The 72,089-nt window shown below is 35.4% G+C and overlaps 1 protein-coding gene across 3 annotated transcripts; it reads left to right on the forward strand.

Annotated features, from left to right (window-relative positions):
* Window positions 1-14,243: 14,243 nt before the first annotated feature.
* On the forward strand, window positions 14,244-35,852 carry LOC149578338 (ribonuclease H2 subunit C-like protein). Of its 3 annotated transcripts, none has more exons than XM_089828312.1 (5): window positions 14,244-14,553; window positions 14,786-14,878; window positions 22,761-22,954; window positions 23,114-23,177; window positions 35,450-35,852. In XM_089828312.1, the coding sequence occupies exons 1-5, from the start codon at window positions 14,382-14,384 to the stop codon at window positions 35,500-35,502; spliced, it is 576 nt and encodes a 191-aa protein (XP_089684438.1). In that variant the 5' UTR covers window positions 14,244-14,381; the 3' UTR covers window positions 35,503-35,852. The 3 variants fall into 3 exon arrangements, with proteins under 3 accessions (XP_089684438.1, XP_089684445.1, XP_089684443.1); XM_089828319.1 differs by having other exon boundaries at window positions 14,255-14,553; window positions 22,905-22,954; XM_089828317.1 differs by having other exon boundaries at window positions 14,256-14,553; window positions 35,406-35,852.
* The last annotated feature ends 36,237 nt before the right edge of the window (window positions 35,853-72,089 follow it).

Genomic DNA, 72,089 nt, shown 5'->3' on the forward strand with positions numbered 1-72,089 from the left:
TATCCAACAAGTACACCACTAGAGACAAATATAAAAAAAACCATAAAGGAAACTCAAACTACATAATATGGAGTGTCATCACATGAGCCAACTCTAGAGTTACCCTAACAGTCTTTCAAGACCCCAGCCCCCTAGTGACTCTATGCAGAACCAGAATACCCTCTCATGATGATGAGAAAACTAGTCATACCTCTCAAGGTATCATCTCCATCTCATCCTTAGTTTATACAAGCACTCAAAAACAAAAAGTTCATCATGACATCTAGTCAAATAATCATAAAGAAAATCTCAAAAATCGCCTCTAATTCACAACCTAACTTGGCCAACTAAACAACCCACAAAGGAAAAACCATCATGAAAATAAACATCACAAGACTATAAATAGAATATTTGATAACACATAGTTTTCAGTCACATGATTCAAATCAACCAATTTCTCTTGTTTAGTTTGGGTCATAAGAATGTGTTTAGAAATAAAGTAAGAATATATATGTTAATATAAATTGTTATGTTGATATACTTATTTAAAATAATAAGTATTTAAATATCCAATCTTTTTGTACATATAAAATATCATACAATATTACCATGTTATTGATTTAAATAATCTTAAATTATAAATAATTTAATTAATAACATAGATGTATATTATTATATTTAAATATTGATATTAAATTCAATTTTTAAAATATTAATACGACTTTTATTAAAGTCTAATATTATTATTATTATTATTTTTAATTCATAATGCAACTAGAGATAAAATTGTAAATTTAATTTAATTATTTATAATTTCTCTCATAAAGTCAAATAGTTATTAACTAAATGATTATAAAGTGAACTCTACCACAACTTCTCTTAAAATATAATAAAATTATAAATATTTATCTATTAACTTCCCTCTTGTATTACTAAATATTAAATTATTTATATGCAACTAAGAGTTTAATTAGACTTAAAGAATCACTAATATTACTAACATTCACTTTAACTAAATAAATAATATTTATTTAAATTTTTAAAAATTAATAAATAATTTTAAATTATTTATTTATTTATTTATTTATTTTGTAATTAATTAATTTTTTTAAATAAATAAATCTAAAAATTAAATTATGTAAAATAAAAATACACATGCAATTAGTATTTTTGCATGTCTTTGATCTCTCAAATCATGCAACCATACTATACTTGATTTTCTATTTTTAGCATATTTGTTTTCACATGCATATAACCTTACTATACTTAGTTTTCTATTTTTAGCATATTAGTTTTCATGTGCATTTATATTTTTAGTATATTTATTTTTACATGCATGTAACCATACTATACTTAGCTTTTTATTTTTAGCATATTTATTTTCACATGCATGCAACCATACTGTACCTAACTTTCTATTTTTAGCATATTTATTTTCACATGCATGCATAAGTTTAGTTACAACATGTTTTTATCTCAATTAATCTTATGCTTTCCAAATAAATATTATAATTAAATTATTTTAGATATAAAAATAAGATTCATCTATATTTGGAAAACTCATGATAATCACATAGTTCTAATAAGAAATTTAAAGTTGAAACCTTCACTCTTCGATTTATTGTTTTCTTCCAATTTTTTTATAATTGAATTTTCTCTATATTAAAAAGGAGTTTAAAAGAATATAGTCATAATAATTTTCTACAGTTTTTCTATTATTTTCCTCAATCAAGTTTTCTTGATTAATAAGTTTTCCTTTTTCAAAATCTACAACATAATTTTTTATTCGACAACCGATACAGTAAATTAATAAGTAATATGCAAACACTCAGAAAGACACAAAGTAGACAAATATTTCAATAAAATTCTACAATAAGTTTTCAAACCCTACCTCAAAACCATAGCTAAATTTTGAAACAATCTGTGAATGCATACAAATCCAAACTCTCTGAAACTTTCAACAATTCTTTTGATCCAATTTTGAATTTTTGCTCCCCAAAATCTGTGTCTTTGCAAAATGAGCTCTAATTTCCTTAATAAAGAATTTTCCCCCCAAATCAAGGCTTTGATCATGCAATCATGCAAAAATCATTTGTCTTTAATTACTATATTTTAATTTTCATGCACACACTTTATGCAATTTAAGTAAAATAAATTAAATCTTTCTCTCCCTTATTAAATCATGCATTTTAAATATAATATTTATTAATTTAACTAATAATATTATTTAGATTTTATTAAAAATAAAACTCCTAAATAAATTATTATTAAATTAAATAAATATAAATACACCTAAATGATAACTTTAATCAAATCTTTTAAATTTAATTCTTTCACGCACATTTAAAGAACTTTTTAATTAGAATATTCTTTTATATTTTCTTTTCCTCCACTTATTAATTAATGCAAGCACTAATTAGAGTATAGTTTATTATTTAAATTAATAATAATAATCAAAGTTCATTGTCCAACTGCAACTCTAATTTAATTATTATTAAATAAATAATTATAAGAAAGCAATATTAAATTTTTAATATTTTAATATTTTAATTCTCTTTTTGTCCAACTCTTTAAGTTAGACTTTTAAATTAAATCTTTTAAACTAAAGTACATATTTAATTAATAATTAATTAAATATCATCATATTCTATTCTCTTTAACCAATTTTCTAAATTTAGACTTCTAAATTAAAACACATATTTAATTAATTTTTTAATTATTAAATATTCTCATGCTTTAATATTTTCTTTTTTAATCAAATAATATTTAATAGTTCTTAATATTATATGATTAACTTAAATATTATAATTAAATCATTTACCAAATAAATCACATATTGAAATTCACATAAAAGCAACATTACCAAAACATATTGTTGGTGCAAATAATTATTCACTATTTACACTTATGCAAATAATTATTCACTATTTACACTTACTTAAGTTTACTTAGGTTAATGCATTATTTTAATATTTATTTATTAGTCACCTAGGAGTATGTGCACTCTTGTGAGTTGTTATGTTGACAACACAAGAATTTGCACCTCTTTTATGCACATGGTGTCTACAACACAGGAGTTAGCCCACTAATTAAACATATGGTGTCTACAACATCTCCACTTGAGATACACCTTGTCATTCTTATCCTCTCATCTAGAATGATGGATAAGACGTGTGCTTACTTGTCATACTCATCTTATCTCCAGGTTCTTTCTAGAGACATTCTGGGTGCTTCCTGAGAGGCTTTTATATACAGGCACTTCTAGTGTATATAATCATCTAATCTGAACATAGTGATGTATCAGGACATGCTATGATATATTGATCATACTTTTTTGGTTTGCAGTTGTGCTTGTGTTCAAGTTCTACGATTTTGGGTCAATCTTGTCATAAGGCAAATTCTTACATGGTATCAGAGCTCTTCAAGAATTTCTCTTCAAATAGTTGTTCGAGACTATTCTTACTTTAACACCTCTGCCTGAATTCATAGTATCGTAGTCATTGGGAATGTTTAGAGCCAGATCTAACCTCACCATTTCATTTGAAACACTAATTTGGTGAAAATCAGCTATAAAGTTGCCTACCCTAGGCCAAAGTCGATCGTGAGGCAATTTTTTTTGCAAACCGACAACCCAGAGGCCTGATTTTTGAAATTGGTATGATCATTTTAGATCTATACATTTAATTTTCAAATCTACATTTTTTTTCATCTACATCTCTACATTTTTTTCGGAGCTACATTATTTTTTCTGAAAATTTTTTGGCCATCAGGCCATAGAAGAGATTTTTTGCAAGTGAAGATTGGTGCTTTCTGGTGTAGATAAGATATTTGCATCACATTTAGAAGGTCAAAAAACCCCCAAATCAAATTTTGTTTCATCTAAATCGAACATTTGAGGCAAAATCTAGAGCCATTTCATTTTTTGAGGCGCGATGACAGCAATTCAGAAAAAATAACAACAACAACGATTTTCAAAAAATGATATCTCCCTCATACGGACTCCTTTTTGCGAGCAATTTTTTTGTTTTGGGGTAGAATTTCATGATCTACACATTAGTGCAGATGGTTTGAGATCTCTATTTCTGAATTTTTTTGCAACTTGCAAATCTCAAATTTTGCCACTTCAAATGCTTAGTACGGGCTCATCTGGACACATAATCAGGTTCTATTTTTTTTGTCTACTTTCCAGATCTGCAATCAGATTATAGGTTCTATGGACAGAAAGACTACTTTTAGAAATAGGCCCTAAATTGGCAAGTGGCTACCAAGTGCCTAAATCTTACATTAGGGAGGGTTCTTTGATTTATTTTGCATCTTTGGGGGTTACATTAGTCCATCATGGAAGAGGAAGATTTAATTACCTTGACACTAGATAACTATCAGGAATGGAGTTAATTGATTATCTCATATCTTAGTCAGCATAATGCACTACCATATGCGAAAGGACTTTTATACGATGAGAAAACATGTTCCATCCTTTATTGTGCACTCTTTCTATTTATGGATATGGAGGTTATGGATTCACTTGATGACTTGAAGTCAAAAGATTTATATGATATTTGGATCCATCTTTGGAAGACGTATGGAGGTCCACATATTCCTCCATTCCCAAAAGATCTTTTACCTTCAATTGTAGTTGTATCCTCTCCAAATGAGAACACACCTCCAGATGCTCCTCTTGCTCCTACTGATCCTATTCCAGCCATAGATGCTTTGGATTCAATGCAATAGGCCCATTCATGTCTTCCTACTTTACCTTCATGTGATGACTTCCTACTAGACATTGCACAATTGTTCATGGAGTCTCACATTGAAGATGTGGGAGACACTATTGATGATATTTGTCTTCTTTTTTAAGTGAATTCTTCCTCTGTTGCCATAGTAACATATTCATGTACTTCAACACAACAGGGTGCACTTTGTCTTCGTGATGACTTGTTGATTAACATTTCAGGTTTGTTCGTGGAGTCACACATCGCAAACTTGGAGGACTTCTTTGATGATATCCCACTTCTCTTTGATGAGGATGATCCTTCTATAGTTGTTGTGAGGGCTCACTTTGACCCTCATGTCCATTCTCTACATGATCAATCTTTACAGGTTGGTGTGATTGTGGATCCTTATGTACAACAGTTGTAGGAAGTCTCTTTATCATTTGAGGAGACAAATTGTTCTTTGAAATAACTTCTACATCAATCCTTGCTAGATCTGCACTTCTTCTCAACAATTTTAGAAGGAGCCACCATCAGTATCGACACAGGGACACTTGAACAGGTTTCAGAGACACCGTTCATCGTAGAGATTCTTTCTACACCTAGGGGAAACATCTCATCTGTAACTCTACCATTTTTTCTTCCAAAGGGGAGGAACATCATTCAACGGTCATGGATTAGCTTCTACATTGGAGCATTTCTCACTAATCAACACACTATATTTCGAGGAGGGGGACTACCTTGTCTCCTTCTTCTTCTCTTTTATGGGGGGGACTTTTTCCTCTTAAGGGGTTTTGTCCTTCCACTTCTCTTTTGTATATACTTGATGTATGTCGTAATGGGAGGGTTTTGATTACTCCATCCATCTATGCATCTTATCTTTTCATCTCTCTTTTTAGGGGAGGGTTTTTCCTATGAGGTTTTCCCTCTTTCTCTGTTTTATCAGAGATTGCATTGCTTTTCATTATGTACATGGGTACCTAACATGGCATAGTAGCTGAGACCCATTATGCATTTCATCCTAGTTTTCGTAAGCTTAAAGGCATTCCCCTAAGTCACACTTAAGGGAGGGTGTTGGTGTAAATAATTATTCACTATTTACACTTACTTAAGTTTACTTAGGTTAATGCATTATTTTAATATTTATTTATTAGTCACCTAAGAGTATGTGCACTCTTGTGAGTTGTCATGTTAACAACACAGAAATTTGCACCTCTTTTATGTACATGGTTTCTACAACATAGGAGTTAGTACACTAATTAAGCACATGGTGTCTATGACATCTCCACTTGAGATACACCTTGTCATTTTTATCCTCTCATCTAGAATGATGGATAAGACATGTGCTTAGTTGTCATGCTTATCTTATCTCCTAGTTCTTTCTAGAGACATTCTAGGTGTTTCCTAAGAGGCCTTTATAGACAGGCACTCCTAGTCTGTACAATCATCTAATCTAAACATAGTGATGTATCAGGACATGCTATGATATATTGATCATACTTTTTTGGTTTGCAGTTGTGCTTGTGTTCGAGTTCTATGATCTTGGGTGAATCTTGCCCTAAGGCAAATTCTTACAAGGTATCAGAGCTCTTGGAGAAATTCTCTTCACATAGCTGTTCGAGACCATTCTTGCTTTAGCACCTTAGCCCGAATGTGGAGTATCACAGTCATTGGGAATGTCTAGAGCTAGATTTGACCTCACCATTATGTCTGGAACACTGATTCAGTGAAAATCGGCTATAAAGTTGCCTACCCTAGGCCAAAGTTGATCGTGAGGCAATTTTTTTTTGCAAACTGGCAACCCAAAGGCCCGATTTGTGAAATTGGTATGATCATTTTAGATCTGCACATTTAATTTTTAGATCTACATTTTTTTTCATCTGCATCTCTACATTTTTTTCGGATCTGCATTATTTTTTTAGGGAAATTTTTTGGCCATCGGGCCACAGGAGAGATTTTTTGCAGATGAAAATTGGTGCTTGCTGGTGCAAATCGGTATTTGCATCACATTTAGAAGGTCAAAAAAACTCCAAATCAGATTTTGTTTCATCCAAATCGGACATCTAAGGCAAAATCTAGAGCCATCTCATTTTTGGAGGCGTGACAATAGTGATTTAGAAAAAATAATAGCAATATCAATTTTCAAACAACGATATCTCCCTCATACGAACTTCTTTTTGTGAGCAATTTGTTTTATTTTGGGGTAGAATTTCGTGATTTACACATTGGTGCAGGTGGTTTGAGATCTCTATTCCTAAATTTTTCTGCAACTCACAACTTCTGATTTTTTCCATTTCAAATGCTTAGTACGAGCTCATCTAGACACATAATTAGGTTCCATTTTTTTTGAAAGTGCATTTTTTTGGTCTACTTTCCAAATCTGAAATTAGATTATAGGTTCTTTGGATAGAAATACTACTTTCAAAAATAGGCCCTAAATTGGCAAGTGGTTACCAAGTGGGGAGGGGTTCTTTGATTTGTTTTGCATCTGTGGGGGTTACATTAGTCCATCATGGAAGAGGAAGATTTAATTACCTTGACACCAGATAACTATCAGGAATGGAGTCAATTGGTTATCCCATATCTTAGTCAGCATAATGCACTACCATGTGCAAGAGGACTTTTATTTGATGAGAACACGTGTTCCATCCTTTATCGATCACTCTTTATATTTATGGATATGGAGGTTATGGATTCACTTGATGACTTGAAGTCAAAATATTTATATGATATTTGGATCCATCTTTGGGAGACATATGAAGATCCACACATTCCTCCATTCCCAAAAGATCTTTTACCTCCAGTTGCAACTACATCCACTCTAGATAAGATCACACCTCCAGATGCTCCTATTGCTCCTACTGATCCTGTTCCAGCCACAGATGCTTCAGATCTGATGCAATAAGCTCATTCATGTCTTCCTACTTTACCTTCATGCGACAACTTCCTATCAGAGATTGCATAGTTGTTCATGGAGTCTCACATTGAAGATGTGGGAGACACTATTGATGATATTTGTCTTCTTTTTTAGGTGAATTCTTCCTCTATTGCCGCAATGACAGATTTATGTACTTTAGCACAACAAGGTACACTTTGTCTTCTAGTTCCTACCTCAAGTGATGACTTCTTGACTAACATTTCAAGTTTGTTTGTGGAGTCACACATCGCAGACTTGGAGGACTTCTTTGATGATATCCCGCTTCTCTTTGATGAGGACAATCCTTCTATAGTTGTTGCGAGGGCTCACTCTAACCCTCATGTTCATTCTCTACGTGATCAATCTTTACATGTTGGTGTGATTGTGGATCCTTATGTACACCAGTTGCAAGAGGTCTCTTTATCATTTGAGGAGACAGATTGTTCTTTGAAACAAGTTCTATATCAATCTTTGCTAGATTTGCACTTCTTCTCAACAGTTTTGGAAGGAGTCACCATCAGTATCGACATAGGGACACTTGAACAGGTTTCAAAGACACCGTTCATCATAGAGATTCTTTTTACACCCAGGTGAAGCATCTCATCTGCACCTCTACCATTGTTTCTTCCAAAGGGGAGGAACATCATTCAATGGTCATGGATCAGCTTCTACATTGGAGCATTTATCACTGATCGACATACTACATTTTGGGGAGGGGGACTACCTTGTCTTCTTCTTCTTCTCTTTTATAGGGGGGACTTTTTCCTCTTAAGGGGTTTTGTCCTTCCACTTCTCTTTTGTATATACTTGATGTATGTCGTAATGGGGGGGTTTTGGTTACTCCATCCATCCATACATCTTGTCTTTTCATCTCTCTTTTTAGGGGAGGGTTTTTCCCATGAGGTTTTCCCTCTTTCTCTGCTTTATGAGAGATTGCATTGTATTTTATTATGTACATGGGTATCTAACATGGCCTAGTAGCCAGGACCCATTATGCATTTCATCCTAGTTTTTGTAAGCTTAAGGACATTCCCCTAAGTTGCACTTAAGGGGGGGTGTTGGTGTAAATAATTATTCACTATTTACACTTACTTAAGTTTACTTAGGTTAATGCATTCTTTTAATATTTATTTATTAGTCACCTAGGAGTATGTGCACTCTTGTGAGTTGTCATGTTGACAACAGAGGACTTCACACCTCTTTTATGCACATGGTGTCTACAACATAGGAGTTAGCACACTAATTAAGCACATGGTGTCTACAACATCTCCATTTGAGATACACTTTGTCATTTTTATCCTTTCATCTAGAATGATGGATAAGATGTGTGCTTAGTTGTCATGCTTATTTTATTTCCCGGTTCTTTCTAGAAACATTCTAGGTTCTTCCTAAGAGGCCTTATATACAGGCATTTTTTGTGTGTACAATCATCTAATCTGAACATAGTGATGTATCAAGACATGCTATGATATATTGATCATACTTTTTTGGTCTACAATTGTGCTTGTGTTCGAGTTCTACAATCTTGGGTGAATCTTGTCCTAAGGCAAATTCTTACACATACCAAAACTCAAAATCAAACAACATAAAAAAAAAAAAACTCGTGGGTTTTAAAAAGGGTGGAAAGTCAATTACGAGTCCTCTTTACAAGACAAGTATTTAGGCTATGGCTAGGATTGGACCTGAATATTATCTCCCCATTCTTACCATTGAGTTATTGTGATATTCACGCTTATCCTGACAATTTAGGGAAGTCGATGCTCGATACCTACATTCTGCATAAAAGATGTGCATGTACATGTATATAAATATATCTAAACTAAACAAGCAATGGCAGGGAGTGGTACATTGTGTAGATCTCAACTAGTAGGTGACTACGATTCCCTCCCTTAACCACATCAAACATGACAAACATAAAGATAAAACAGACACATGCACCATATACATGCAAGTATGGGGTAAGTACCATAATAATTATAAGTCAAACATCAAATGCTTAGATAAAATTATGCATCATTACAAATATGAAATAATCATCATTAAAGCATCATTAATGCACTAGTAATCATAATCATCAATAAACATGTGAAATATAATCAACTAAGTAATTATTTATTGATATACGTGTAATCCAAGTCATGACATAATTTCATAGTTATAAATCCAATACCCTTGAAACTAACACATCCATGAAATAGGCATAAAAGAGTTTAATAAATATAATAGAAAAATAAACTATGAGTGCATACTACATAAAAGTGAAGAAAAAATTATTTAGACAAAATAAATTCCAAGCCCACACTCTATTGTGAAGACAAATGAACTTATTGGTAGAAACAACCTCAAAATTAAAGCAACAATACCTTATGAGATCTTGTTGGAAGAGATAGGCACCCTTCCATCATAAACTTCAAAAGTGGTCCTACTATGAGTTACCTAAAGAAAACTCAACATATAAAAAATCATTGCTAGCATAACTTAGTTATGAAGGAAATACTAGATAGGATACATAGCACATGGATGATGCAAAATGACAAATGGATGAAAAATGAGATTTTAACATTTAGTAGTATTTAATTAGCAATTAAGAAGTAAATAAGTTTGTATGAAAAAAATAGGAGTATCACATGGTTGAGCAAAATAGATGAATACAAATTATACCATGTCAAAGAACTTAACTCACAACAAATCACGAGGAAAAAACATATATAGGAGCAAATATTAAATGAAAAGCAAAAATGCTTATAACCTAACTTAAAACTAAGTCTCACCATTTGAAGTGAGAAACAAGTAGATGGATGATATAGAAAGAAGAGTGAGAAACATGGAGGTGTTTGAGACTAAATGTCATCTTATGGTGGAATGCTTGACATACAATAATATCAAATTTGGTTATATAGATATTTTAAAGACATATAGTTTAGTTTAAATGTAATGGACACCCTTGGATGTCCCAAAAAACTAAACCAAATTGCTGAAAGGAATTATGTCAAACAGTTTGCATTCAACTTCTTAAAACCCCTTATAACTCTGGAAATCAAACGTTTATTTGTTTGTTGTGTTTCATGCATGGAATTGGTATCATACAACATAAACAAGAAAGAAACTACAATAATATGCAAAGTGGAAATGAACTGCTGCTAATAAAATGTTATTTTCAGAATTCATAAAACCAAATACATGACAGATTTATCAACTCACTAATTACTTCAGCAATATTGTCATAATACTCCAGCCCATGCTTACGAACTTGCTACTACAATGCTTTGTCCTCCAATCAGTCCACTACCTTCATAATACCATTCCCTCCAAGCGGCATAAGCGTCGGACAAGTAGTGAAGAAGATATGAGCAAAATATCAAATCTGCCTGTAGTCGAAAATGCAACTAAACTGCCTGATAATGAAGCCAATAAGAAAGAATTCCAAAGGCCAAACCCCAAGGGAATGACGTCTAGAATGTTACAAGAGAGGATAGACGTCCTCCAATGCCAAGAACAAAGCTGCAACTCACACACCAATTTCTTCTCATATTCAACCTGTCTAATGAAGCCACAGATGCTTCCTTTTATTCTATTACCACGGGTCCGCTCAACTCATATGGGCCATGTGGGATAAAAGATATGTAATATAAAACATATATTAAAATACCCCTTATGTCTCCCTTGGGTACACATCAGCATAAAATAAATATTAAAGTAACACTTTAATATTTTACAATTAAATTAGACGTTACTTTAATAAAACTTTAGGCATTAAAATGTATTAGCAATCGGACTCCGAATAATGCGAGTGATAGCTCATCGGAAAGCTCTCACCGAGGAGTATCGAAACCAATCACCAAAATTGACCTGCACTGTGTCCTGCCGACTTACTAAAAATAGTAAGTATGCCTGAAACTGAGTAAATCAACTTCGTTTTGGCCCAAACTAGAAATGACTAGGCCAAAACACTCCAAGATCCCATTAAACCCTTCGTTAGCCCTCAGGACCATGTAGAACAAGGCTAACGCACACACACTTGGTCAACTGCTAAAATGGGGACATTACATTAAACTATGAATTTGAAAAAAAGAAGCTAGACAAAAATGCAAACTTAGTGATTAAAATCTACACTAGAATTGATTAAAATCAAAGATTATAATTTGTTTAAAAATTTTGATATTAAAAAAAAAACTACTAATTTAAAAATACTACTATTGTTAATGGGCCCTTAGTCTACTGGTGAAGTTGAATGACTCACAAAGAGCCTACCAGGGATCAAGTATTGCTAAGTGCAAAGTTCCGATATCATAAGTTCGAGATTGTGCCTTAGGGGATTTTGACGGCATGGATGTCCTCAGTTCTTGGCTCTAAGTTAAAGAGATTTCTAACACGAGCAGACCTGTATTAGGTTCCTAAATCGTCTATATGGTAGCTTTTGCTAGTTGGTAGCTCGTAGAGTGTGTGCCCCGTTAGATTGCCTTGCAAATCAAAACTCTCCATTAAAAAAAATTTATTAAAAAATATATAATTAGGGGAGAGGACCCAATAGTTGAGGGGGTGTAATAGTCGATCACCCTATCGTGAACATAGAGTCCAATCTTCCAACACATCTTTACTATATATTGTAATTAATTGATCTATTTGTAAATATATAAAAATCCAAATGTAGATAAAAAAATATACCAACACTTGAACAAATGAAAACTTATAAATGTTATAGAAAATAAAAATAAAAATTTATTAATGAGTGAAATAAATAACTTTTTGTCTCAAACAAAATATCATAGCTATCTAATATATGTGTGTCACTCAAAACATAATATGCTCACTTAAATAAACATTGATATCTTAGTGTACACATACTATTCTTATATGTACAACTATTGGGGTAGCAATGTATATACATAAAGTAAACCATATCAATAATATGTATCATCACAAATATAAAAGGTGAATACCAATAAATGCCTTGTATTTTCTTATGAAATGTGTGAGATTGTAAAAAAAGATTAATGTTCAACTAATGATCACTTCATGTTGGATATATGTTGTATTTTATATAATAATGTGTTATTTTTATAACAACAAATAATTTTTTTGTGTTGAACTAGGGGAGAGGACCTGGTACTTGAACACCCTAACTTCGCGCTTATCAAAACCTTACGTAAAAATTTCAAATCGCTCCCAATTTTTTACAGCAGCTTACTTGGTGAGTCGTCTACTTATAACTAAAGTTTCAAGTCCACGTCACTCGTTATGATGCCACATCAGCATGCTTTTTGCCAAGTTGTCCAAAACAACCCAAAAAAAAAGTGAGACCAATGGTCGTGCATAAAGGGCACCCATAGTTTAACAACTGATGTGGCATCACATCATTGGTTACTTTTTAGATCAAAGGGTACATTTTCATTCATTTTTTGGTAATCATCATTGTACTAACAACTTTAAAGTCACAAGTATTGGTGCAATGTTGTCAAAAAAATTGGACATTAAGTTAGCAAGTGTAGGTATAAAGTACACAATTTCTATCACAACCATTGGAACCCGTTCAAGTATTGGGTCCTCTCCCCTATTTGTCTTTTTGTGTTATTTATAAAAGTTATATATAACAAATATTTATGATTAATAATAACTATTTGGTCTATTTAAGTTGCATATACGTTACATTTCATATAGTTATACAATATTCTATTAATAACAAATGATAATTTAAAATTCAATTAGTAGAGATTTTTAGATTAAGTTTTGGTTGAATGTCCAAAAAGCCATTTTTTAGACACATTTCACTAGGTGCACTATTTTAACGAGTTGCGTGATGAGTCACACCTTCAAACCTTAGTTGTAGGTAGTTCAATGTCCATTTTACATTAAAAAAAAAAAAAGGTCTTACGACATCCCACGTAGTGACTACATGTTGACAAAGTTAGCCCTCACGACTACTACTTCCTCTCCCTTATTTAAGAATGCTACTTTCCTTCTCCTTATAGACATTATTATAATCTCTCATCCATTCAAACTGGCCTAAACTTCCTTTTATTCAAAGCTTGCAAATGAAGGGCCCGTTTGGTTGCAAGCGTAGGAATTGAGAATTAGAATAGAAAATTTGAATGAAAATGGAGAATGAAGAATAGGAATTGGAAAAATGCAATCCAATCTTGTTTATCCCTTGTTTGGTTATGCAAGCTTAAATTGGAATAGGGTTAACTTGCAATCAGCGCCATTTAAAAATATTTCTGAAGATGCAATCGGCGCCATTGGAAAATTGCTGAAATATTTGAAAATTTAGAAAACAAAGTTCCAGCGCTCACCTCAAGTCAAACCAGATTTGAAAATTTAATCAAATTTGAGAAAGCTAAAATGAATGTAAGAATAGCAATTCCAATTACAAGTATTTTTTGAAATGGACAAAAGCGCATTTTGAGACTAAAATGAAAATACGTATTCCTATTCCCGATTCCTATTCCACACACCAAACAAAGAATACAAATCATATTCTAATTTCCTATTCCTATTCCGGTTGTATTCCAGCAACCAAACGGGCCCGAAGCGAACTCAACCATTCTTATAACTTTAGGAATATTGAAGGCGACCAAAAGACCAAATATTCAAAGCGTGCACAAGAAGCGAGCTCAACTATTCTCGCTTCTCATTTAAATTGAAAAGCAAATTAACAATGATCTCATTCTCCCGCTCGCGCATCGGACGAGGTTCCCTGTACTGTGGCGAACAAGCTTATCATCTGATTTTTATTCCCTGGAGAACGTTACTCGCATTGACTTCACACACACCTAATGGACGGCGTTACAGAGAATGGCTTTTCTGTATCTTGCAGTGGAGTGAGTGGAAGCATCAGAATATCTGATGGGTGTCTGGATATAACTGACAAAGTACACCAGCTTCCCTGTGTCATCAAATACAATGGCCAATGCCCTGTTTCTGATTACTTCAGGCCCAAGATCACAGGCAACTTCTCTTTCTCAGTTTCTCCGCATTTTCTGTCTATCTATTTACAAGCTAAATTTTACTTCTTGATGTACTAATGAAACCCTAACCTTGGTGGGGTTTGGGCTGCTTTTTAAAAGTTTTAAATGGTTTAAATGGGTAATGCGGGTTGTGAATCTTTCTTCAAATATTTTAAAAGTTTTATTTTAGTTAATTGGATGATGATTTGTGTTCTTGGGGATTGGAGTTGCAGGTGTGGTCGTGGATGAGCTTGAGTTGAAGGAAGCTTCTTTCAGAGGAAGGAAATTAGCTGGAACTACTCTGTCAATCCCAGGAAGTTATTGTGGTATTATACTCTATCTTTTTGACCGGCGTTTGTTGGAAAGATTATAAGGAACGGATTTGTTTAAATTGGCGCTGTAAGGAACTGTGCCGAAATGCTTTCCTAATGCCAAATTTGTAGAGGAAATAATAAGAGTTCGAATTTACTTCAGAATATTGAGATAGGCAGAATAAACAAGAACGTAGAAAAAACCATGCACACAGGACACACAGGAAACCAAATTTATGTGGGAAATCCTTTTGGGAAAAAACCCACCACAAAAAAACCCTAGTACCTTCTTTATATTATAGTAAACAAAGTTGCATATAATCCACAATGGATTTTTCACATGCTACAGGCTCAGATTGTGTTACAATCAACTCGACATTTTGCCATTACCACCACCGCTTGTTGCTCATGCCACTCTTGTGTGAGCCCCATACATTGCACGATTACCGTACGTAAGACTTCTGGTAATCACATACTCACTTCATACAAGACATATGTACGAAGCCTCAAGTATAGTGTCTCTGTCGTACTCCACTGAATGACAAGAAGCCCATGTATGAGTCACCTCAATAATCTCCCACTTGACAAAGTACATACTCATAGCCACAGAGTTACTTAACATAACCATGTGCGCCACTCAAACTTAGCTGTGTTCATTTTGATACCTTCATGGTATTCAACATGAATTCAAAATCAACTACATATACAATTGTAATATACAGTCTCAAACCTCAAAGCAATATTTGCCACATATACACTAAGAAGCTTCTACTTCACAACTAATGTTTGTCTAATATGAATCCATTCGACAACATCAAAGAAGTGCAACAACAAACTTGTAGCATCAAGAACATCCACAATACACCAGTGACTTGCAATCATAAATATTCTCAAACAAGCCTCTACAATTCTCCCATGTTCTCAATCACTAGAAATAGAATAGGATACAGGAACCACAATGCCATCTCCCACATGATGTGCATGATCATAAAACAATGATCACAAATTTCTAGCCAATCTCAAACCATTGTAGGTAAAACTGAACATGTAGAAACTGACTAAGGCCAAAGATATAAACACTTCAAATCAAATGTACCATGTTCTTCTAAGTACACTTCTAGATGCCAACAATGTCAATACGATCTCTTTTGTAGAACTGCACAAGAAACCATAGCAACATCGAAAACTCATAACACATGGATCAAGGATGTAAGCTTCTCACAAGAAGATCAAATTGATATTATTTCCAATAATTCATCTCCCAATGTCAACAATTGTAAATGTATTAGGAAATGACCAATGCCTACAATTTCTCAAATGAATCTTTCAGAACTAGCTAACATCATAGCTCAAGATCCATAATCATGAAAGATAAACATAATACACCCGAAAGGAACATTAGGCAATACCTTTCAAATAAAACACTGTCTCGTTGCTCAAACCGAGCTTAGGGAATGATAATGCTTATCAAGATATCCAAGTCTCCAACCAAGACTCAACTAAGAACACTCTCCTCTCAAGTCCATATCAAGTGAATGCCTCTTGGACTTCCTTTTGAAATGATCAACCATTTGAACATACACATCTCTAATCGCAAGAGGAAACAACATCACCACTGTCTCTTAGTATCCATAAGCACCTGTAATTGATCAAGCTATGCCTAAGTCCAATAGCAACATAACAATATCTCGAAGTATTCAAAAAGTGATCAATATACTCAATACAAAGAAACTAAACCAAGATCAATGTAGAAGTTCCTACCATGGCCTCAGGAACATAAACATGACAACATGATCTTAGCCATCTCAACTAAAGAGATAGCATGCTTCATTTGAACATACCATAACATGTCAAATGGAAACATAATTCACACCTTTATCAAAGAGCTTTTGAGCCTTCAAGATGTCAACACCTTCAGTCACATGAAGATAAACATCTTCAAATAGTAATTCAACAGATGTGAAAAGATCCCGACGTTGCAACATCTGCAATACTAATGAAGATCATTCCTTAACAAAAGAATCTACATCATTACCAAGCACTCCCACTGAATTGTGGTGTTGAGTCACAAATGGCATCGTGACAAATATCTTACACATGAAGATTGATTAAATCTAACCAGTCATCATCAAATGATCAATTAGCCAAAGCGACATTGCTAGCATCTTCATCATCATTTGAGAAGACTCCAAATCTCTATAACTCTTCATTTTCTTCTTCTCCTCCTCTTTGCAATCCTTTCAGATGTGACTAGTTTGCTTGCAATTCCAGTAGTTCACTTTAAACTTCTTTCCAGTATATTCAGACTTAATGTCCTTGCTTTTGTCCTTCGATTTGTCTTAAACGGTGAGAGCCTCTTTGACCACCTTAGAAGATTTCCGTCGCATCTCCTTTGATATAAGTGCAACAACTACTTCATCCATTTTAAATTGGGTGGTGGTACTTCTCATGACCATCACAAGGTGGTCCCACGAATTAGGCAAAGAACTTAGCAATAACATACAATGCTTTTCTTCATTAATGGACACACCAACAGATTTTAGTTGTGTGATCACCATATAGAACGCATTTAGATGATCTGCCATAGTCGTTCCTCTGTCCATCTTGAGAGAGCACAACTTCTTTCTCAAGAAGAGCTTGTTTACCAAGGATTTTCCTCTATAAATATCTCCCATCTTCTCCATCTTCTTTCACAAAGAACGTGCAGTTCTCTCTTCATGGTCATTCAATAGAACATAATCTGCAAGGCCCAACCTTATCAGTCCTTTGGCCTATTGATTCGCCATATCCCAATCTTCTTGTTTCAGGCCTGAAGGTTTGTTGCCAGACATAGTGGTCCACAGATCTTGGTCAACCAACATATCTTCAAGTTTCCACAACTCAAAGTTTGTGCCATTGAACTTTTTGATGTCTATTCTCCCTGATGTACCTGCCATCTCAATTTACAGATGAACACTTTGCGAAACCTCGCGAGAACCAAATTGACACAAACGACCAACCAAATGTTAACACAAATTGGTTTGGCTATGATACCACTTGTAAGGAAAGTTTCAGTGCGGAAACACCTTCCTAGTGCCAAATTTGCAGGGGAAATAATTAAAATTTTGAATCTACTTCAAAATATTGAGATAGGCAGAAGAAACAAGAACATAGAAAAAATTGTGCATACAGGAAACCAAATTTAGACGAGAAACCCTTTTGGGAAAGAACTTGCCATTGAAAGACTCGAGTGCCTTCTTTGTATTACAATAAACAAAGGTACATATAATCCACAACGGATTTTTCACAGGCTCTTAATGTTATAATCAATCCTACATTTCATCATTAACACCACCACTTGTTCCTCGTACCACAATCGTGTGATCCTCATACACCGCACTATTACCCTACTCAAGCCATCCAATAATCACGTACTCACCTCATACAAGACATCTGTACAGTGTGTCAGTTATAGTGTCTCAATGTACGGTGGACACATTGACGATGGACTCACCTGTACTCCTCTGTACGGTGTTATGGAGCCTAAAATTTCTGGTTTCCATTTTTTATCTTGATAAGTAAGCAAAATATGACAAGTTGGTGTTGTTGATGCCTAGACGAAAAGGAGCTAGCAAAGTTTGAGGTTCACCCTGTAGATCATCTATTTGTAGAAAATGACCATGAAATTTCTGACCCTAGAATATCAGAAGCTGTTCAAGTTCAACATCCACCGCATACCATAAAACATAAGGAAGGTGGAGGAGAAGTTCTGCATGCTTTTGAGATGAGGGTGCGAGAAAATGCAGCAATGGATGAACAAAAAGAAAGACCGTTTTTTGGAATTTGTGAAACTTCGTTGTGTGAAGTTGCTGTACCATCCAAGGGGGATTCCAAGATGCATGTATCATCCAAAGCTTGCTATCCATCTTGTTCTTTGTGTACAACTTTAGTTACCTCTGAAGAAGATGATGACCTGGTGGAAGCTAATCAATGCAATTTGCATGGCAGCAACCTTAATGAAAGGTCATTATCAACAACATCATTTTCTGAGCTAGACAGGACAGCAGAAGTTAACCACTCCAGTATTAATTCTAAGAGCTTTCTGATGAATGGTGAAGTCCAACTGGGAAGCATCTATGAAGCTCTAAGTAAAAAGGATAATGATAAGTGTTGGAGAGATTTGTATGATCAAAATTTGGAATTGGAGAAGCATGCTACCCAAACATTTGCTAGTCTTCTTCTTGATTCTGAATGTGAAGCTGCCACTAGCATGGTCTCTATTGGTAAGTGCAAACAAGTGCATTCTGAGGAGGATAGTGTAGAAGACAAAAATAAAAGTAAGCAACAGCTGGAGGATATGCTATCACAGAAAAAAATGTCTCTTAGATTTAGGGAGCTTCTACTCGTCCTCAAGTATCGTGCATTAAGGGAGACATGGAAACCAGAGCAGGCTGGGATCTGTCAGTGGACTGATCGTACAAAGAGTGTTAAGAAGTTGGATATTGAGCACAGGAATGGGACACAGATGCCTTCCCAACGCACGTCTTATCAATTACGCCTCTCAGTTTCTGGTATTGCAAAGGTTGATGCAGTTTTTGATGAATTGCAGACAATGCAAAGGCTGTTGGTAGAGCCTTTTGGTTGTTATTAGAGACCACACCTTAAAATGCCATCTCGTGCACTAATAGGAGTTATCAATCATGTCCCAAAATCATTATTTATTTTTCGAAAATTACATCCAACACATGCTATTCCAGTCAAATGCTTTTTTGGGAGCATTAGGGATTGAGTCACTTGTTCTCACTTGCGGATTCATTCAATAAATCCTAACAATTTTTTTTGTGTTGTTACAGGTTCATGTAATGTGTATGCGGATGAAGGAACCCATCACGATAAGGAGGGCACACCTGCTTCGAGTCATAACCACGGTAGCTTTAAGATCGGGAATCCATGTTTAGTCTGAGTATTGCGATCTGGACAAAGAAATCGTCCAAAGGAATGAGAAGATTGTGTCCAGAGGAAAACGCTCACGGGAGAAGTTATAAAATATTCATCTTCTTCAAAGGTCTGTGTGCTGTGCGGAAGGAAAGAGCCGAATGTCCAAGTTTCTATGGGTTTCACCATGTCAGGAAAGCACTTCGCCTTAGAAGGAAGAAATTATTTCCTCCCACTAACTATAGTCTTGGCTAGAATATCACCACAAATTTGTGCATTGGGAATTAAACTATATGAAACAATTGATTAATTTTCTTTAAGAGCCCGATAAGATACAAGGCCAAGAATTATTAAACCATCGAGATTATATTAAGATTTTATATTGGTGGTTATTTGTCATGAACTGGTGTGATGTTTTATGAGCACCTTTCAACACTTATAAATATGACATGTAAAATCAATCGAGGAGAGACATATTGATATTTTTAATTTTTACTTGTTTTATACTTTATGATGTATTATAGTTTTTTTTTTCATTGTCGAAGAAATGGATTTTTGAACTAAGCTTGTGGATTTGAGTTAGTGGGTGAATTTTGTGCGATCTGGATATGGATCATCTGTAAGGAATGTCTTTATTGTGATTTTATTCTTAGCATTATTATTTATTTTAAATTTTGGAGTTCTAACTTATGATTAAGTTGTGTCCTTTGTAAATGTTTTTTATTTATCTTCTATAAATATTTTAATATTGGGATAAGTGGACTGGGTTGTTATGGCATTTTAAATTTGATAAACATAGATATCGTGGAATATTTAATTGTTTCCGTATTTATGTCTAATTTGTCTCTGCAAGAATTAAAGTGCATTTTAGACTAGTTTAAATTGCGTTTACATAATTGGTTTGTTGCGTCAGAATTATTAGAATTGTTTATAGTTAAATATATTGAACTTTATAAAATTGTACGTTTCAACTAATAATATTGACTCTATTGCCCATTTAATTAAGCACTAGTCTTTTGCTCTTAATTCATAATCCATATGCTGGCAACTGTTTAATTTCTTTCCGTTGAAGAAATAATATATTCATCTGTTGCATTAATCTATAATTATTCTTTATTTAAAACATTATTACATTTATACAATCATTTATTCACAAATCACAAAGTTTGAAGTTTTCAATAATTCTTGCCATTTTGAAAGCTTTTGCTATGTTTGTGCTCTAACCAATCTGCTATAAGGATCTTGGATACAAGGCTATTGTCCAGGATCAGGTACACCCGCCTCGGTTTTGCAAAGCTAGAAGTGCAGGGAACTTGGACTGTGTTGTTCAGTTTTGTCAAGTTGGCCTCAACCAATTGGATATCCCAGCATCGAGCAGGTAAGGCTCATAGGATTCCAATCTGCGGTTTTGGGAACCAACACGGTGAGCAACCCACATACGAGTCACCTCAACAGTTGCATGGAGTACAATTGAATCACGCTCCAATTTCCAACCTTTGCAATTCTCATCTTTCCAACTGCATGCTTACCTAGCAAATTATTGTCATATCAACTTATATAGAGATTGAAAGGGGGCATGAATCTAGAGGCAGATTTTCTAAAGGAGATCCTTCTTAAACCTGGATTGTGCAATTGACATACAATCCTCAGAAAACTTCCTCATTGCAAACTTCAACTAGTCTGTTTTGGATCCAACCCATCTACAGCAACCTAAAGACTTAACTAAACTCTAAGCTAGAAAGCAAAAAGATGGGGTATTGCAATGGGGCGTGTGTTTTTTACAACACAACAGGTACATTCTTAAAAAAGCTCATTCTGAAAATCTTCTGAAGAATTTTATAATGGGCTTCCATCAATGGAATTTGCAATTTTCTTGGATAGTTTTAAAAATGTTTCTCATGTTTCAGTTTAGCTGTTGTTTGATTTGCTTATGGGTGTTAAACGTCTTGTTCATCTTCTGAGTTCTCCTGTTTAAATGAAGGGGATTCTATGTTATGCATTTCCCAGGAGTTGCTCTTTCAGTTCTCCATCTCAATAGAGAGCTACCTCCTGGTTCTTTGGCTGCCCAGAGAACCATTATGTTTATCTTATCAGAAACTTAATTTTGTAGCTTATATATACAATCACAATATTATTGTCATTGTCATCAACATGTCAATTGTCAAAAAAAGATATGCATCTAAGATTTAGATATTTATTATTTCTAAGTACGAAAGATGACAAATATTATGAAGGTTATTACTTATTTGTGTGGTATATTTTTTACTGTCTCATCTGTGTCCAAGACTACATGTACATACTCTCAGTGAACTTAAGTGGCAGCTGCAGGGTTGACTGGATGATTGACTTTGTACGTTCTTCTAACTGTCTTTCTTGTGAGCTTCTGATCCAAACTGACAAGTTGTATCTGTTGACATACATGAGGATTAGTAAATTAATTGAAATATGAAGAACCAAATATGAAATGCTTTTTTGGACCTTTTATGTGTTTTATGGAAATGTGTAAAGATAACATTATGTTGTTGCAGATTACAGTTTGGGAACAAGTATTTGTTATTGTTCTTATCTTTACGATTTTACATACTAATGCAGTGACATGAGATAATAATAATATAGAGATACAATCAATAATTAATTTCTCTCCATAAAAGTTTTTTACTATCCTATACGATGTATAAGAATCTTATATTCATTGAACCCATTGAGTGGAATTTGCAAAAACCTAATTGTTTTCTAATACATTAGGTTGTTCAGTTGAATATTTCATTCAAAACATTCCTTTGACTTTTCAGATTGATTTTGGAGTTATTTTCGATTTTGCATAGAATTCCAAACCTAATGTTCTACTTTCCTCATTATTTTTTAGAGTATCTTCCTTTTAGTTACTTTATTGGTTCTATGTATGTATTATGTATGTTTTTAGTGCAGTATATGTGACTACAGCATTGATAATACCTTTGAATGAATGCATGACAATCTGAAGGATTTGTCTTGGAAAAAATGAAACCCGAGGACCATAATGATTCTACTATAGCTCCTAATTTAGAAAAAGAGGGAGTTGATGCTTGGAATGCAACTGCGTCTTTTGAGAATATAACTTACTGGAATCATGATTGCATGCCTTCAGAAAGTGACACCTTTAATTGCTGTTTCCATTGGTTCCCTGTTGCGAATGCTGTAAGTTGTTCCTCTATATATAGTTTGTCTGTTTCTGTGCACATTTCACATAAAATTGTATTTCTGTCACTATGTTGTGGATGTTGCTTTAAGAATTATAGTTTACTCATGTCTATTTATGTTAAATGACTGATCATCCAGTGTGCTCTATTTGTCCAGATTCACAAACCTATTACAGCAGCTGAAATTGCAGCAGAGATTTGTGGAGATGGGAAAAAAACAGGTAAAACATTACCACTGCAAATTAAAGGGATAGTACTTATTGATTGGGAAACTTTAAGCATGTTTTGTTTTGTAGCTTATTCTCTAGAACACACTAAGGCCATATGTTTTGAGTAGGTCCACATATGAGAGCAGGTCACTGCCTGTACTCAGACCCGATCTCTTATTTTCTAACCACAAATCGGACATCAATTTGGTTGGTTGATTTTCTATATTTTGAAGCTACATCTATTGATTTAAGGACAGCATCATGCACGATGGAAATCAACTAATTTTAAACAAAATGATCTTAAATCTGGAGAACAAATGTGCATAAATAAAGAATGAAAATAAAAAATTCATCACAGAGAGATTTTAGGTGAAGACATGGTTTCAGTTTGACTTTAACAGCATGGTCCCATGCAGCTCCATTCTACTTAAAATTTAGAGGCAGACATGATCCTATTCCATTTTTTAGTAAAATACTAAAATGCATAATTTGGAATCTTCTTGTTAAACAGCATGTTAGCATTGAAGTTTCAGCTGTGAATGAACAAGGGGGATTATAATTATGCAATGAGTACTTAACTACAAATGTGCCACATGTCTGCACTTTTTTTCTTCCCTCTTTTGACTTATCAAGATCAAATTTACACAACTCTTCGAAAGTCTGCACAGTGCATGCTAAAGGAAATTAGCTAAGCAGCTGCACAGGATCCTGGTGTTTTTGGTGTGTATTGCTTTAGGATTTGAAATTCGAATCAAGTATGTTTGTTAAGAATTTGGGAAGTCTTTTGACAAAGCCAGGATTTAGTTATTGTTTTCATTTACTGTCTTAACCCTTCCTTTGGCTCGCTTATGTCAATTGGTTGCAAAGGTTGTTTCTAATATGGAAATACAAAATTGTAAAACAATTTCATGATTCATCTCTATATCAGATTTGTTTAACAAATTATTATAACTACCTCTTTTGAATATGAAATTTGAACATAATAATTGTTCAGGGTTGCTGAAAAGTAAAATTGCAAGACTTGCATAGCTGTTGCATAGTGAAACGACGTAGGTGGTCATTGTGCATACCTTCTTAACCCATATTCCTGTCAGAGCTCCTCATTGCTAAGTGCTATGTAAATACATTTAGTTTCAGCAAAGGTTTGCAGTGTGCATCCTAGAACAGTCTGTAACAGCTGTATGCTTGTGGCCTTACAAAATCGAGTGTTTGGCGGACTAGATGTACATGTTAACTCATCACTTCACCATTTGGCAGAATTTTTTGCCACAATTATAGGTTAATGTCCCCATTTTTAGCTGGTTCCCATAGCCAGGATTGGTCAGTTCATTGCAATCCTCATGAGCTGACAATGAGTTTTGAGGGTCTCTGTGGTAGACTTGCTATTTTTAGTAAGTCTAATTTGGGGTGATTGATATATTTAGCAGTGCAGTGGAGGCACAGGTAGTTGGTCTTCACCAACAGTGGATTGAGCATATTTATGGAGCTCATATAACAAAGTTATTAGTGAAGCATTAATTATTAAAGGGCTTTATCTTATTTCATGTTATAATTTGAAATTGTGAGTGAGAAGCCTCGTAAGTGAGAAGTGTAGTGGAGAAGCTAGATTGTACAATTGAATTATAATATGACTCCATGGGAAGAATTATTCATCTCATTGTCTACTGCTTTTAATACTGTCTTGTGAGGGTTTGAAGTTGTGGTTTTTTCTCGAGGATTGATTCCTCTTGATTTGAGAATCAATTTGGTGCTGTTGTATAGCAAATTGGATTAAGTATTCTGAAGTTGGATTGTACACTCAATTCTCTGCCGCTGTATGGGGAATTGAGTATTGGTCTTATTCTGCAAATTGTTATCCATATGTGAGGGTTAAGAGTTTTACAGTTCTCGTTGGAATTGGAGCCTTGGCATTGGAAATATCTGAAATTTGTATTCCAAGTGCCTATGCGATCATCTCTTGGTATGCAGCATTTGCTATCTTGAGCAGCTATTATATTTCTTGAAATTGTGAACATCGGTAAGGACTGCGATCAGAGATTATCAGGCTGCAATCAATCATTGAGGACCTGCGTCCAAGATATACCGAGAATGATTGGGAGTTTGAAGCGGTAAATGCACTCTTTGGTCTGTTTGCACAACTCCATATAGACATTTGTCTCTGATATTACAAACACTTCTGTTGGGCGTGGTTTCTTACAGTCCCATGGCATGGTCTGGGAGCTGCGAGTGGCACTCTTAACCTGGCAGCGTTTCCCATCATCAGTTGCTATCTACATTTGTTGGCGCAGTAACTAAAGTGTAAAATTGGCAGGATACCACTGCTGCAATATCATCATTTACAATGTGCCATACACAGGTCCTCAATTTACATTGTAATTTTCCTAAGTTCTGAACTATAATTGCAGAGTTGTAATATCCCAAATGATATTTGCCCCATTTTTTCTCAAAATAATTTTCAGAACACAAACATATGAAGATGCATTATAAACCAGCAATATAAATCAGTAGATTCTCATAAAATACCTTAGAATATGTTATTACATTATACATCAGCAATACAATAACTAGCATTAAAAAATCCAATCTTAAAAACAATTTTACAGTCAGATTGGAATACTAAGAAAAGAACATGTAAGCACATGTGAGACAACTGGTGTGACGTCTCCATGGACAATGGGTTTGCGCCCACTGTCTACTAGCACGATAATTTACGTCCTCAAGCTAGATGAAAGCTAAAGCTTTCAAATAACTCTCTCAAGAGAGAAACTGAAATCTAAATCATAAACCAAACATATACCCAAAAATGAGTCTCCCTTCTTTTAAGCATGAAGCTGTGACTTTCCACTTCTCTGTCTTTTCGTCCTCTTCTTCTTGTGTCACCTTATAACCCCCCCTTTATAATATTAAACTAACCCATTTTATAAATTTGCTTTAAATTCTCAGAAGTCAAATTTAATATTATATGTAATTAACTTTAGAATTCCTAGTGTCCCTAAAGGGGACAATACAATCCTCCCTCCTTGAGATTGCTTGTCCTCAAGCAATCATGAGTCCATAAGCCAATACCGGGGTCCCATATCCATCTGCAAGGCACTTCATAGCTCGTACTAGTAATTATATAATCAAGATATGCCAAACTGCGAAACCAACAATAATGATGCGATCAGTCTACCAATCTTATCCTTGGATCCTAAAAAACTTGCATGATGTCCCTAATATCATCCACTAGCTCCTGTAATCCCTATACCCCTGAAGAGTAAAATATGTGCCAAATTACCTCATAAACGATAGCACCTTGCTGGAAATTGTGGAGTAATCCAATTCTAGGTGTCGCAAGAGTAAACATCTCAAAAGAGAGCAACTCAGAAAACCATCTTGTCTTGCCTCCCTCAGTTGTGTAAGAACATACATCACACCAACTATCCAAATTCTGCACACAAGAGGGATTCATCAAAATCAAAACATATCCCAGAGGATCATCAAACTCTTGTTGCACAACTTTGATTTCATCTTCACCATGCTAGGATTGGTGAAGCCCATTAGTGAAACCCAACCAAGCTATATTGCGAATTCTGTTAATACTTGGGTTCGAAAGAAAACAACTCACATTCATCGTCCATAAGGAGATACAAACCAATGAAGGTATTTGCAACTTCATAACTATAGATGTGAGACCCCTGTGGATGTGCTGTCTCTGCAAGTAATCTAGTTGGTGGCAATCGACATCATAATCACCCTGTAAACCTATTTCTGCACCACACCCCTGTGAGATAGAAGTAAGTGATCCATACGGATAAGTATCACTATAGTGAAAAACTGACTGGGGCCCGTGTAAGTAATCTCCTATCACCATCCGATTCAAATACTTGCATCCTCTAATACCATCTTTCGAAGATGGCAAACCTTCATCCCAGAATGGATTATACAATCTTTGAGTCAACCTGCACCTATGTCTCATCAAATCCTCTCCATGTGGATCAAATGAAAAGTGACGAGCACTCCCCACTGTATAGTCACACTGCATAACCTCAACCACTGTCACTGACTCATCATATAGTACAGTCTTCCCACTGGAAGTGCATGAATCTTGCTCAACCCGATCAACCCTCATGACATCATCACCGAAAACCTCCTCAATGGTCATATCTGAATGTTGGGTTGAATTAGAGCATGTCAAATCTGATTTCTGATTTTCTGCTTCATGAAATGCCACTACAGTAGCCTTAAGGGTGTTCTTGGCATTCCTGAGCTCATATGTACATACATCAACTTCTGCTTCCTTCTTCCTTAACGCTTCCGAATAAATTTGTGCAAGGTCAAAGAGGTGATCATGATTTGAAAGAAGGTGTAGGTAATCTGATTTCATAGTTTTCAGCTCTTCCTTTCTTATTAATAGCTATGGAAATTCCTCTTTAACTCCCCCTTGTTTCCCCTCCATCTGTTCCTTCCAAAGGGGTTTTTCAAACATCCCATAAATGTCATCAAAGTGTGATAAAGCTGCAATAATATTACGTTCAGTTACTATCATTTGACTCTCCGAATGAGGTGAACTTGTAGGTGTATGAGATAAGTCGAATGCATATGAGGTGGGAGAAAGTGTTTCATCATACATATCCATATCATATGTAGAGATCTGTAGATCTGAATCAAAATCAGCATCAATGCTCAGAAAAGATGTTAGTCCTTATCATTGGGTGATCGGACAATTTTTTTCAAAGTGTTATCAAAATGCCCATCAAGAGTACTAGTGTCGGCAGCCCTACAAGAGACCTCTACCTTCATAGTATCAATGAATAAATCTGTACCATGTTTAACATCATCTACATGATCATGAGAATGCTGTGAATTAGTGGTAGACTGCCCTTCTTTTTCAAAATCACCTATAAGCTGATTTTGGTCTGCCGAAAACTGAGAGAAATTTTTGCACCTATATTTTTCAAGGAGATCCCGGACCAATTCAAAAGGCTTCTTTTTTGCCATATTAGTCTTGTTTTGAAGTTTTTGATGGAAATCCATGTAATCAATGAAGGGTAATTCTTTTTGAGCTTGTGGAGGAAGTTTATTGTACTCACCATACATGCTGAGTACTTCAGTTCTTGCTTCAGGTGGGAAATTCTGCGCTAATTGCTGCTGTAACTTAATAACATCTTTCCTAATATCTCTCAGAGCCTGTAATCTTCCCATAGCTAGGTACCCCTAGTCTTTTCCCCAAATTATCAAGATAAATGCTCTTTCAAAATGTAGAAAACCGATGTGCAGAGACCTTTAGCAACGCTGCTCAAGGCTGAATAGACTTTTCACTGGTTTTCCCCTTCGATGCATTTTGTCAAACACTTTGTTATGAAGGGGTAATTGTGGTTTTTCAGATTTATTCCTGCTAGCTTGTAGGCTTCGACTCTTTGCCCGGAAGCAATTGGGTATTAAAATTCAAAATATCTATCCTCAGTCTTTAATTGAATTGCAATAGACTACTCAGTCTTTAATTGAATTGCAATAGACTACACAATTGCACAATTTTTTCTAAGCAAGACAAATGATTTTGTCAAAACAAGTTTCTCAATCTGACCTTTTTGGCTACAATATTCAATTTGAAACCTGAAAACATCAGACTCTGATGAAATAAATCTGATACCCGACCTGTTGCACAACCAACTATTAAGAAGCAATTGCTTTGTTGTGCCCAATAGAGCACTCTAACATTTCTGACCATAACCACAGTTCCAAGTGATAACTCACACATTGAGTACACCTCGTCCATTGTTTCCAGGTAACAATGTCCCGCTAAATCTGATGTTGTACACCACGCACAATGCTACAGAAATGCTCTAGCAAGGAAATTCTTACCGGTTTGGTGATGATGTTCGAATGTGTTAGGCAACCCAGACACCCTTCTTCAAATCCGTCACTGCGAGGGAACTCCAAATAGTTGCAAAAGATATGCTTTGTCAATTCTATCTCTATTAGCTCAGTGACAATGATTTCAAACTCTCCTATCCATATCAGACCGCTAGCATTGGTTTAATAGTGAAGCCTACTACCACTCCCCAGAAAAACATGTTTTGCCAAAACACCCGAACTTGGGAATAACGCAGTTCCAATACCTTTGCCAAATATACTATTAACCTCAAATATTTGCCCGTAACATGTAGGAGAAACTAGTGACAGTAGTTCTAGGTGGCTGATGTAACGGTCAAGGAGTTTCTGTTCTAATGACATGTCTGCAAATATTAAAAAAAATACTTGTAATGGCTGCAATCATTCTCTGCAAATGAACTCCCATTCTCATTACTCCTGCGACCAACTCTCTGTGATTTGATTTTCACAAGTTCTTTAGAGCATCCGATGAATTCTTGTGCCCCACGAAGATAAGTATTTTGGTGTTGTGTGCCTCTTATAGAGATGCCTAGAAAAAGATTTGGCTCTCATACATTTACCCAATGTTGGTTATTCCCTTCTACAATTCACATCCAACATTTTTCCTCTCTGTGATGGCTTCGCATGTGATTTTGATTATATTCCTGGAAATAGGCAGCCACCAAAAAAATTGTCTTCTTGCTATCAGCTCAAACACAGTTTGTATTCTTGGTGGATGGAGATCTTTGCTACAGAGCAAGGAACATCACTATCACCCTGTATTTACTAGAACAGTCTAGGCACTCACTCGATGATGGTATTTGATCGCTATAGCATTCAAAATACTATTCATTCCTACTGAGTCCTTTCCTTTGCTAAGAGACTCTACCTCTGTAATCAACACCAACTTCCAAGTATCATAGGAAGCTAGTCATGGTAACACAACTTATTCACCCCATAAACTGTTATCTTCTACAAGATTTGAAAATTCCTCACCGTCTTTGGAGCTCACTTGCAGCATTCAATACTTAACCATGTTGCAGAAATAAATGTTTAATCAATGTGAAGCTTTTAACACTACTCGACCATTTATCTCAAAGGCTCTCAATATGAATACCCGACACACAGTATGCATGTCAATGTTTGCAACAAATAGAAAATGCTTTAGTGATTCACAAAATTGATCAATACTCTTCAGAAGTTCCATATTTCAATTCAACCCCAAGTTCTGCATGGACTGGTTCACAAATGCGAATGGTTTTAAACCCTTGACAAGTAGAATATATATGTATGCCAAACTTGCTATTTAACAATTGTGGCATTCACCAATATCACTTGTTCAGACTAATCTAATTATTATTATTATTTTTCTTTCACAAATGCTATGAACCACCTTTCGCACCATATATTATAGTGTAAATTTTACTTTGGAGAAACAATAAAATATCTCCTTCAGAACACCTGCAAGTTGAAATTGTGTCGTTTCTTTTTCTCTTGGAAACTACTATCTAGTGAAAATAATGATTCATACACCAAGGTCCCACTACCTTGAAAAATATAATATCTGTGTATAAATTAACATTGCCAAACTAAGCTCTAGCCAGATAATACTCTCCCGCAGTTTGAATAAATCGGTTTGCATTTAAATGATTATCTCCAAGACTATAGTCCTTACTGTGAAGTGAACAAAATCACACAGCCCAATATTGGAACTTTACCTTAATATTTATTTTTGCACAAACTCCACAGTATGGCAAGATCAAAGCCATGATACCACTGTAATATCCCAAATGGGTATTTGCTTGATTTTTTTTCAAAATAATTTTTAGAACTTTAACATATGAAGATGCATTATAAACCAACAATATAAACCAGTAAATTCTCATAAAATACCTTAGAATATGTTATTGCATTATACATCAGCAATACAATGACTAGCATTCAAAAATCCAATCTTAAACACGATTTTGCATTTAGATTGGAATACCAAGAAAAGAACCTGTAAGTACATGTGAGACACTTGGTGTAATGTCTCCACGGACGATGGGTTTGCGTCCACTGTCTATTGGCACAAGGGTTTACGTCCTCAAGTTGGATGAAAGTTGAAGCTTTCCGAATAACTCTCTCAAGAGAAAAACTGAAATTTGAATCGTAAACCAAGCACATACCCAAAAATGAGTCTCCCTTCTTTTAAGCATCAAGCTGTGACTCTTTAGTTTCCATTTCTCTGTCTTTTCGTCCTCTTCTTCTTTTGTTACCTTATAACCCGCCCCCACCCCCCTTTATAATATATTAAATTGACCCATTTTATAAATTTGCTTTAAATTCTCATAACCCAATTCAATATTATATGAAATTAACTTTAAAATTCCTAATGTCCCTAAAGGGGACATTACAAGAGTTGAGTTACATTTAAATTAGTGGTCTTTTGCAAAGTCATTATTGGTATTTCCTGTCAATTTCTTTTCAACATTTTACACTTATTGAAAAAATTCAAAAAAAACTCGTCACATAAACAAAAAAAATTGTAAAGAAAACAAAAACCAAAAACATATCTTTTAGCTTGCTAGAGTGAGCCAACATGGCTCTTACAGTGGTACCAGATAGTTTCTTGCTACTTTGCAGGGAATTGGGTTACAACATGGCTCAAAGGTTTATTCCGGGTAGACATTAGACTCGCAAAGGTCAAACTTCTCTACATGGTGATGGAGAATTAGAGATTCACTTTGGTAGTATTGGTGAAAGGGGTGTAGGTGCTTCAAGAGATATAGGGTATATAGATGCTGGCACTGGTTCTGACATTGACAGAGAGACCAAAGAGACTTCTAGAGATCTGGCAGTTGGTCAGCATCATGTTGTTGATGTGTTGCGACAACTATTTGACGCACTGCAACGTATTGCACTCCTTAGAGGGCGGAGTAGGGAGAGAGGTTCTCGAGATGATTTTGTTAGTTCACATAGGTCTCAAGTTGATGACAGGTCTAGAGTTGGAGATAGAATTAGAGCAAAGGATCGGGTTAGGACAAGATTGATAGGATTGGTTATATTGGTGAATATGATAGGTTGTAGTGGCCTAGTTTTTTGAGACTTGAGGCTAACGTAGTCAATACTAAGATTGAGGCCGCACCTTTTGTGGACGATGTTGTGTCACATTTTGTTGAGCGGGATGGTCTTCTGCAAGCCATCAAGTAGAATATTAACTTTGATAGATTCTTGACTAGAAGCGGGGGCATACTAAAGGTAGGCTTGCACCTAAGAGATAGAGGCCTAGACAATCAAACTTGCACAAGGAAGCTAGCAAGATGACCTTAGCCCAATTTGATGGCAATGGCAAGGTGACAAGTCGAGCTTGGGTACATAAGCTCGATATATACTTAGCACTGTGTCCCATGACTAAGGAGGACACCATTATATTTGTTGTGCTACATTTGGATGGAGTAATTCATGATTGGTGGTACCATGGATTCGTTTCCTTACATCATGATCAGATAGTTGTTTATTAGTAGTTCATGGATAGATTGATAGAGCATTTTGATAAGGATCTCGAGTTATATTTTTGGGGGTTTTCTTACTTGAGGCAAATGGGTGGCCTTGAGGCCTTCATTAGTGAGTTCGAGAGGCTTTCAACGATTGTATATGATATTGTTGAATAGAGGAGAGTTATGCTCTTCATTGAGGGATTGGTTGAGCCACTCGATGGGTTAAGTCCTTGGATCCACTTGCTTTACATGAGGCTATGAAGAAGACTAGTAATCTTGAGTCATCCACACCGCGAGACAAGTTTGCTTTGAAGCCTTCTGCTTCATCTCATGATAGGATAGTCCCCTTAGATCAAGAAACTTTGAATGATTTAAGGAGGAGAAAATTGTGTTTCTATTGTAGGGGACCCTATGATGTTAACAATGATTGCCCTATGAAGCCTAAGGGAAAGAATAAGATGATGGAGTGGTTCTATGACGATGAGGATAAATCTGATTTTACAAGACCACCAACTGATTATGATTAAATGCACATAGAGCTATAGGTGATGATGACGATGAGGTAGATGATTTTAACCTCAAGGTTGTGCCTACCTTTCTAGCATGAGAAAGGAAGGAACTTTCAGGTTGCATGGACTCTTGACAGGGCAATGTGTGATTGCACTCTTTGATGCAGGTGCTATGCATAACTTCATTGATTCACATTTGGTTGCCAGGAGGGGGATTCAGACTAAGGATTTTGAGGGACTTAGAGTTAAGATGGTAGATGGTTACACCCTTTGGTGTAACAAGATAATTTCAGAGTTCCAGAATACTTATGCATTTAAGGCGGATTTTTGTGGTGGGTAAGGGTAATACAAATATGGTTCTTGGCATGGCTTGGTTGCATACACTCGAGGACATCTACATCAACACAGAGAGGATGGAGATGGGATTTATCAAGGATGAAAAAGCACAAGTCCATAAGGCTATTAGGAACAATGACCTTAAGCAGATTTCGTTGAGGAATATGTAGTGTTTAGTCCGTAATGAGGATATGATTGAATGGGCAGCATAGTGGAAAATGCTGCCTAAATTGGATAGTACATATAAGCCTGCCTACTACCCTGAAATTCAACAGTTGAGGATTAAACACTCCACAAAGTGTTTAGAGATTGTAGAGGGATTGAGCACATCATAGAGTTGGAGGAGGGTACTAAGCCCATTATGAATACACTTTATTGACACTTGAAGCAGCTTAATGATGAGATTGAGAAAACTATACAAGAGTTGCTTGCTGTGGGAACACATCAGGCTGAGTAAGTCTCCCGTTTCTTCATTAGTTGTCTTGGTGAAGAAAAAGGATGGTAAACTTAGGATGTGTATTGATTACTAGATGCTTAATAAGAGGGCCATAAAGAATCGATATCCCATCCCTCGGATTGACGAGCTCATTGAAAGAATTGAGCGGGCAAATGGGGTAATTCTGTACACGGTGTCATTAAGGGAAATCCAATAACTTAAGGCACTTGAGATTTTTTTTTTCTCAAAGATCTCTTACAGAAACAAAGGTCCCAACAAAATCTAGGGGAGCTCAAATTCACCATATAAGTATTCTTTTGGTCATTTTGTAATCAATATTTAGAATTGTTATATTGCAAGTTTAAAAATGACTAGAAGTACCCAAATACACTATCCCTTAGTTATTTTGTAAACAGTTCTCAGAATTGGTAATGAGTCATGACTTATAACTTCATAAGTTATATTGCAAGTTTAGAGATGATCAAGTATATATAGGTCAAAGTCTTCTTTGCAATTAATATTACCAGGAGGTATATTCAACCAGTCTTTAAGTCCTTATGCCATGGACAAAAAAAGGTTTAAGTGTCCTGGGGGTTCATATATCTAAACTTACTTGTCTAGCATAACTGCGTGTGTGTGTGTGTTGATAAAATACCTTGAGAATCAGGTCCGAGTATCCTCTTTCAGTCTATGGAGACACCATCTTAATGATTTTGTGGCAGGGGTGGTTTAACAGTTGTTAAATTTGTTGCACTCTCTACATTGACTCTAACACATGTTGAACTAGTAAATGTAGCAGTTGAAGCTTACCTTATCTCACCTGTGTCCATTATCCAATTGACCAAAACAGATTTAAAATTTAAAGCATGGCATAGCTGTCATGCTTGAATGGAAGTCAAACTTCAAGCAAATTGGCTGGTGTTAATTGACATAGAGAGTAAATGTGACGGGTAACAATGAGTGCATACAAATATAAATTCAAAACATAAAGCATATTGTATACCTCTTCACTGATGTATTTTAGGAGTTATATAATTGAAGGCAAAGTTAAAAGGTAATTTCTAGGTCAATGCCAAAGGAGAGACCAATTTGTTGAATGAGAGTGGAGTCCATGTGGAAGTTGGCAAAAGGATTTAATTTCCATTTACTTAAGATATCACTAGGTGAGGCTTACAACAGACCCTACCTCTTACTAGATTTGAATGTGTGACCTCTCAGGCTCATACAGGTTGTTGAAGAGGTCATTTAGATGGTGTTCAAGCTCTAGTTTAAAAACTCAGATATGATGTTTTATTGGAACTCAGCTGCATAGTTTTCGAGTCAGTCTCATGAATTATTGGCCAATAGGACTGACTCAAAAGCCACACGGTTGAGTCCTTGATAAAACTTTGTACTTTGACACAGTAAAAAATCGACCCTTCTTGATAATGTATGCAATTGTTAAATTATTAGTAACTTGTAATGATTTTATATTCAAGTCTTCCTTTGATACTGCAGGTTGTTGTCTTCTTTTTCTCTTTGTACTTTGACACAGTAAAAAATCGACCCTTCTTGATAATGTATGCGATTGTTAAATTATTAGTAACTTGTAATGATTTTATATTCAAGTCTTCCTTTGATACTGCAGGTTGTTGTCTTCTTTTTCTCTTCTTACGAGCTCTTGTTTTTTAGATCTATCACAAGGAGCTTCGTGTGGGCAAAAGAGAAAAGCAAATAAAAGGTGAGCAAATGCATTCAGCCATGTAAAAGGGTTGCTCTTTGGAAGCTTGCTTACTATTTCCAGGGCTAAAATGAAATTGTAACTAACACTAGTTCATCACTACTCAATGCCTTTGAGAAGCATGTCATATATTGCTTGGGATGTAATTATATTTACCAGGGAACCTTGGTCAGAAGGACAATGTTTTGCATGAATTGCTTTTCATATAATTAATGTATCTATTGATCTGCCGGAATCTGCCTGTTTTGTAAAAATGCTTTTGCAATCAGGAGTTCTTGGCTTTGTATACATGATCTGCTTTTCATGTATGTTATTTTTATATTAATCTGCTGGAAATTGCCTGTTTTGTAAGAATGCTTTTGCAATCAGTAGTCCCCGGCATTGTGCATCTTTTTAGAAAGAGGAGAGAATGAACAGTAATGTATCAATCATATAATTGATATGATTATTTGAACAGTCAATCCTTTTTTGTGTGACTATGATGCGGGTCAGTAATTCTTGTGCATGAAAAGTAGACATGAAATTCAGGCTACATGTTTTCATGTCATGGAGTGTGTGGTTGGCTATTCTCCGTTGCATCTTATGGCATAGTGCTATGCCCAATATTGGCCTTTGCAGCATTCTGTTAATTAACATTTTTTTAAAAGGTTCGTTATTGTAGATAGCGAATTACATAAATGTTAGCAACATTTCAAACCTGGCATTAACTGAAAGAGGTAGATAAACTCTTCCAAAATAAGGATTGTATAAACACAATCTTACAAAAGTAAGAGTTTGGGTGCAGCTAAATATAAATGTTGGATGTGGCAGGGGTTAAGATTTTTGGGAATGTTTATAGTTTGAATTACTTTTTGAAAACCCTAATCCCTATGTGACTGTCTCCTTGTATATGAAGACACTGAAACAGAAGGTTGACGATTGTGAAAAAATGGAACATATTTTATTATTTGATTCAAGTATATAAGTTTTAGATGCGTTGCAGAGTTAAAGATTTTGGTTGAAGTTCTTTTCGTTTAAATATATTTATAAGTTAGAACACAGTATTTTTAAGATAGACACATTGCAGAGAAAAAGAATTTGGGCTAAAGCTCTTTGGTTTGAATATATTTATTTAAGTCAGCTGTGCATATGACTTTCTTAGTATCTGATGCCAATAAACAGAGTTGATTGTGAAAATTCACAAGAAGACAGGTGGGGGAAGTTATCTACAGTTGAACACTAAAGTTAGTTGGCAGATGAAAACTGAATTACTTTACACAACATCAAACACAGGATACTTGATAAATGTATTGCAATTTTTTTTTGGGATAAGTTCGAGCTTTTTGCGATTTTTTTGAATTCATTTTTTTAATAGTGATATAGTGAATAAATACATCATTACAAATAACATGACAAAAAGGATCAAACAAGGTCCAGAAGCTTCAGTACCAAAAGAGAGACCACCGCTTCAAGGAAGCAGTGTAGTTTCTTAGAAATAAAATTTCACAATTTATAAAAAAGGTTAAAGCAAAAGAGAATAGCGAAGTCACCGTATTTTTACACTGAGCAGTTGATAAGAACCCAAACTGACTCAGTCCCCATATTGAAATATTTGTCTTTTGAGGTGGAGACATGTTAAGGGTTATTAGATGAGGCAGGGTTTAGGATATCCGTTGAGCTTTGGTTACAAAACAATTAACTGTCTACTTTTCAGTATCCGAGGCTTACCAATCTGTCAAAACTGATTGCTAAAATATTAAAGCACTTAAATAGTTGGCTACAGATCAACACTATTCGCGGTTACTAGTTACTAGACATCCTTAATTGACATATGCAGTTATCATTACTATAATTAAGGCATGTATTCAGTATATTTTTTGTTGCTGGGGATTTTCAAAACGCATATACATTTGCATGTACACGCATGCTCACTCATGCATGGATATGATATAATTGTAGAAAGTGGTCAATATTGTATCTCAAACACAATATTTTCCGAACTAGTAGAACATTAGAATCGAGTATCTCAATGAAAGGCACACCTTCATAGTCTTAGGTTTAATGCTTGACCTACGTTGATTTGATTGCATCAATTGAGGAAAACATGAAATAGCTAACTGATCTCCTATATCCCTCTTTCACTTGAGCATTTATTGTTGCATGTCCTACAAAACCCATTTTATTTTCTTAGGTATGATTTGTATTGATTATGAAATTATTTTATTAGACCTAGATCTATACTTCTAGACGCTTTTAGGAACCATTGAGGTTTAACTTGTTTCTTTGAACCTTTTGGTAAACCAATGTTTTTGAACCTCCATAGGCTTTTGTTCTTCCCACTCCTTTTTTTTTGATTTGATCTTTTCCTATCCCATCAACTCCTATTGATAGCTTATATTACCACATGCAAAATATTTAAAATGTTTTTATTGTTTTTACATGATTCTCTTCTCCTTGATAGCATCACCTTTTTTTAAACCATAATGATGGTGGTATATGTTTCATGGGAAGGTGTGGAGTAGACTAGGTATGTGATACTTGTCCCTTTTTGCTATCATTGTGTATTCTCTGTCAAACTCTATTTGAATCTCGTGTGTTGGGTGGATATTTTGCAACTGAAAACTTGGGTAAAATCTTGTTGCAAAATAGGATGACTAGTCACAATGTGTGAGACAAAGTCTCTCTTACTTTTGAAGGGAAGGCTCCCCTTTCTACTTGTTTTTTTTGGATCAACTCAAGGTAAGCAAAAAGTTGAGAGATTTTTGTAAAGGGTGTTACTAATATTCTTTCCTCTTAACTTTTAAGAAAGAATCCACTTACTCGGGGAGTGAATAATGGGCAGGGTGAAATTTCTAATCGCACTTTATCTAAAAGTTTGAAACGGTGATATCGATAAACCAACACTAACTCAAAAGCTAGTTGAAAGTGTATTGATTTGGCTCTAAGTTCGATCGTTATTTTGTATGAATAAGCTTTCCTAATAGGGCACAAAGACTTGTAAAAGTAAAGACTAATTCTTTTGTTAATTAAGAAAGAGATATAAGTTACAAACAAAGCTTTTAATTATACATCTCTACAATTGCTCCTAGGTAAAGCACTGGCTCCAGTTGATTCTTAACTCATTTTATACTCAATTATGAATAACACAAGATTACATGAATCAAATATGACATTCAAATTATAGATAAAACTTCCAATTCACAAATGTAACAATTGCACTCAATCAAAGTCTAGTTTCAAGTGCTCCTTTGTATTCAGTTTTCTATCCAATGGTGTTATACAAACAAAGTTCTATTGGCACAGTTTCTCCTAAGCTGTCTTGCATACAAATAAAAGATGATTTTATGAGGGGTCACTCTTTTATATAGGCAAAGGAGTTGAGAAAAAGATGGAGGAAAAAGTGGGAGCAACTCAACTAACTTTGACCAAGTCTAATAGAAGGGAAATTATTTGGTTACATGCAACTACAAATGTAACTCGCATTACATGAAATTACATATTTCTATGCAATGCATCCTCTTTGAACTATAAACACAAACAAAAACAAAAAAACAATAAAAAAGATTATTCTTTAGAGCCTTGAATTTGATGATAACATCACACATTGTAGAGAGATTAGAAATCTCCATTGTCTTTGATATCGTCTCTATCCTTAATTGCATTTGCATATGCTGATTGCACAACCTTGGAATTTGCTGCATGAGAATATTGCAAGTGTTTTGCCAAAGATTTATACGAAGAAAACTTGTTCATTGTATGAGAATTCAAATCCTCAGAATCTATATCAACATTGATCCTTATTGTATATTCTAAAGTCATTCCCTCACGCGCAATCAGATTACCACGTTCATCAAGAATTTGACATCCAATTTTCTCTAAGTCACATGTGATCCTGGTTTCTATTGCCTGACAATCTCCAAGGGCTGCTTGTGTGTTTCTTCTTTATAGCCTACAAGTCTCTAATATCTAAAGAACATTTCAAAGGATGGGAGGATGTCACATGTAACCATGGCATCCAAATTAGACTTAGCAATCTCATCCCAGTCATTACAAATTTCTTTCAAATCATCAGCTTCTCGAGTGAAGGAGGAAATCAAATCTTGTTCCATTTCATTCATATCTTTGATACGTCTAAGGATTTTAACTGTATTTGTAATAGCTTGGTCTCTTTTAGAAATGGCTTCTCTTATCCAAGACTTGGCAGCTTCAACTAACTTTTTTTCCTTGGATGTCTGAGAGGTAACAACATTTTTAGAAGATTGTTGCCAAATTACTTCATTCAAGTGAGCAAGTTCATCCTTGAGCTGATTTTTCTTTTTCCACAATTCATGGTTGCTTTTCGATACATTGGTAAGTGCATCTTGAGCATCTTGTAAGCGACTAAGTCATGATTGCTTTCCGATCTCTACCTTGGTGAACTTGTAATCAAGATGAGTAAACTCTTCAACAGATTTGTCCACCAGTGGCTTGACAACCTCTACAAACTTGGTTTTCTCTGAATCAACTAAGATTCTTGAAACAATCTTATCTTTCAAAGATTTGGATTTAGTTTTCTTGTCACGAATGTTATTTGGAGGTACGATTTTCCTTCTCTTCATTGTGATTCTACTCAACCATGCAGGCAAGCTGAAATTTTCATCTGTGGAAGTAGGGATAGTGGAGACCATTAACATTGATCTTAATTGTATCTCTATTATAACCGAGCAAGATTTAGTTTGCACAACTAAATTCGTAGGTGCATGATGAGAGGATTTTGTCATGAATAACTCACATGATGAGAGGATTATGTCATGAATAACTCAAAACATGTTAGAGATGTATCAAGTTGAGAAACTTGACCCTCTGTGAGAGTTGGAAAATCTTTGAACACACTTCCCAAATGTTCATATTGTTCATTTCTTAAAATGGGAGGAGTTGCTAAAACCAGAATGGAAGGTGTGAAAACAATGGAAAATGAATTGACATCATCATCTATCTCATCTAGAAAATGTGCTTCATGCATGCAGAAAATGTCTTTCATGCATGGATGGTGCATGAGTTTGTGTAGGTCTTGGGGGAGATATGATCACAACTTCCCCTTCTTCCTCATCTTCTTTGTCTGATTCAACTTCCGATTCTTCCTCTGACTCTTGAATTGGTTCAAGGATTTGAGATGATTTAGATCCCTTTTCACCCTTCAACTTGAATTTATGAGACTTCTTCGCATAATAAGAATATTGCCATCATCTTCGATTTGGAAATCTGATGGGATCTTAGGCATGTTAAGAGCAATGATTTGCTGCAAAGTTAATCTGTAGTACTCCATTTTCATTATATCTAATTCCGTTCGCATGTCAATCCAAACATCTTCAATGTGGTGAACATGTGTGAAGACCCTCTTGATTTGAGAAGTCATTTCCCTGTAATCAAAGTCAAATATGGGTTTCAATCTCTTCAAAGTGATCAGCTATAGTTCTGCTTTCATATTGTTTTGATCATATGATTACCAATTACGAGGGGTTTGGTGGAGGAAATATCAAAGCCTGGCCTATGCAAAGTATGTTGATCAAATTGAACATCCACGAGATGTTTGGCTAATTCCATCAAAATGATCTTGTCAGTAGCATACTTAGGTAAGGTATATGGCTCACCCTTAAACTACCCAACCTTCAAGTAAAGGTTGGAAATTGGATAAAGATAGAACCATATTGGTTTACCTTTTTCTAAGCTTCATCGGAACTGTCTATCAAAAAGACATCGGAAATGTCTAGAGAAGGCATCTGTATGCAAGAAAACCTAACCTATTAGGAGTACGCATGAACAAGCAAACATTAGTTGCATATATATATAAAATTTCCAAAAGAAAACAAAATACAACTAACACTATACTTGAGTTTTACAACTTAATACAATTGAAAAGAAATGTCCTCATGCAATCTCAAAGCAGCTCAACAAAGGGCCCCATAAGAGGCCTTGTTGGTTTGCTTTAGATTGGAGGGACGTGGATGTCCTCTCCGAAACACAACTATAGAATGAATTCCTTCAAATTGAATTGAATGAATGCAAATATGCAAATGTGAAGTTATACTAAAATGTATGTGAAATGCCTTCAAACAATGACTATAAGTAAGCCGTCCTCAAGGGATTCCATGGATGTGAATGGAAGTGAAGTGCAATGAAGAAAGCAACCTAATAACATTATGCTACCATGAAGCTAATGCAAACCTAGAAATTTAAACGATTCAAACAACTACCAAAGGTTAGCTCTAAGCATAAAATCTCTAAAAGCTCTAAAACTAAACTAGCATGATAATAATGCAAAATGAGAGAAATCAAAAATACTTGAGACAAGGGCTTTATTTATAGGCTTGATGGGGGCCTTGAAGAGGTGACATCTATGGGGCATCCACATAGGTGCCACAAAGGAGACACATGGGCTAAAGGAAAAGCCATGCAAAAGTCAAAAGTAGCCTTTATGGTTGAGAGGCTCAAGGTGTGCTCACACGTGTGAGCAACATTGGGGAAAGGAGTGGGGGACAAAGGTGTAAGAGTACTTTTTGGAGAGTTTAATGAAAGGTGGCTCCTCTAGCCTTGTGTTGCTCACAAATGTGTGAGCAACCACTTAGTTGCTAAAGAGGTGATTAAAAGAGGTTTAGGATAATAAAGTGGGATTAGTTAATGGATAGATTTAGAAGGATGAGAGTGATGGGTGTAGACTAGGTTTTAGGATGAGATTATGATTAAATTAAATAAGATTTAACTTAATCACATGATTAAAGAATTTAATAAATTGGAGGGAATTCATTAAATTGTAATTTATTTAATTGGAGATTTACGAAGCACTATGCATTAAATAAATTTAATACATTAGAGGGGGAGTATTCAAATTAAATTTAAATACATTACGAAAACGAACCTATTTGATTAAATAAATTTAGTTAAGTAGAAGAATATGACAAATATAATTAATTAATAAATTAATAATTATAATATCAAATGAAATATTAAATGAATTAATATAGTGTTTGGAACAATTTTAAGTGTCTACATTTTGTCCCTCTTTGATGTAATGTCAGAATGACATTATAACAAATAAAAGAAAATATAGGTTGCCCCAGAGAGGATAGGAGTCCTAAGAGTTGTGTCATGACGACGATAGGGGAGGAGGGTGCCCCCTTGTGAAAATAGGGCAAAAAATAATTTTTGCACAATTTTCGCGAAAAAGACTCTAGAAGAAAAAAAGGGTAGGAAAAAGACATAGATGAGCATTTTGTATGACTTGGAGATAAATAGGGGTCGACATAGTCAAGGAAAGGGTACAAGCTCAAAAGGGGACCTCGAAGGGCCTATATAAGTCTCCTAGGGGCACATGGAAGAGTCATTTACACACTATAAAGCATAGAACTAGAGTGAATGATGGATCCGATCGAGAGACTACAACTGGGAGAGTGCGTCCGGGAGCACTAGAGGTCAGCTGACATGGGTCCACCAGTAAGTCGACTATCCCTACTTGTCAAATTTTGGATGACACATTTAATTTTAGCATTTATTGCGCTTTAAATGGGTAGAAAACAGGGTTAGGGCAGAGATGACATTACTTTGCTTCGTCATCTTCACAGGCGACAAAACCGGGTTTAGGGTGCTGCAGAGACGACAAGATGCCTCCTATCCTCTTCGAAGATGACAGGTTTCATCCGGTCATCTATGTAGACACCAAAGGGGGGAAAAATCAGGTGTGGATACGGGGTCGGAGGCGACGATCTTTGTGTCGTCGTCTCCAAAGATGACATCTTAGTATCCGTCAGCGGGAAAACTGACATCTACGCAACTGACAGAGATGCCAGATCGGCATCTTTGCAGCTTTTCATCTCTGTTGATCTACGTCTAAGTGGATTGGCATCTTCACCGTTCCATGTCCACGTGGATTGGCATCTTCGCAGATCTGGATGAATCGATAAAATCAGGCGACGGAATGACCGGGGCCGGTGAACAAGGTAGGATGCCCCATGCTTAGATAAGCAAAAAAAAGTGCAGGGATATAAATGATATATTGACCATTGCATGTCTATGTTGCAGATGGTGACAATGACATTTTGATCACGGGAGCACTACCCTGCTACAATAGTGCTAGGAGAGACACTCACAGACGCAGAGGGGGTCAGGTGAGATTATGCAGTTTGGAGCATGTCCATGAGTGGCCTAATCTGAGAGTGCACTCAGCGCATCTTTCAGCACTGACACAGTGGTGGCATACACCTACCTTGAGCTTCCATCTGCCTATTGGAGAGGTGCCAATGACTTTTCTTGATGTGTAGTGGATTCTCTAAGTGCCAATCCGCGAGAGATATTCGGAGTATGTACTAGAGCGTGCAGATCCCTATCTACGAGAATGCTTTGGGTGCCGATGATAGAGGCTACCGATCCAAAGATCATGGTTGATATGGAGGGAGGCATTAGAGTAGAGGTTGCCATGACTTGCTCTCTATCTAGCCTCACTAATATGGAGGATGGTGCTGGACCATGTTGGGCATGGGTTTCCAATCGGCTGGACACAAGTGCTGAGCACTCTTTTACAGGATAACGACGCGGTCTTTTGTTGGGGTCAAACTATCTTGGCTGAGTTATACTATGATCTACACATATGTGCTTACAGGACACAGTGGACTATAGGCCCAAGATTGACATTGCTGATGGTGTGGTCATGAGAGCACATAGGTGTGACACGACCTATTACAAGGCGCGAGACTCGACAACCTGGTGAGTCGTATGCATGTCGATATAGGCCACTAATCCAGTACACCTTGATCAAGTCAATCGGCTTTTGGAGGAGATGTCTGGATGAGATCATCATGTTTGACTGGATGCTATACGATGGCAGTGAGCAATGGGGGGCTACACTACCAGCATGGGGAGAGGATGATAGTGAGGATCAGCTCTACCTCCCATATACACAGACAAACTATTGGCTGATTGGTCGACCTGTTCATATTGTGATGTGGTATATGCCCTCTAGGGTGCAGCGACAGGTTGGGTGGGTTCTAGATGCTGTGTTTGATAGATTTCTATATCTTGTGGTATCCCGAGAGTATGGCAGATTATATGGGACCACTCTGAGATTGGCCAAGATGTCATGGAGGGGTATGTAGCCAGTGCCCTAGGTGTACAGACATGATCGAGGAGACGCAAGGATGACACCTGCATACACACAGTGGTGGGTGGCCCATTAGCCAGTGTGACTCACAGTACCAGGAGTGCCACCAAAAGAAAAGTAGGCATAGGGCAAGGGAGACAGGTCAAGAGATGGGGGATAGGTAGTAGTGGTGCCACTGTTAGGGTAGGGAGCACAATAGGGTCCTCGAGGGCGCATAGTCCGTTAGAGGAGAGGACCAATACTAGTGGGGCCACCATTAGGATAGGGGCCATAGCCAGGGCTATAGGTGCAAGGGCCACAGGGACAGGGGCCACCTCAGTCGGATGATACGGCCACAGTCAGGGTTGAGCGAGACAGCCTCCAGATAGAGGTTGCTTGGCTACAGGTTGAGCTACAGGTGGAGCGAGTGAGGGTAGATAATCTTTAGGAGGTCTTGACAACGCTGCAGGCTAGGATTGATGTAGGTGAGTTTAGTGAATTTACCATGCAGGTTTAGATGGATGAGCTAGCTGAGATATACAATCTATGGTAGGAGGTGGCCACCCTATGGGTAGAGAGGGAGACTCAACAGAGGCAGGTGGACGAGTATTGCAGTCAGCGAGATAACCCAAAAGATGGTACAAGGTAGGGGTATGATGATGGTGATGTAGGAGGTCATGAATGCACACTGACATGAGGTACGAGTTGTGCGAGAGGTGGCCTACTATAGGTCTATGTATCATGATGCCATGCTGATAGATCAACGTCAGCCAAATTTTTAGGAGGCATCTAGCTCATGGACCATAGGGGGTCACCAGAGATCAGAACCCTCAGTTGGGCAGAGCAGGTCTCCACGAGGAGGGGGTACAAGAGGGGTTGAGCCTTCACAACCAGCTCCATGATTTTTACAGTGATTAGTTTTGACATAGTGATGCAGATGCAATGAGTTTTTGATGATGCATTATGCATGATGTACTACATGATTTTTTTGTATACGAACTGTATATGGACATTTATTTTTTGATATATACGACATGATTCGATGATCCTATATGTATATGGATGATTGTCTCTTATGCATGTAATGTTTATGATGTTGTTACTGACATTATGATGCAAGATGTGTATGATGTTATGTTTCCTACGGTGTATATATGATGACTAATGTGTGGATGATGCAGGTCCTATGGCAATATATGGGATGTATGCATTTTGTTATTTTACATGTATGGATTTACTATATGCTTTGTGAGATGTATCATGATGTATATGTTACTAAATGTAATGGTTATAATGTGTATACCTAATGGATTAATGTAATGAATAATGGGATCTAATAATAAATGAAATGTTTAATGCAATGAATGTACTAATATGACAATGAATGTATCCTAAATGAAAATGTCAGTAACAAAAAAAGACATTAATCATGAATGCAAAATGAAATGATGCAAACTTAAAATGTAAATATGAACTATGGAAATGTAATATGAATTAACCTAATGAATGAACATGTGTCAAACATTTCACTCGTAGGAATCAAGTGGCTTAGCATAGGAGGGGGGAATAAATAGAACCTTTGTCTCAAGCAGGACGCAATGAAATGCTATACTACATGAATCCTACCTACATGATACTGAGGGATTCAACTGTGTTTATATGGGAGAGCATACTCTAGTTTGATTTTGCAAAAGGAGTTATGCACCATATGCTATAGAAGCATAGATGACAAGGGTCATTTGTGTGGACTAGACTCTTAACACAATAGATACTTTAGGGTCGTAGATGTAGTTTTTATAGTCATGATGGAACAAATTTCATATATGCCTTGGAGAGGTCTAGGCACACCCAAAGTCTTTTTAAGGATATTTGGTGGAAAGTGTGCTAACCCGTTGCCCCTAGTGAGCAATGCATAACCATAACTCGTAATTGAAATTCATGTACTAAATCATCAAAAATAGATCATTCCTCAAATGGCACGTGTAGTTAGAGCCATTCAAGTGATACCAAAATATGGAAAATCAAGGTATGCCATAAAAGGCTACTACTAACACACAAAATGAAATCAACCAAAAAGAGACCGCATGACCAAGTAGTCATTCAGTCCACAGTTCCTGCCAATAACATTTAAGTCCCAAAGGTGAAGTTTGTGATGCCATGTATAGGAAGGATTCATTCAATGAAAGTTTGTTTGTCTGATATTGTTGTCACCAATGTTTGTTGGCAAGGGCTGTAAAAAGAACTAGTTCTCAAATCATTAAATTTCAATTGATGATTTTGTTTAGGTTTTTGTTGCAGTCACTGTTGTGGAAAAAAGCTCAGTGTAATAGGATGAGAATAAACACTCGATGAGAAAATGCCTCGTGAACTAGAGGTCTTTTGAAAGATGGAAGTGAATGGATGCCTCGTAGACAAGACGTCTTTTATTGGATGCATGAAAAGCGCAAGTTAGAGAGGACTTCTACACAAAGATGGGATGAAATGGGGATAAATTTGGTGAAGGGAGATGAGCCTTATAGATAATGGACTTTTACAAAATTTTTTCAGAAACTTTTTCCTCTTTTTTTTTAGTCTTTTCTTCAGGAACATTTTACAAATGTTTTTGGAGTTTTTTTGTTTTTCTAACTTTTTTGGAGTTTTGTGGAGTTATAACAACACTGTACAGGAATTGTAGAAGTCAAGCATAGAATCGCTTGAGATGTTTGATATTTATAGGTTGAAGGAGCGGATCTCCCTCTGAAGTGGCAATTTGATATGGCCCAGAACCATATTTGGCTGTAATGATAAATGGGCCAAGCCAATTAGCTTCAAAATTTCCTTTCTTTTCACAGTTATGGAGTTCCTCATGTTATGTTGCAAAACTAAGTCACCCACATCAAATTGCCGAGGTATGACTTTTTTGTGAAACTGGAGTTGAAGGCAATTTTGATACACGTAGAGATGGTTTAGGGCATTGAGGCATCTTTCATTGAGGAGTTGCAGCTCTTGCAAGCGAGCAACTCAATATTCTTCTTCAGACATCATATTCTTAAGAGAGATTCTGAGGGAAGGGAGCTCATTTTTGATGGGTAAAACAACCTCAGAACCATTAACAAGGGAAAGTAGAGTGGTTCCTATGGGGGTACAGATGGAGGTGCGGTAGGCCCAAAGGGCGAGATTAATTTCGAGGTGCCAGTCATGGTCAGCTGCATCATCGATTTTCTTTAGGATTTTTAAAATGGTTTTATTGGCAGCTTCAGCTTGGCCATTGCCTTGGTGGAAGTATTTGATGGAAAACTGGGTGATTCTAAATTTATTATACAGTGTGGCAACCTCCTAATTTTTTAAAGGAGTTCCATTATCAGTCATGATGTCTTGAGGATATTGAAACACCAGATAATGTAGTTCAAGAGGAACTTTGAAACCTATTTTTTGATGTTGTAGGTTAAAGGAATAGCCTTGATCCACTTTGTGAAGTACTCGATGGAGGCAATAATATACTTGTGGCCATTTGTAGAATTTGGGTATATTTGACCAACAAGATCGAACCCCAGTGGGAAAAGGGCCATGTTGTGATGGTGGGCTGAAGGTCTTGGGCAGGAGTGTGTATCAAATCTCCATGTTGCTGATAAGGAACACATCTTTCCACAAGATGATAGGCATCCACTTCCATAGTAGGCCAATAGTAACCTGTTCTGAGAAGCTTTTTTACTAGCGTAAGGCCATTGGAATGGGCACCACAAATTCCTTGGTGAACCTCTTCTAACGCTATTCTGGCTTCATTTGAACTAAGACATTGGAGGAGGGTTCTATCGAAGTGTTTTCAAAAAAGTGTATCACCTAGGATAGTATATCAGGCAGTGTGATGGATGAAGGTTTTTCTTTGGTTTGTGGAAAGGGCTATCGAAATCATTTTGTGACGAAGGTAGGAAAAAATGTCAGAGTACCATGGAGACTCAAGATTGACAATCTCACACACCAGCTCTGATTTAGGTTTTTCATAAGCAGGAAGAAAAATATTCTCAACAAGAAACTCACTTAGGGCTATACTTACGCATGGTGATCATGGAGGCAATGGTGGTCATAGTATCTGCTACTTTTTTATTAGTCCTTGGTATCTGCTGAAAGACTATCTCAGTGAAGTGTTGTTTAAGATCTTCAACTATCCAGTGATATGGCAACAACTTTTCATCCTTTGTTTGGTATTCATCTGTGACTTTCCTAATGACCAATTGAGAGTCTCCATAGACAAGTAAGCTCTTAATATTCCATCTAATAACTTGATTGAGCCCTGTTACTAATCCTTCATACTCAGCTATGTTGTTTTTGCAAGGAAATGAAATTTTATAGGACTTAGGAATAAGGTCTCCTGGCAGTGTAACAAACAAAATTCTTGCCCCTAATCCCTTTTGTGTGTAGGAACCATCAAAATATAGTTTTCATTGTGTATTAGGGGTAATAGTCATAATTGTGTCATCTAAAAAACATGCTATAATAGGATGATCCCCTTAAAGAGGAGCTTCACCAAGCTAGTCTGAAATTACTTGTCCCTTAATGGCCTTGCAATCTTTATAGAAAATGTCAAATTCACTTAAAATCAAGACCCATTTTGCAGCTCGAACGATAAGGGAAGCTTTTGATAGAAAATATTTGAGTGGATCTATCTTGGCAATGAGATGTGTAGTATGATTAAGCATATAATGGCATAGTTTCTGTGTACAAAAGACTGCTGCCTAACAAGCTCACTCAATAGCAATGTAGTTCAACTCATAGCCAATTAATGGTTGACTAAGATAGTAGATGGCTTGCTCATTACCTTTATCATTTAGTTGTGCCAAAAGAAAACTTAGGGCAACTGAAGTGGCAAAAATGTATAGAATCAATGGCCGTCCTATAATTTGAGGGACTAGAATTGGTGGATTAGCCAAGTATACTTTAACTTACTCAAATTCTTTCTGACATAGGCAATCCCATTGAAACTTAGTGTCTTTTCGAAGCAAATGTTGGAGTGGATGAACCTTATCTACTAACTGGGACACATACCGTTTGATGGACTGTAACCTTCCTTGAAAACTATGGAGTTGTTTCAATGTAGTAGGTGGAGGCATTTCTATGATGGCTTTCACTTTGGAAAGATCTACCTCAATGCCTCTTCTTGACACTATGTAACCTAACAACTTTCCTGATTTGACCCCAAAGACACACCTATTTGGATTAAGGCGCACTTTATATTTCTCCAACCTTTCAAAAATGGCAGTGAGCACATTAATGTGGGAATCACGTGTCTTAGACTTTCCTAGAATGTCATCAACATAGTCCTCCATTATGACATGTAGAAGATCATGGAAGATTGTAGTCATTGCACATTGATAGGTGGCATTGACATTCTTCAAGCCAAAAGAAATGACTTGGTAAAAAAAGGTTCCCGATGGGGTAGTAAATACCATTTTATGTTGATCTTCTTCTGCAATTTTGATCTGATTGTAACTGGAGAAACCATCCATTAAAGACAACATTTCATGTCCGACAGTCAAATCCACTATGATGTCTATGTTAGGAAGTGAAAAATCATCCTTAGGATATGCGAGATTTAAATCTCAAAATCTAAACAGATGTGGATCCCCCCAGATGCTTGTCCTATATGAGCAATGTTGGAAACTCACTTAGGATAATCAATAGGTCAGATGAATTTTGCCTCTAGCATTTTCTGTAGTTCTACTTTGACCAAAGGTGCTACCTTAGGATGTTTCTTGTGCAGCTTTTGTTTCACAGGTTTAATCTTTGGATCTACTGCTAAGTGATGCACAACCAAAATTTTGTGTCTAAACTAGGCATGTCTTTATATGTCCATGCAAATTTGATTTTGCCTTTTTCTAAGAATTCAGTCATCACTATTTTTTCTTTGGAACTTAGGGTAGCTGCAATGTAGGTGATTTGTGGATTATCTACCATGCCCAAGTTAACTGCAATTGTGTCCTCATTCAATATAGATGAATTTTCTAGTGGTAAAAATCTGAATGGAAAGTCAGTCTCTCCCTCTTCTAGCACCTCTAGGAGGTTTTCACCAGAAGTTGCATCCTTTATTTTGTCTTTTTCCTCATCCAAAAGTCCTCCAAAAGAGTTTTCACTAGAGGATGTTTCCTCTATTTTTTTATTTTTATTTTCTTTTTCACTTTTGCTACTAAAAGTTGACTTGGCTACCAAAGTAGGCTTCCTTATTGTATTGGATATCATGTTCATAATCTTGGAGATTCTTAAGGCCAAACAATGCAATCACTGCTTCGTTCGAGTAATATATATCAAGAGTTGGTGGTGTGTCTTGAAGGTCCCAATCTATCATATCAGGGTTGGTGAGGGGTAAGTCGGTAGATGAAAGGTCGACTATAGTAATGGTGTGGACATAATTATCTAAGTCATCTTCAATATATTAGAAGGGGATTTCAAAGAATTCTTCCTCCTCAGTCTCAGAATCAATTTCAACCATACAATAGTTGTCAACAAAGGACACCTTGGGTTTAATGGAGCCCAAACCACAACTATTAGCCTCAAGGGGTTGTCTGATTCCATCTTCTTTAGGTCCAAGGCCAGTGCTATGATATCCCATTTTTTCAATGATGGGAGGAGCCTTAACATACTTATCTTTAGGGAATTCCACAAGCTCATCTTTTTGGTCAAACTATAGCAAATCTAAGATATTAGATTCCATGTGTTCATCACTAAGTGAACCCAATGTTCGAATGTTGTCTTATTTACATGCATAGTATCCTTATTTGTAGAAGGTGGTATATGGGAAGGTTTTCCAAAGGATCAAGGGGTGAGTGGCAATTGTCTAACACACAAGGCATTTTTAAACTTATACTCTCCCATTTGTTGGTTAGCAAAAGTAACCTTCTTCATTGTAGTATTAACCTTAATATCTTCAACCTTCTCTTTTCCTTTATAGAAGCTAGGATCAATATTGGATAACTCTATTGTAGAAGGTGATTCTATTATTGTGAGAGATCTAGGTATAATATTAGCAAACTCACTAACAAGACAAAAATTTGTGGGGGCACCCTTCAATCTCTTACAAAAAGAAAAAGGTAAAGGATCACCTTGAATCGTGACCTCTCTTCCCTAGTGGGAAAATTTCAAGCATTGATGATATGTAGATGGTACCGCTTTGACTATATGTATCCAAGGTTGACCAAGCAAGATGTTATATGGCAAGTCTAAATCTAGGACATGACATTCAATATTTATTATAGTTGGCCCAACCTTTAGTGGTAGCATAATAACTCCTTTTGATTCTCTTTTTCTTTCATCATATGCTTTTATTGTTATCCTTTTATTGATATCTAGGAGGTCTTCTAGAAGCCCCAAGAAATAGATCATCTTCAATGTACTAAGGTTCAAACAAGATCCATTATATATAAGGACTCATTTATATTATGTCATTGTATAAGGACTTCAATGTGGAGTGAAAAATTGTGGTGTTGATTAGGACCTTGGAAATCCTTGTTTTTGAAGAAAAGGTGTTGTTGTGTGGAAAGATTTTGAATCATGGTGGTGAATTGCGATGCATTAATGTTTTTAGGAACACGAGACTCTAAAAGGACAGTCTCCAGAATTTCCTTGTGGATAGGTGAGGTGGTGAGAAGCTCTAGAAGGGATATCTGTGTAGGAGTCTTCCCTAACTAGGATAATACGTCATAGTGAGAAGTGGGTCTTTGTAAAGTGGATGGTGCAATAGGCGCATGTGGAACTGATGGATTAGTGAGATTGGGAGTAGCAGATTGCAACACAATTCTTCCCTGCTAAGTGGTTGCATCACAATTAGTTGCTTGTGGGACAAGGGTATTTATATGAGTGTCCACTTCTTCAATGTGGCCACACATGGAGCCAAAACCACATATATCATTTGTTTCTATTTTACCACACAAGGAATCAAATCCTAATATGTGGTTAGTAGAATAATCATAACGTAGCATGGTAGACATGGAAGCTCGGTTAACATTGTTCATATTGTTGTTATTGTCATTGTTGTGGTCGGGAAATAACTTTTGAAATATCTTCAGTTTAGCATTCTTAGAGGGTGGTCCTCCTTCTATCTCAATTTCTCCATCATTGACAAGATTTTGAATGAAGACTTTGAGTTTCATATATTTGTCTGTGTCATGTCCTTTGATGCAATGGTATTTACAATATTCATTTTCCCTATACCATTTTGATTTAAGTTGATTTTTGTCAAAAGGCCATGTGTTGGGAAATACCATCAAATTGTGATCTACTAGCTTTTGGAATAGGGCATCCAAGGGTTCAGGAAAGCTATTGAATTTTTGATTGTGATCATAATTATGATTGTAGTTGTTATTGTTATTATTGCGGGGAAAGAATTATGTTTGATTGTGAGATTGTTGGTTGTTCTGATTGTTGTTTTGATTTTGATTCTAATTGTCATGGTTCAAATTGTTGTTGTTTCCACCTTGAAGGTTTTGTACACTTTTGACATCAGTGACACCATCGTGGGTAACACCTTTGTTTTTGGACCAAAATTTGGGTTTTCTATTGTTGTTTGTGTTGTTGTTTAAGGATGAAGAGCTATAATGTTTAATGGAACCCTTGTCTAAGAGTCCATTTTCAATATTCTTGCCTTTCTTGACTAATGTGGCAACATCCTTAGGATTGGCCATCTTCATTTGGAAAGACATCTCTAGTATCAAATTCTTGATAAATATACCCACAAGGTGGGAATCCTCAATTTTGTATGGCATGTGATCAGCAAGATGCCTTCACCATTGTAAAAAGTTGGCAAATGTTTCACCACTTCGTTGTTTCATGTTGCACAAATCACTCAATGAGGCATGATGTTCAATGTTGTAACAATATTGTGCTACAAATTTTCTTGTTAAATCATTGAAGGAAGTGATGAAACCTTTGGGTAAGTTCATTAGCCACTCAAGTGCGGGGCCCCTAAGACTTCATGTGAAGAGCCTCTTAAGATAATCCTCACTATAGGCCACTTCTTGACATAAGACAAAAAATTCCTTGAGATGTGTGATGAGACATGTTACTCCTGTGTATTTATCAAATTTAGGAATCTCAAATTTTGGTGGAAATGGTATCATGTTAATGGATCTATCAAATGGAAAGGGAAAAATTTCCTCAAAAGAGAAGTCCTTCACCCCTTTGTTGTTTATGTTGTGGACCAAATTTCAAAGTTCATGCAACTGCTGGGATAGATCTTGGTTTGGTTGCATTTTTGATTTTTGGGAATTAATGAACCCACTTCCAAAGTTGTATGGATTCCCAAATGTATTATGAGGTGGTGGAGGTGGCGGTGCACCACTTTGGCCAATGTATTGATATGCAATCATTGGAATTAGCACATACATTTTCATCATACTTTTTGGCATTTGTAGAGGAATATATTGGTTGTGTCAGGATTTCCATTTATTGTATAGGTGCTTGCCCAATGTTCAAGCATCCTATAGTTGGACCTATCAAGGTTGATTGTAGAATACTAGCATGTGTAGTAGTGTTGGCCATAGCACTAATGATTTGTTGAATATGTTCCACACTTTATTGGAGCATAGCTTGTGTTGAAGCACTTAATGTAGGTATGGAACTAGTTCTCACGACATGTTCTTTTTCCTTGCCAGATGTTTGGGCTATGTTTGAAGTTGGCAACACGGGAGCACCATCCTTGGTAATTTGTCTAAACAAAGTGCTCTCATCAAAACTCGTAGGGACATTAACACCATCTTTAACCAGGTTTAGGAAGATCTCTGTCTTGTTTTCCCTAATAGATTTTTTCAACATTTTCAAATTGTACAGATCTTTAAGAAATGTTTGGACATCACTTGGGATACCATTATTGTCAATGGGGTCTTCATCTTGGTACACTTCTTCATCATCATGTGAATTACTCCCTAGAGTGGTGTTTTGAAAAGGATTCTTTGGTTCTTGTGTGGATGTTGAGCTAGGCATACCAAAGTTCATACTAGGGGAAAATGTGTTCCCCAATGAGACCAACCATGGAGGAAAAGGATTCTCCATCTCCTATTGTCTTAGTGATTCCAATAAATGAGACATAGGGTTAAATGTGAGTCTACTCGATCGTGTTTGTACCATATAATTGTGACCAAACCAATGGGTGGAAGATTGTGGAAGAAAATAGGAAATGTGAGAGAGCAACTAAACCTTATATGATAAAAGGGCCACCAATCTAAACGTAAATAAAATACCTTGTTGATTTCACAAACCAAGCATGATATAGGATAAAAGTATCTTTCTCCTACCAAAGATGGACAAGTGATCTTTGGGCAAGATAGGACACTGAATAGTTTACTTGCTATTTGGAGATGGACTTGTGATCCCAAATGAGTGAGTGCAACTATGATAAATGCTTTCTTGAGGATAAAGGTCTAGTGTTGTAATCTCAAAAGTTTTGTAACTAAGATGTTCTTAGGCCAAAAGATTAAGGTTCAAATGATCAAGCTCTCTAGAGGAAATTTTGCAAATGGAAGAGTATAAATTTTGAAAATGGATTGATGTGGAAAATGGGGGTGATATGGTTACTATGCGAATAACTCAATCTTCTCTTATTGGAAACAAAAAATCTTGGGTTCACTCTAGGGAAAGCATACCAATTTCAAAGTTTACCATTGTATAAGATTCTATCATAACAGTCTTGTTCAACTTCCTCTTTCTTGATGTCTTTGATAGTGTATTAAAATTTTTTTATCGCTAGGTGCTAGGTTTTTCCTTTTCTTGTAGGAAAATGGTTTGGATAATTTTACCTTCTTAGGTTTGACTTTGTTGGTCATGGCAGGAACAAAATAAACCTAGTTACAAGACCAAGCACACTTTTTTTGCAAATAAGCTTGTGACTAAAAGACCCAATAAATTTCAAATGCTAGACCAAATATAAGAACTTATGAAAGTAACCGTAGGTCAAGAGGACCCACTTACAACCATTTCACTCATTTTTGGACTTGTTTGATGTTTGGTATTGGTTTTGGATGTTTAAATAATCAAGCACACTAAACACATCAAAAACCCCTAATAAGGCTGCTACTAGGATGTACAAAGATTATCTAGAGGGCATTCTCGATATACACAAGGTACGTGAGACTCAAATCTATAGATGAAAGAAAATAGTGCCACACAGTCGGGAGGAGACAGTAACCTAAATCTCCACCTTCACTTCCTGAAGGTATAAAGTTATTTGGGGCTTAGCCAAGAGTGACAAAATTTTGCTTCCAAGAGAGGTGTCTTTTGATTCACCTCTCAATATTTATACTCCACCAGGATGCTAGAGTTGAGATTGTCCCAAGGGGTGATGAAATCCTCAAGAAACCCCCCTAAAAATAAAAACAAGACTCACTTATTTCTTGTGCACTCAATATCACCTGAAGGCGTGAGAGGAGAGAATACAGAAGTGGCCTTGGGGTTTTAAAGACACTTATTTTTTCCAATGAAGCTTATATTTTCTATCTACTTTTGAAGACACTCGTGTTTAAGCATGCATTGTTCTTTCCAACTTGACAATGTCGTCAACATAATAAAAGTGAGAATTTGTCAACATAAAGTAAATCGATCATCTTCAACATAAACAAAATGATGAAAATAAACAAATTCCCTTAAGTCATTCAAAATTGAGTGAATTCATTTAAAGCACCAAGTCCAAATGTTTCAGAGCAAGCTTCTTTGTCCCTTAGTCATTCAAGAGTGTATTTTCTATCTAACCATTCATTCCAATGAAAGCATGTCAATTTTCTTAAGGCACTCAAGATTGTGTTTGATTACTCTACACATGCATTCCAATGAAAAAAGTTATTCATTCATAAAGGTGTTCAAGATTGTGTTTGAACATCATTCATTTCAATGAAATGTGTGTGAATTTTCTTAAATCATTCAAGAGTGCGTGTAATGTTACCTTAATGCATTCAAGAGTACATTTGACTTTTAGATATTAGTTGCAACATGCATTCCAAGGAAAAATGATTAGTTCATACAAGTTTATTTACCATTTTAAATCCTACAAGTGATTAAAATCACTATAAATCTCAAAGTGATTAAAATCACTATAAATCCTTAAGTGATTAAAATTACTACAAATCGTCAAGTGATTAAAATCACTAATTTTTTTTTCCCCAAAACTTGTCTCCTGCGATAAAAATCAGATTATAAATTCTTGTATATCAATCAAACAATGAGTTAGGCATTAAAAAAATGAGTCAATCTGTCAAAAGTTGGACACGATAGACACCAAGCACAGACGATAGGAAAGCACAGATGCCGAAACTTGCAGATGATAGAACATAGAGTAGTATGATTTGTTTTTCACTAATAGTTTTACAATCACAAATGAAATATTAGTCTCAGAGCTGCCAAACACTAATACATTAGGGGTCAGTTTGCGACGACAGGCAAATGTAATGTGTTTTTGGCCTTTTTTTTTTTCAATTATAGCCTGACGACATCACAATTGCGACGCTAATGAGATATAAGAGAAAAAAAAGGAAATGTTGCTCATTTGTTATACAACATTAGAATCCGTTCTGCTACCAGATGCAATGTTGATGGATGGATGGATGATTTAGGGAAAGTTTGAGGCGAGGCCATTTTCGAACTGAGTTGGCTTTGGTTTTGCTGGTAAAGGGGAGCAATGGAGCCGCTAAATAAGCAAACAGAGTGGAAAGCCTCCCAGGCCAACCCCCCATAGGTTTTGCTCAGTTTTGCTCTGTAGGTCTTGTATTATTTTGTGAGTATCCACACTTCCCTTGTTTCATCTTTTGGCTTCTTTTAATGCCCTAGAAATCGACTTAGATTTGTATTGATTCTTTTCAAAAACTTATCTCAGGTCAGACATCTCTAGTCAAATTGATTAAATGCTACCTATTGTAATCTTTTTGATATTTTGGACATAGTCTAGATCTCAAATTTGACATTTTCACTTGTCTAGTTTTAATAATGAAATATTAGAATATTCAATATTTACAATTTTGTCATTTTTCTAATTTGCCCAAATTTTATTTTAAAAGTAATTCTCATACATCTTTTTTCAACTAATTTTTCAAGTATAACATTTGTTTTATTCTGTTGAAGTTTGTTTCCATATAGATAGCTTCAAACTTTAGCTCATACTTTTGATAGCAAAAATGTAGAGGGAGAAGAATACCGTGGGTGGTTGAATGTGCTGGAATATATTTTAATTGTTCTTGTTGGAAACACACTAAGTTTGATCTAGTTATTGCTATTGCCCCATTTCTTTAATACCCCACACTCTTCAGCAATAATTTTTTGGAGAAGAAACAGTAAAACCAGTGTGGTTATATAAAATGACACTCTGCTAGAATTCAACATATCATTGTACCAAGGAAAGAAATTGTCTCTAACCCCATTGAAAATGGAGGTATACCAATTGTATAGTTTGAGAGAAGGATTAACATAAGATTTCTCTCATGAACTAGATTAGAGTATATAGTAGTAAACCGATTTTAGCAGCATTGGTGTACTCAATTAAGAGATTCTCTTATGACTCTGTTAGGATGGGTTCTTTAATTAAATTGGCATCATAGATGCATTTCTTTTCTCCAATGTATACTTAGAGTATTATGGCCATAGCGTGAAAGAAAGTAATTGATTTAAAACTCTCCCTTGAGAAGCATTATCGCCAACTGTGAATTAACTTGAATCAATCGGTGTACTGCATATATAGGGTGAAATAGTAATTATCTTGGTTTTAAAAAAACAAGTGCTCATCTTTAATTTTGAGTACAATATCTATATTCAAATTACTATCACTTGCACTTGATTTTATGGATATTTAGTTCAGAGCTTGTGTATTTTTTCTTCCTTCCCGTGGAACTCTAAATTAGTAGCTTCTGAAATCTTTAATTTAAAACCTATGAGCTCTAGACATAAGTAGAATTAGAGAGGTCTAGCTCCATTTAGAAAAGAGATATTCTTCCAGTATACTGACTGGGTAGGTTACCTTCTGACAGGATGGGTTGTTGAGTCTCTAATAACATTTAACCAGCAGGTTCCCCTAAAGCTTGGTACTCTAATGATACTCACAGAACACCAAACTCTTGAAGAAAAAATAATGCCCGCATTCTGTAGATAGAAAATATTGCTGGTGTTACTCTTCAAATAGATGTTATATAGGTGATAGGCCACATAAAGCCCCATGTAGTTGTGTTGATGTAGCTGCAAATTTTCTTGTTCATTTTTTATTCTTACAAGTTTAAAATGATATTTTTTCTAGCGAAATTTCTCTTGAATGTGTGAAGAACTATTCATTTTTATGGTTCAACATTTTTCATTCCAAGGGAAAAGAAATAGTAAGTTCAATTAGGCTCATAGCATGAGCACAAAACACGATTTACTAGCGTTAGAATTGAGTATGTCCAGACTATCACCCTGCCATTTTTAATCCTTTATTTGTGAAGAACTATTCATTTTTATGGTTCAAATTTTTTCATTCCAAGGGAAAAGAAATAGTAAGTTCAATTAGACTCATGGTGTGAGAACAAAGCACGATGTACTAGCCTTAGAATTGAGTAGGTCCAGACTATTACCCTGCCATATTTAATCCTTTGGCAGTGGTTGTTGTTAGAGTGCAGTCAATGAGTCTAGATTGCTGCTCAGACCCCTTTCCACAAGAGTCTCTCTTTAAAGCTTAAAGTCCATCTTACGAGTGAGAAATGTAATTTTTTTTTTGGCACTTTCTTGCATCCTATAGACCTCATTAGGCATTGATGCCCGTAGTATGTTGATAATTGTATGCTTCTAATGTCTATTTTTGTATAAGATTCTTCACTCAGGCTGGTATCAGCATTGGTGGCAATTTAAAACATAACAAAAATAAGAATCACTTTCTTTCTATTAAGGTACACGAGTATTCAACCTCTTTGATATCATATTGTGAATGCATGTAAAACATCAGGGCACAATTGTTGCAAATGATTATTGAGGAGTATGTTAGCTCCCAAAACCACAGATTGGAATCCTATGAACCTTGCGAACTCAATGCTGGGATTTCAACTGGTAAAGGGCCGACATGATGGGACTGATCAATGTAATCCAAATCCCCTCCACTTCTGGCTCTATAAAGTCAAGGCAGGTGCACCTAATCCTGAACAAAACACTACACTTAGGTCCAAGATTTTTATAGAAAATTAATTTGAATATGAATGCAACAAAAGTTTCCTAGATGGCAAGAAATATAGAAAACTTTCAATTTATACAAAAATGTGAAAATTGTTGAAATAATGCCAACTTTGCAACTTCAATGATGACTTCAAAAAGTAAAAGCTTCAAACTTGTAGATTCTGAATTGAAAACAAAATAAATGATTATATGAATGTGAGAGTATTTAAAATAAGGAAAATTATGAATTATTGAAATAAATGTACTAATTCTTCAAAGGAAAGATATGAAATAATTGCCAGCATATAGATTATGAATCATGAGTAATATAAAGACCAGTGCCAGAATTAAAAGGGCAATAGAGTCAATATTATAAGTTTATAACGTACAACTTTATAAAATTCTACGCACTTCAACTATAAACAATTTGATAATCATGATGCAACAGATCAAATATATATGCAATTTCAAACTAGTCTAGATTGCACTTTAACTCCTATGTAGTGGAGACAAACTAGACACAGATACGTAAACAATTAAATATTTTACTATATCTATGATAATCAAGTTTAAAATGCTATAAATGAGCCAATCCATTTATCTGATAGTTAAAGTTGTTTACAAATTTTTTAAAAAAATTATAAAGGACAAAACTCTATAATATTTCCGACTCTAAAGCTTTATGCAAATAAATAAAATGAATATGCTTACTAGTTATGTTGGAAATGAAAATGCAACGATGACACTCATTACTAATGATCGAACCACTACAATTCAACCCCAAGATTGCATATAAAATTTTATTCAATGATTCAATATCCACAAGCTTTTTTCAATTTCTAGTCTGCCAATGAAACTAATAATATATCAAGAGAACATGATATTTTTGTATGCAGAAATTTGTAGGAATTATATATGGATTGTATGAAAAAATTGTATCCTTCCTTTGTTTTACATCTAATACTTATAGAGGATGATGGGTCATATGATTACTTCCAAATGACACATCACTTCATAATATATAACTAAATACTTGTTACATAGTGTGAACTTTAATTTCTAATATAATTTGGTATTATTTAAAGAATCAAAACAAATATTTTGTAACCAATACTAGCTAACGACTTGAAATTCTCTTACAGCATTAGTGTTTAGTATAATTGTTTTTTGGGTAGCATGTTGATGATAAGATGTCTAAAGATAAAGGTAAATATGTTGTTTTTTGTGAACACTTGATAGAAATGGAACAATCAAGCTTTAGAAAATGAATAATATCAAGGAAGGGCTATTAAAGGCAATTTTCTATCACACTGCAACTCCATAAACTTATGTCAAAGGAAATCTCAAATGAGATCTAAAAAATATTAGAGGAAAAGCCATCAATATAATGCCTAATTCACTAGATGATTAGGAATGAGGCAATTTGGACCAAGATTATTTGGGAATGGAGAGATTTATGGTTCAAGCGTGAATGGGTAATGAAGATCTAATACAGCACACAATGTCTGAATCAACATTGGAATTAATTAGTCTTACAAAATGGTTGATATTAGTTCCCCATGTTGATTGTGTCCTAGGTATAGTTGGTTTTGGTATAAGTCTATAAAGATAATACAAAAGATAAAGCAACTTTTTTGTCAAGGGTCATAGTTATCCTTATTTAGGATTGCCATAAAATGATGAATAGAAAAACCCTTGATCTCTCCTTAGAAAATAAATCATATACCAATAATCTAAATGCATATCAATCCATTGAACACAAGTCATCTTATGTAAACTAAACTTTTGTTTTGTTGCAAGATGTCCAAATAATTAATTGGATGCATATATGCAAAAAAATTGAATAAAATATAATTGAGGTAAACTTTGAAAAAAGTAAATGAATGTAGAGCTCATAAGTATATTTCTAATTAAAGATAGCAAGCTTCCACAATCCACATTGAATTCTGTAGTATGTTTGGCCACCTATTTCACCCCCACCAGATCTCATTGTTCCATTTTCAATATGCCCTATGGATGTCCCTATCTAACTATATATCTTTTAATTGCATATAATAACTAATTTATGTGCTTTTTCATGACTATGTTTGACTCATATAATTGTGATCTCTCTAGCACTCTGATGTCATTTAATATGTCTAGCTAAAGCTTGTAAATTTTGTTCCTTTTGACATGCCATGTAATATGTCTTGCCTTGTTGCTTATATGTTTTGAAATTGCTGTTAGGCCTTGTAGCTTGTATAATTTGATTGCTAGAGAGCTTCTACAGCTAAGCAAGAAGGCCATTGTATGAGTTATAGCCGTGCGCCCGAGTATGAAAATTGTATATTTTTTAATCTAATGTATATTTTAACTAGAATTTTAGCTTATATGTTTTGAAATTTCTTTTAGTTGCTTAATGTTGTAAGGTCTCTTGAAATAAGACCTTCAGGCAGTTGGTCAAAGTTTTACAAATAATCTTATCCACAAATTTTCCTAGAGCAATTGACTGAATGTTATAAAAGGTGATTGGGTTAAATGTCTTAGGAATAAAGTCAAAGAAAGTATTTTTAAAATATTAAAGTATTTAGCTAGGTCTAAGAAGATTTTTGTACTTTTGACAATTTTACTTAGTTTGTGAAAGTTGTAGACCAAAGTTTTCATAGCTTGATTTTTGCTTCCTGCGAAGAACAATCATGTCAGATAATATAAGTGAAGAACAAAATAGGGAGACAATCTCTAGATTGTGGTCTAACTTGAAAAGAAAAGTTGATGGAAAATGTTATTGTCCTTGCAAAATTTGTAAGGGCTTAAACTGTAGAAGACTGCTAATCAAAACAGTTAAGAGACATTGTAGGGAGAATGGTCACATTAAAGGGGGCATGACTATCATCCACTGGTAAGTTGTTCATTATATCATTTTAACAATTTATAAACATATGAGATCACTTGATGATGAGTTGATTATCATGGTTTATTTATGTTAATCAATTTTATATAGGTTGATCTCCCTAGGGAAGTACATGATATGAACCACAACAATTCAAAGAATATGGTTTTCAAAGTGGAGGAACATGGAGGTACGAATATCCAAGGTGAAGATAATGATCCCATGGAAGATGATGATCATGCGCCAGAAAACACAATTGAAGATGATTGTATAAATACATTGATCCATGGCACATTTAGTCCAAGTGTATCTGATCATGATGATGATGATGATAGCCTCGATGTACCTCTACTTGAGAAGGCATACGAGCCCCTATACAAAGACTCCCAAACAACTATTCTTTCTGCTGTATTGTTATTGTTGAACTTGAAGGTTATGAATGGTTTATCCAATATAACAATGTCACGTATGTTAAGGTATGTCATATATGTCTTTATAGTTAACAAAGGGTGAATAATGTACCACTAATATTTTTTATATTAACAACTTATATTTTTTGCTATAGATTGACAGGCGAGTTCTGTTACCACCATCAAATATTCTACCTTGCTCATATCGAGAATTATCTGTTGTTATGAAAGATATTGGAATGGAGTATGAAGCAATACATGCTTGTCCCAATGATCATATTATATATTATAAAGAACATGAATTTACAACACAATGCCCTGTATGTCATACGAGTAGATATCAAACAGATCGACTAACAAAAAAGGTGCCTCAAAAGGTTCTTCGTTACATCCCCATTATTCCACGGATGCGACAATTATTCAGGTGTAGTAGCTTGGCTCAATTTATGGATTATCATGCATGTAATAGAAGTTGAGATGACATTATTTGAATCCCTATGAATGGTTCGGCATTTATGCACATAGAGGAAAAGTGGCAACACTTCAAAGAAGAACCTCATAATCTTAGGCTTTCATTGGCAGTAGACGGTGTCAATCCATTTGGAGAGATGAGATCTGTTTACTTGGTGTGGCCTATTTTTGTTATCAACAATAACATTCCTCCATGGATGCCAATAAAGAGGAGCACATTATATTGGCAATGATTGTTCCAGGTATCTTATCATTTGATAGTTATTAATTTACATGTACTTACAAATCTTGCAGTAAAACGGTGACAATAATTATGTAATGTTACTGTTCATTCAAGTAGGTAAATATCAAGTAAAAGATATGAATGTATATATTAAGCCTCTTATCAACGAGTTGGTGGAGTTATAGAACGGTGTCACTATGTATGATGTGTCTAGACCAATAGGACAAAGACAATTTCAATTCCATGCAATACTTGCATGGACAATACATGATGCCCCAGGGCTAACACATTTTTGTGGTATGTTATAGTGAATTCAAGTTGCACACGATAATCATAATTATAAAAATCAACATATTTAATAATCCAATTATATCATTATCTTGTAGGTCTTCAAACAAAGGGAAAAATTGCATGTCCAGTTTGTGGTCCAAAGATGAAATCTTGTCATTCAAAAAGTTTAGGAAAGCAGGTGTTTGATGAGTGTAGACACTTCCTCCACAGGAATCATAAGTATTGAAGTACAAAAAAACATCTTTTCAATGGGAAAGAAGGGACTACGTCAAAGCCATGAAGAATGACACCTCGCCTATGGAAGTTGGAATATAATAGAATTAATCGTCGAGGTAATGCCGTTCCACCTAATGGTTTATGTTTTTAATTTATATATTTCTATTGTGATTTTTGTTTACTATTCATGTAATTGATGATCATCAAGGTCGTCGAGGTAGTACTGACAACCTTCCAAAGGGACTAAAAAGCTATCCTAGAGAATTTAGTAGGTTGCCCTACTACGAGCACTTACAAATTGTGCATTTGTTTGATACTATGCATATTGGAAAGAATATAACAGAGACATTGTGGAAAATATTGGATGGAAGGCGTGACAAAGAAAAAATTGTCAAAATTTGTAATGACATTCATGAATCCAATCATGCATTGAAGAATTTCATTCACTCAAATAGCAACAGAGATTAGATTAATATAAGTGCCCTTCCTTGGTTATTAATAGAGCAGCAAAGTGATGCCATAAAAGAAGTCATACGAAAAATTTGATTTCCCACAAGATTTGCTGTGAACATAAACAATCTCATATAAAAAAAAAGTGAATTTGGGCCAGGGCTCAAAATGCATGATTGGCATACTTTCATCAAGGTAAGTTATGTTCTTCTGTATTTACAATATATTCATAAACTACCTGTACTATTCATTATGTTATGTTAGAAAATAATGAAATGATTGGTTTATAATTACTACAGTACGTGCTTCCTCTATCTCTCCCAGAGCACTTCAACAATAACATCAAACAAGTGATATATGATCTTGGAAAATATATGAGGTAAGCAGTAATATCTATTCAATTTGTTGTATATATTTATTATATTCACAATTTTTTTTTCTTGCTATGTAATCTATTGTATATTATTTTGTAAAGTCTCGTATCTATATATTTTTTGTGACTTGAATCTCTTAATGCAGGTGGTTGTCATCTAAAGAAATCCATAAAGAAGATATAAACTATTGGAAGAGAAGAATTCCTCATTTACTGTGCGAAATGCAAAAGTGTCTACCTCCAACTTTTTTCAATGCACAAGAACACTACCTCATACACCTAGTTGAGGAGATTGAATTGTGTGGACCTGTACACACTAGGTCAATGTGGATGGTTGAGAGGCACTTGAAATCTTTGAAGGCTTTGGTTCTACAAAGAGCACATCTTGAGGGTTCTATGGTAGAGGGATATATGGTATACTAGACTATGGTGTACATTACTGAATATCTTCTTAAGTTTGCATCAAATATCCATGTAGATCGCATTTGGGATCTCGAGCCTTTTAAAAAATTAGAAGGGGAGTACTTGATGGGGAAAGGTACATTGAGGAAAGTGAGAGGTAATAAATTATAAGATGTTATTGTAATAAATTATTTCTTAATCTTCAAAATAAATCGATTGCAAGTTGTCTATTTTTTTTTTGTACAGGTGCTCAAGAGTTGGATGGACTACATTTGTATATTGCAAACAATCTTGATTGGATGACAGTATGGATTGAATTTTCTGGTCACACATTAACATGGGAAGGTGTATCTTCATTGGTTAAAGAAGCTCATCGTAATGGAGATTCCAATGTTACACAAAGGGAAATAGATTTAGCATGTGGTTCAAGAGATTTTTAGGTATGTACAAATTTATTAATCACCCATATGTTTATCAACTTTGACATGTTTCACATATTATTGCACGTTAAACACCACAAGGCTATGTTCTGTAATGGTCAAAAATTTTGCGTCAAAGTGTTGGATGACATGAAGAAAACTCATGATTCAAGAATAACTGTAGTCTTTCAAGTGACTAATATTTCATCTAGAAATGACTTACATCCTCGAGAGTTTGAAAATTGATACTATGGTATTTTGGATGATATACTTGAGTGTGACTTTAGTTCCTTCAAATTAGTACTCTTCGTTGTCAAATGGTATAGGCTACGACTTAATCCAAATGATCCTGATAGAACTATTATTGAACATGATAATGGATTTACAGTGGTTAATACAAGGTCATTTGAGCCAGTTGGGGATGAGCCCTATGTTCTTCCAAGCCAATGTGAGCAGGTATTTTACTCAAAGGTTCCACATAAATTGGGTTGGTCATTTTTTGTTAGACATGAACTAAGAGGAAGGCCAATAAAGTATAATGTGATGGAAGAAGAAGATACCAAAGAAGTAGAAGATGATGTAGATGGTGATCACGATCGACAGTTATTGGATGATGTTCCTGACATAAATTTTCATGAAGAAGAAGAAGAAGATGATGACAATGCTGCTACTACTGATGATGATGAAGAAGATGATGTTGATGTTGATGATGATGATGTTGATGATGACAACGATGACGAAAATGATGCCGATGATGACGACGATGACGATGGCGAGGATCATGATGATGATGATGATGATGATGATGATGAAGATGATGATGATGATGATGATGATGATGATGACGACGACGAGGAGGATGATGATGATGATGATGAAATTTAGAGGTATGCCATCAATCCTTAATCTATTTAATATTCATTTCTTGATAGAAATATATTTGTCTTTTATGGTTACATAGTTTATTCATTATCTATTTAAAAGCTACAAGTTTCAACTACAAATAGAATACTGCTAATCTAAATTAACTTTTAATCTAAATTAATTAAATAAAACTATTTAAAACACATATTGATGTGTGAATGTATTGAGCCTTATTTTCTTTCAGGTCAAAAGCATTTGTAAGTGTTTAGTTTAGAAAAGGGAATTCAATAAATATCTATAAAAGGGAGTTGTACCTAGAATAAAATTCATAGGGAAAACATAATATAAGTTCTTACCCAATTTGTTGCCTCTATAGGTGATGCAGAGAACCTAGGTGGACTTGCAATCATTCATAACAAGAGGGACTTCCATAGTGTTCTCACAACACCAACCAAGCATCTTCATCAGATCCCTCTCCTTGATCCAAGCCAACTCCATAACCTATCAGAGTGCACACCAAATCCTTATGGCACCTTAGGCTCTACATCTTTGGAATAATCCCATGAATGTCCCTCAATCCATCCAATGGATTCATCCAAGCAATCTAATCAATAAACTATCAAATGCTCACAATGCCTCAATAGGTGCCAAACTTGACATCACCTTAACTAGGTGTTTCCTCCACCTCCACACACATCAAACAACTTCAAATAGCATGTCCCCAAGGTGACTAAGCCCTCAACTCATCAGCTAATACAAAAACCTAGTTTTAGCCCTTCACTAGGCCTACTTCCCTAGTAGGCTTATAATGTGAGCCTGATTTAAGTGTTATATTGTGTACCTTTTAATGTTTTTAATTTTTATGGGATGATTATTATGGATGTGATTATGATTATGATGTGATTATGCTCATGATAATTGAATTACATTTGCAGGAAACTAAACCCCTTTCAGGAGCATCCCGCACAGTCTCATGGATCGACAGGTATAAGTCAATACTCCTTATAGACAATCTATTTAATACACTTATCAATAGTAAGATTGATGTCTTATAAGATCTCTCCCATTTTCAGGTACTAGCAAATAGGTATTTTTCGGAAGTGTCTTCCTTGAGTGAGGAAAATATAGGAATAGAAGAGGAAAGTGAGACATGCAGTTTATCTAGAACATGGAGATTAACTAGAGGTCAAAGGACTAGAAGGAAATTCAATAAATGCATGAAAATTTTCCTTGCTCAAGGGGGGTCATGTTCTTATGATGATAAGATGGAAGGTGACATCGAGGTGCCCTTGAGGTACCAACATCTACAGAAACATTGGGTACCCAAGGAACTTCCTCCAATAAACACTGATTTTTTTGTTAACGAGAGGATATATCACATAGCACCATCATCATTACATGGTTTGGGCCTAGTTTCTATGGATGGAATAAAGGTGTCTTACAACAAAGTTTTTGAATTGATGGAGTATGTTGGACCATGTTACGATTACAAAAGTTGGATGCATATTGTTCAATATAAAAAAAGTATGCATAGGTATGCCCTCTCAGCAAATTATATACAATAACTAGACAATAATCAAAGTAAAAGTGTGGCTATATACATTGATGGAAGGCCAAAAGCAATAAAGAATATTGTGGGTTTTATAAATAGTACACAACCTGGGTCAACTATAAAGCAACCCAACTGCATATTTGAGGCCTGCGAGAGAAATCGTGTATTCATCTGTGCGATAAAATTAATACATGCAGGGGAAGAGCTTCTTATTGATTACAATTTGAACAACATAGATACAAATGAGGCTACTATCATGGGGGTGGTACATACTATTAAACCAACTTCTAATCAATGACTCCAACATACCATTTAGTCAATAAATTTTTGGCTAACAATTTTATACTTGATCTTTGACACAGGGGCACAATATGGAGCAATCGCCCGGAGGGGATGCTGGCGATGTTCTCGGCTCATCTACACATGTGTAGGTAAAACTCATTGTAATTGTACAAACTAGATAGAAGCAAAATGCTATTTTTTCAATGTTGTTTTCTTCATTGTTTTGGAGTAATTTTGATAATACTAATACTATTTTTGTCACAGAGGGCCAGTGGTCGGAGGGAGGGAAAGGAACCTATAGTCCCTGATCAACAACCCCCCCCACCTCCCCCTGAGGAGGATCCTTTCTATATTGATTTAGCAGAGATCGATGACCCGATCGGTTCGATTAAAAACATGCTAAAGAAAATTGGCAAAGAAATTATATGTTTGGCAACCATAAAGCCTACTACTCAGGAAATAAAAGATAGGGGATCTGAATTGTTGCACACCTCTGAAACCTTAAAAGTAAGTATTAATGAATTTTTTAATTATAATAAGAGTTCAATAATGGTTTTTATGTTATGCTCTTTTATGGCATTAATTAAAATATGGATGCGTTGTCTTTACAGAGTTTTTTGCATGATTTCGAGCCCTATTCCCATGATGAGGGTGTTGTAGGTGGTTCAGGTAGATCACATGTTCCATTCCCCGCTTGTGTTTTCCACTGAATATATATAGGAATGATCATAATCATTGACAATACATGCTCGAACAATCCTTTTTTTTAATGCTCTAACAATCTTGTCCATGCTAGTCCATGCGTTCTATATTTATGCATGCTCTAACAATTTTATTATTTAGCTTCAAATCAATTGAATCTTATGATGACGCCGCCTCCATCCAGGAAAACCACAAATCTCTTTCCGACTGTTGAGTTGACAACACACAGCTTACAGGCATCGACTGTTGCACCATCTACTGGTACACAAATTCCTCTTTTTCTCTTATGATAGCAAGAAATAGTTTTTTTTTACAACTTTTTAACATCAATTATCATTTGTTCTTTTATACTTCGTGATAAAGACTTATGAAACTTATGAAATTTTTTGCAATAGGAGTTGCAACATCATTTCTTGGATGTTCCTATGTTCCTAGTACAAGAATGGTGAATGATGTCATATTGATCATTAGCAACGATGAAGGCATTCCATTAAAAGTAGCCAAAGTTCTAGGTACTTTAAAGTTATTATTATTCTATAGTGATATAATAGTAATTTAGTTTTTGATCACTCTTCATTGACTAATGATCCCATGATTGTTTTGTTGGGAATGATGTTTTTTGAAGAAAACTTGGTGATGATTGTTTGCGAATATTCGGGCCCACCCTGCATACCTAGTGGAACATCATATCCTAACTAAAACCCCAAACCACTATTTTGATTTCATATCATTGCTAGAATAGTTTTCCTTTTCATACATTTCTTGAACTATATTAAAGGTAGCTTCATTTCATTTATGAGTCTAACATGTTTTTTTTTACTTAAAAGGTGGAATAACCAAGACAAACTGTTGAAGGATGATCTTATAGAGAGCATGACCCAACTATTTGGACCTCGTGCATTTGAGAGAAAAAAGCTCCTTGAAAAAGCTATTTTATGTTTGAAGTATATTAGGGACCAGTACATAAAAAATTTATGAGATAACCCCAGGTACGAGCATCTGCCCTATGTTCCTGAGGCTGAGTGGCAAGCTCTGATTTTGGATGGAAAGTATAAGGCTGACAAGAAAAATAATATTACACCAGTAGAGAGTACAACAAGGTATGTGATACCATTGAGAATGTAATTATGTACTCATTAACCTCTATATTTATACTATCTAACAATTTCAAACTTTTCATAGATTGCCTAACACATCAAAGGCAACAAAGGCAAGACTAGAAAAGAAGGGGACACACAAGCTTGGCTCTGGTGGTTTTTTGAAACTTCAAGCACGAGTTGTAAGTATTAGTAAATGAAAAATTGTATCAAATTTTTTATATAATGTGATGGGAAATGCTAGGATAGACTAGCTTGTCTATGCTCCTGATCCTCAACTTTGATCTCAGTGTTCCTCCACACCAATATATGATGCAGAGTAAGATGCTTTAGAAGCACCAAAAAAATCCTAGCACCTTGGAACAACTAAGAAATTCAAGTTATCACCCCAGTCCTCTATTCTCCACAAGAACATTCAAGGCTTGATTCACCTTCAAACAAAGAACTAATCTGCTATTACAACTGCTCCTTTAATTCATGGACCCAACCCATCACATAAGGCTGCCTAGTTACTTCTCCCTTGTACCATTCAAGGCCTCATACACCCAACCTTGACACCAAGTGTTTTGGACAACTCCAACCCTCTAACATAAATGGAAACCAAAAAAAACATCAACACAACCCAAAACAAATCAGGTCTAAGAAAACTTGCTATTACCAATCACAGGGCAGATTGCAACACTTGACCTTTATTCTACACACCCAACCAAGAGTGCAATTGGATTCTCTAGGACTCCCAAACACCAAAGACAGTTTAGAACAACTCCAACATGACCAAAATAAGGTGTAATAAGGGTTGGAAACCTTGCTAACTATTTACCATTTCCTTTTGATATTTTAACTACCCTCCATTGGTTGATGAAATAATGCAAGTAAAATTCACCATAACACACAAAAATGTAGGGCTCAGAGTTCAAGAGATGCCTCACAGAAGAGGATAAGAGAATTGGCTTCCAACAAGGCTATAGAGCCGTGGCTGAACGGCTAGAGCTGAAATCAGTGTGGAAGGTTCTAATAATGATGCATCTGAGCCATAGGTAAATAAGCTAAATGAAATTTATTTCAAATTGAACACTTTACCAATTAGTCTATTTGATGTTAAGTTTCAATATAAAGTGAGTATATCTATTTTAAGCAAGCAATGATAACAATTGGTAGGATGTTGGAATGCAGCCTGACAATCTTTCTACACAACTTGTGGATGTTGAAGGTTCGCATGATGTGCATCCCAGTGGTGGAGGTATACATTTGCTATTAATTTTTTTATATGTAATTGCAATTGGTGTTTGGATTAACGTAACATTTTGTATAGCAGCTATAGAGGATCGAAGGGTCGATGTTCATGAGCGTGTTGACGTTGAGTCCAGACAAAATGATGTGGTCAGATCAAGTAAAGAGTGCCGCAATTATGTTATTTAAAATAATTAAATACTTGTAACAATTATAATTAATTATTTTTAATTTAACTCTTTTATATTCTATTGCAGAGGACCCCCCTTTGCAACAACATAGGAATTTGAGATCATCAAGAACAGAGAACAGAACAATTGATGAGGGGGGAATTGATGATGACATTGATGCTCCTCTTAGAGCTTACATAGAAAAAAGAAATAGAAAGAAAAAAAAGAAATTATTGTCATCTACATACCTTAATTGATAATGACTAAATTTTATGTCTCAATGAATTTAATTATGTGCTAATGAATGTTCATGAATTATGTGTTAATGCAGAATATTGATGAATGTTGCATGTTAACGAATCTAA

Source organism: Cupressus sempervirens, chromosome 1, assembly GCF_028749045.1.
Source record: "Cupressus sempervirens isolate cs-2001-9-10 chromosome 1, ASM2874904v1, whole genome shotgun sequence".
Taxonomy (NCBI): domain Eukaryota; kingdom Viridiplantae; phylum Streptophyta; class Pinopsida; order Cupressales; family Cupressaceae; genus Cupressus; species Cupressus sempervirens.

Bases quoted from the DNA above. Each gene is read 5' to 3' on its own strand.
- LOC149578338 (XM_089828312.1), top strand. From the start codon at position 14,382: ATGGACGGCGTTACAGAGAATGGCTTTTCTGTATCTTGCAGTGGAGTG. The intron at 14,554-14,785 runs GCAACTTCTCTT...TTGGAGTTGCAG, and splicing joins CTTCAGGCCCAAGATCACAG to GTGTGGTCGTGGATGAGCTT. The intron at 23,178-35,449 runs GTAAAACATTAC...CTTGTTTTTTAG, and splicing joins TGGAGATGGGAAAAAAACAG to ATCTATCACAAGGAGCTTCG.